Source organism: Haemaphysalis longicornis, unplaced genomic scaffold (genome assembly GCF_048455015.1).
Source record: "Haemaphysalis longicornis isolate Haplotype H1 unplaced genomic scaffold, Haemaphysalis longicornis Haplotype H1 scaffold_8, whole genome shotgun sequence".
NCBI classification, from domain to species: domain Eukaryota; kingdom Metazoa; phylum Arthropoda; class Arachnida; order Ixodida; family Ixodidae; genus Haemaphysalis; species Haemaphysalis longicornis.
The window spans coordinates 36,553,559-36,625,647 of NW_027526445.1; the positions used below are offsets into that span (position 1 = coordinate 36,553,559).

Genomic DNA, 72,089 nt, shown 5'->3' on the forward strand with positions numbered 1-72,089 from the left:
CGGCGTTACAAGGAACGGCGTTCCTGGAACTAGTTTCTTTTTGGAGGAACGGAGGAACGCCACCGTTCCATTAAGGGTCGGTGGAACTGTAACGGTAACTCGTTACGTTTCTGACGGAACGGCAGGAACAGCGTTCCTGCCGTTACATCGCTAGGATTTGGCTGTTTTTGATGTCAAGACTCGACTACAAAAATCCACAAAGCGCTACTGCGTTTCTCTTCCTATAAGATGGTCAGTTTGCCTGCCCTTCAGCCGTACGTGCTTCCTCGAAGGTCAAAGGCAGAAGAATAACCACGCAGGCCGCAGCTTGTGCTTGCTTTTATGCTGGTTGCTTACGCAGCGTTCGACGGGTGAATAGCGTATCCTCGAGAATGCTTTTCACCCTTCATCGTTTGTCTGGGGAGGCCATAATGCGCGTCTGGCCGATAGAATTGTTCCCTGGCGGGGAAAGAATAGACAGTTTTAGCAGTCCGTCCGTTCTGTCGTATGCGTCGTTACTGGGTTGAGCGGGATCCGGCTGGTCACTTGGGCATTCGTCGCGGTAGGGGAATTAGTTCCGTGGGCCTGTCCTCGCCATGTCCGTGCATCGGCACCCTTCCTACTCGCCCTTCCGCGCGCCCGGTCAACCCGGTAACAACTTAGCTAACGAAATGGACGGACTGCTAAACGGGATCCGGACATTTCGGTTTCGGACGTTTTGGTCCAGGACGTTTCGGTGTGGACATTTCTGTGCACGGACATTTTAGTGCATGACGTCTTGGTCCAGACATTTTGAGTGAGGGGATGTCCCAGGCATTCTTTGAACATTTTAGCTTTAATATTGTAATTTCGTGACTTGATACGATTGTACGTTCGAGACTTGTGCTTGCTCCACCGTTCGTGGAAAGGAATGCTAAACCCTGGCGGAGCATTGCCACGTGAAACTGAATTTCTGTAGTAGATGGTAAAAATTAACGTTGTTAATTTGGATCCGTTCAACCATTTTTTGTTATTTTAACATTCATGTGAACAACCCTAATACTTTAAGTGTTACCAAAGCGCTTTCCTTTCACTTCACCCAACGGTGCAAGACGCTGCTGCTTTCAGTCTATCCCTCATCAGCCCTCCACCCAGCAAAACTTCCGCAAAAAAACAACAGAAAAACGAGGCGGATTAGGCGCGTGTGCATTTTGTTTTAATTATTCTCTCAATCAATCTCGCCTTCGTTGCATTCGGTGTCAGTTCTACTTAAAACTAACAAACCAACGATCGACGGTGGCGTTACTTAGGGAGGGGAAAGCTGAGCCCCGCCGGCAATCATCCCCCTAAGTAGAGAGACAGGGGTGTCACTTGTGCTTCACCATTGCGTCTACTGGACTTTGAAAACTATAGGACGACTGTTGCCGCCCTCTTCACACTAGCCTATTCATTTTTTTTGCTCCTTATTATGGGAGGAAGCGATGTATACATGGGGTGTCCATGATATGCGCGACTTGATGAGTTAATTCCCAAGGGGGCGACTGAAGGCGCGGAAAGAGCGATTCCTGGAGTCGGGGCGCCGTCGATATGACCTCAAACGCGCGGAGGGGCGTAGCCAGCAAACGATAGTGGCCATTGTGTTCTCAGCGGCTTTTTGGGTGGCTTTTTGTGTCACATTATAGAGGTTTCGTGCGCCAATGGTGAATGTAAAGCTTTTTCTCTGTTTTAAACACGAAGTGTGCTATGTCACTGTTCTGAATGCATCACCCAATTCCTGCAAAAGCCTCCACTAAGAGGCTAGCAGTATTTTATAAAAAAAATAAAAAATCACTGCGGTGAGGCTTCGGATAAGGTGAACTCCACCACACCAGTAGGATTTGCAGGGGAAACCGAAAATATTATGGCTGAAAAAGAAATCTGGTCGAGATTCGAGCGTACAGGCGGGAGGTGGGGGGAGATGCTAGACCAAAGAATTAAAATGTGGTAAATGTAGGGTTGTAAACATTAAACGAACCCGCCGCGGTGGCTCAGTGGCTAAGGCGTTGCGCTGCTGAGCACGAGGTCGCGGGTTCGATTCCCGGCTGCGGCGGCCGCTTTGCTGATGGAGGCGAAAAGCAAAAACGCCTGTGTGTACGAGATTTCGGCGCACGATAAAGATCCCCAGGTGGTCAAAATTAATCCGGAGCCCTCCATTACGGCGCGCCTCATCGCCTGCGTTGCGTCGGCGCGTTAAACCCTACAATCTATCCATCCATCCATCCTAAACATTAAACGAAGGTTGGTTATCCCGAACACAATGGGTGGAAGTTGTATGCACAACCGGTACGCGCTTAATCAGCATTTAGGATATTAGAACCTGCGGCTGTTTTCCAAAAGGCCCGTTTTTCCTCCCCGACAATAAGCAAGACAGCCCAGCCTACGTAATACTCTTCATAAGGTTTTCTACATTCTGAGGGGCTAGTTAATTGTTACTTTTTGGATATTGAGAGTGTGCATGTAATTTATGTAATTTGAGGGTGTGTAATTAAAAAACAAATACAAAAGAGGTTGCAGACCATCGTAAACACTGGTAATTGTATTAGCTAAAAAGAGCGAATATAAATTACCAACCTGTCACAAATGAAAAAAGAAACGTGTGATAAAGAATTCAATCGGCTGCATAACAGGAGTCCCCAGGAAGAGGTATTAAACAAAAATATATAAATGTAGAATTTCTAAAAATACCTGGCAAAGATCGAACATGGCATCAATCAAAAAAATAAATTCACTGCTCCAGATTGTTGTTTATAACCCACGTTAAGCGGAAATAAAAATATAACGGCTGTCGCAAACAGGCAAGCACCGGATAATTTGGCCGCCCAAATGTCCGTACACCGAAATTTCCGCACCGAAATATCCTGCACCGAAATGTCCTCGAGCCGTCTGGAATTTGTCTGGTGCTCCCTGAAAAAATTCACCTAGGAGCATTTCTTTTGGTTATCTTTATCTCCAGATAATCTGCTGCCGGTGGTGTTAATATTCGTATAATATAGGTAGTTCGATGTGAGTTTTAAATGTATCACTTAATTTAGACCCGGGATTATTTGACACTGTATTTTAATTTAAAAACCTAATTGTAACGTTAATGTAACGACACGTTCCAATTTTCGAAGTGGAACTGGAACGCGTTCCTTTCGCAATGAAGGAACTTGTAACGGGAACTCGTTTCAAAATTGGCAAGGAACGAAGAACGAGCTTAAGTTCCTATTTTGGAGGAACGTGTACAACACTGCTCAAGACTAACGTCCTTCGAAGATATTTTGGTAGGGCAAGCAAATACTCGGCAATTTTTGGAGTTTACAAGCCTCCAAAGTAGTGGCCCTTCCCATTTATTTGAATACTTTGAGAACATGTTTTTTCCGTGTACAGCGATGGAACCCATTTAAATTGCCACAATAGGTATGGTTATAAGGGCCCAAGGAGGCCTTCTGCGCAGATTTATTACTGTATTGTTGTACAGGTGGGGCTTTGTCAGAATAAAATTCATTTAAACCAGTTGCTTGTGGGTAGTGCAAAGTGTTTGTGTTAGTTTCTGAAAGTAATCCGAGAAATTGAGGACACTGTGATATACCACGATGGCTAAGTGGCTGATGAGCTGTGCTGCGGAGCCCTAGGACGCGCGGTTGATACCGCCGGGGAGGGTACTCCAGGGATGTAGTCGAATGCGAAAATGGCTTTGTGTCTAAATAGGAGCGCAAGTCAAAGACGCCCTGGATCCATCCACTACGGATCACCTCATAGCCCAGGTGTAGCTTCGGTGCGGTGTCGTGTGGCTAAAAATGCTGACTCCGAATCTAGTGCGTCTCACTGTAGGCGTACAAGAGATAGGAGCTTAGCGTTGTGACTAGGAATACATGATGTGTGCAACGCCGTTGTCTTGCAGTCCACGCTACAGGCTTTGTTCCTGCTTGGTAGAAACCAAGACTCGCATATAAACAGCATGTATATTGTTGAGGAACTGTACCCAGGCCATGGCACGGCTAAAAACGCCTTTATTGCCACTTCGTCTCGTTTTATAGCTAATAAAAGTGATAGGGCTATGGGGTCGTGGTCCTCAACAAGTTTTATGGATGGCAGCGCAACAATTACAGCCGTGTTTAAAAGTTAGACATGTAGCAATTAAAGGTAATTTTGTTACGCAGGAGTTACTAGACTCCGTAGGTATGCAAGGGTGTTCAAGTAACACACAGACCCCAAAGCGAACAAAACCTTTACGCACAGCAGGATCACATAGTACATATGCGTTTTTGGCCCTCTAATGCATCTTCTCACTTTAGCACGTTCATCTGAGGACTGCCCAGCTTGCCCATGTACGGCATTGAACTTCGTTACGGAAGGACTTCAATCATTGTTTTGCAGGGTGGAATGACGTGTCTTGGAACAACAGGAAGATGGAAAGTCCGAATCTGGAGAAGTTGGCGAGAGAAGGTGTTGTCCTGGACCAGCACTACGTACTGCCCACGTGTACTCCGTGAGTGGGTGGTGATATCAATATATATCAAGTACCACCGCCGTAGTGTTTCAACCGTTTGTTTAGTTCAACTGATGCTACACACTCTTGATAGCGCGTGTAATGAAACTGCAGATAAATCCTCCACTGTTGTGGAATTCTTATGTCGGTTGAAATTGGTAACATTTATAGTATCATTACTAGTTTTAGTATCGGGCTAATCGAACAGATGGCATTTGCAAGAATTGCTTGTGCCGCATATGCACAAGTAAGGAGATATTGAGGGAGTAATAAAGGAATAGTAAAAGCCCCAACTTGTCGCTTGCGCCATTTACGCGATTTTGGAACCGCGATGACCGCTTTCACTATATTTCTTCTCCTTTCCAGCTGATAATAAAAAAGTACGCTCTCTAAAGTCCAGAACCCGCACTTGAAGGCGAGTGCCATTGCTTCATCGGCTCGAAACATACGGGTTGCTAATAGGACAGCAGTCTATAGTCCTTTTGAGACGTCTTTTTATTTAGAAAATATTTTTCCAAATCGTGGCCACAGCAAAATTTGTTTACTCACCGGGTCCCCACATGCGGTCCTTCATTTTCGAAGTGTCGTTGCAGTCAGCCAGGTCTTCCCTTTATGGCACAGCCATTAAAGAACAGGACCCAAACAAAGTGGAAGCGAAGATTAGAGCGTAGGGAAAACTATGAAAGAAGTATGAGAGGCCAAAACCTTCCATTTGGAGTTTTACTCCTCATTCGAGGAAAGAAAAAGGAGGTGTATTTACTGTAAATAGAAAATTAAGCAACATGTTAGAGAAGGCAGTACACAATACCCAATCTCGTGTGAACAGTGCGGCTTTAAAGCAGCTCTTTTTGCCGTGCATAGGGGTAAAAAACCGTAAGAGTATGTAGGGTGCAATGCGCGCGAAATTCTACCATTCACGCAGATACCGTAGAAACAAAATTTGGGTAGTTTGTTTTGAGGTGCAACACGTGCTCAAACTATAATTGAGAGGTCTGAAGACAGAGCGGTATATACGCTGGAAGTGTTGTACACCTGTTGCTATAAGTGTTGTATACCTGTCTGCCCTTGAGGCTTTGGCAAACCCGCATTTGTATTCTGTTTTTATGGAATCAATAAACCCTATTATTATTATTATTATTATTATTATTATTATTAAACAAAATCAGTGGTGTTGGAGCGTTTTGAAGGCGTATACGGCAACTCGTTGCACATATGCAATCATAGCTCTGTTGACACAAAATTGGGGTGTGCGCACGGGCTTATTTATACCAAGTCTGAATATTTTATGGCCTTCTAGGGTGCGGCCTATGATTTCATATGCCGGGATTTTATTTGAAGCCCTGTCAGGTCCTCTTACTCAAGCCACTCAAACATGAAGGTTTCACCTTGATATTCTGTGGAGCACGTGGAACTTTGGTGCTGCCAGACGAACATTCTTCCAACCAAACGACAGACACTGTATTGTCTACAAGGATGGTACGAGCGCAGTGCGACTTCCAACGGCTGTAAAAATACACCACTCGCGAACACTTTACGCCGCTGTAGCGACCAGTGCACCATTCCGCCGTGAGGAGTGGCTGGAAGCGATTCGAAGTATTGTCTGCTCCACTGAGTAAGAACTGCCACAGCATGCACAGCTTATTGGCTACACAAAACAGCATTGCACCATGTTCTCTGTGCTCCACGTGTGGTGTACCTGGCTACATTCAGCATTTTATCAAGTGTCACAAAACTACCGCGAGCGTGAAACTTTTTCGTGATCTCCACAAGCTAGCAGTGCCCCATGCTGCTTTGGAGGGCGAAATGTGTTCCAGGGAAACTGGATTGTGCAAAGAGAAGTGTCTCGCATACTGCTGGGATTCTTGCATTCTACAGCACTGAGTGATGAGTGGTAACTTTTCGTATCTCTTATGCAATAGTGGGGCTGATTAGGTGGATCAATTACCAGTAGTTTTAAGAAAGGTAAAATCCGCTTAATTAAACATATACATACATACCTACATACATACATACATGCATGCATACATACATACATACATACATACATACATACATACATACATACATACATACATACATACATACATACATACATACATACATACATACATACATACACGCATGAATGCATGCATACATACATATATACATGTATACACACATACATACCTACATACATACATACATACATACATACATACACGAATGCATGCATACACACATACATACATACATACATACATACATACATACATACATACATACATACATACATACATACATACATACATACATACATACATACATATACATACATACATACATACATGCATGTTTACGAGAGAAGCGGGCTGGTCAAACCGCCGTCGACGCAGGGAGAAACAGCTCACTATTGCACCATGTTACAAACCCACGCCCATTGTCTATCCCCAGATCCTCGGTTGTTAATTACCCCGGCACGGTCGGGGTACGCTTGTTCAGACGACCTGGTTGCTGGATTGCGGAATCAACAGCATCAACAACAATCGCACGATGGGAGGACACAATGACGGTTCCGCACTGCGTTAGCGCGACCACTTAAATGTTTCTCCTCGAGAAATGACCTGAACCCAACCATCCGCCGTTTCTTTTGGGACTGCAAGACAGTATACCGGCGTCGGGCAAAACGGCATTTCGAATGGGTACTCTACTAAGAAAATGGGATCATGGCACGCGGTCGCCATAAAGACACGTTGGCCGCCGTGTGGCACTTCGTGCGTGAGGCAGCCACGGCAGGTCATTATTAACTCAATCTTTTTAACCCTGTGGCCTCGAGATATCACTCCAATAAAATATCTTCGCTTTCTTTTCCAAAATGATCAAGTTATGGTGCATTACTAATTTTATAGATATATTACACCATGATTGACAGGGGTCATATTTTTGTTGCATAAGCAATACATTGCGCATGTGCCGACAGTAGCGCTCGCTATCTGCGTACACACAGTGAAAAAACCACACAGGCCAAAAAAAATTAGCAGTGGCGTAGTTCGACTATGCCAGGATATACGTAGCAAGAGCTAAGGTTCATATGGTTATTCTTATCTCTTCTGGTTGTCTAAGATTAGCTTGATTATCGTGCCTACTGCTGCTTCATGCGAGACATGTATATTTATCAAGCGGCTCCGCCGCAGCCTCACCAAGGGCCCCAGAACTAAGCTGGCTCCACAGGCGCACGCCGGTGTTGCTGCAACGCAGGAGCCATCGGTTGCACACCCAGCCACCCTTCGCATGCTCATCAAGTGGACCGGGCAGCCACGTGCGCAACGGAGGTCGGCGAAGACGCTGGGCGCGTGGGGTGTGTGAGAGACGCCGGGCAGCGAGTAACGTTCGGTGCTCCGTGTGATGTCACTGCTCCTCGCGCATGCGCAGCACAGCTCTCCAGGAGCCACGCGAAACTGCTCAACCTCGGCCAGTATAGCTCGCGCTAGAAAAAAATTGCCGCGGCTGGCACTAGTGGTGCAAGGCTTGAGAAACAGCAAATCTGTGGTCGACAAAGCTTCTCCCCACACTTAGAGTGGATCCCAGAAGTAAGGAAGCAACCGCAACCAACCAGTGCAAAGCCGATTTATACGGCAGTGTAAAGCAAGGACCATTGAGTATGTAGAGTGCTTTATTCCGTAGCAGCACGTCGTCATCTCTTCCATCATAGACTTCCAACGCTGAGCCGCATGGGGTTAATCCTCTTGTAGCGCATCATCACCCCGCTAGACCTGCACTTCTTCGTCAGCTGCTTCGTTGGGTATGTCTGCCCAAGGCATGGGTTAAGAGATTTGACCTTATCGGCTTCGACGCCGCATACCCCTGCCGCGACGGTCAATACACGATTACCACGAAGAAGGCGGCAACTACCATGTGGCGTAAGCGCCCGCGCATGGCAGGACGATGCAGGGCGGTTGACGCGATGCCCGTGCTCACGTTCTGTTGGTATTTCTTAGCCGCCGGGCGGCCACCGCGCGGCATGTGCTCACGTGCGCTCGGGGTTTACTGTCTCCACGAGATGTATTTGTGCCGCCCTTCCTTAAGAGCTGTGCTGTTTAAAGTTAGTGCGTAGATGATGTTGTCAACCGACCCGGTGGCGGCAGTGGCCGTGGTGGCGCAGCGTTCCGACCGTTGCAGTTGTCATTGGTAGAGGGATGGTCAGTCAAGAGGGGAGCGGACGCACCCGTAGCACTGCCTTTACAATCGCTGCACACTTCTTCAGCACTTTGTGAAATTGAGTCAGAAGGTAGTGGAGCACGCAAAGAGAAAAACGCAGAAACACGCTAATCGCGCTTTTTACGCGGTGCGTGCGACGGGCGAGAAGCGTGTTGTAGTGGCTTTTTAAATAAAGGGCGAAGCATTAGCAGAACCGCGAGCGTATAGGTCATAGGGGAGACAGACGAAATGGTTGCGTATTTATTATTATCCACCTTTGGTTCTTTCTTTCATTTTATTTTATTGTGTTGGGCGGATTATTTAGCCTTGTATTTTTAAATTTGACAGCTGGAATACCGTTCTATGCACGAGAACCTGTCCTGCGATTAAGTATTTTCTGTGTGGTCTGGCGTGAACGGTAATACCTGTGAAAAACTTTAAATTCTGTTCAATGTTTCTGATATATATTATTGTTGCACTATTATAACCAGTTAATGTATTGATTTTATCTATAACGCCTTTGTTAGAAAAACCAGGAATTACGCTTTTCGTGACACCGACATATTTTGAAGCGTGAGCTTAACTGGCCGAGGTTGAGGAGATTCGCATGGCTCATGGAGAGCCGTGCTACGGATGCGCGAAGACGTCACTCGGCGCACTGAACCTTGCTCACTGCCCGGCGTCTCTCACACACCACACGTGCCCAGCGTCTTCGCCGACCTCCGTTCCGCACATGGGGGCCTGGTCCACTTTGTGAGCATGGGAGGGGTGGCTGGGTGTGCAACCGATGGCTCGTGCGATGCAGCGACACCGGCGTGCGCCTGTGGAAGCAGCTTAGCTCTGGGGCGCTTGGTGACGCATCGCCGGAGCCGCTTGATAAATATACATGTGTCGCATAATGTGTACACTGTGTGTGTGTCGAAGCAGCAATAGGCATGATAAGCAGGCCAATCCTAGGCAACCAGGAAAGCTAAGAATAACTAGCTGAACGTTAGCTCACGCTACGTATATACTGGTATAGGTGAGCTAAGCCACTGCTAATGTTTTTTGTTATACTCCACCAGAACGTCTTCAGGAATGACTGTACCAACGAATAACGCAAGCTCATACGATATAAAGGGGAAGTTTGTTATGCACATACATGCGGGGAAAGGGACTCGCAAAAACAACATTTTTTTACTGTATGTGCTGTACTTGCAGCTTTCAAAATAAAATAGTGGGATCATGTAACATGTGTCCATATAGGGAATTGGGGCGAGGCATGTTACCATTCAGATACGTTGGTGACTGTCTTTCCCATTTCCGTGCTATTCCTTTGTGGAGATGAGCCGTATGCGTCATGTCTGTGTTGAAATAGATTTTGGGCAGCACCATGATGTCTGTCATAAATTTGTAATGGTATCTGCGGCGAAATATAAAAGCCAGAAAGAAATTTCCTTGCACCTTCAAGACTCTAAATTTTCCACAAAACGTAAACATAATGCGAGGACTTACATTTTGTGGGCGTAAGGAGTGGGAGCTCAGTAGTTACTTTGCGCCTCGGAAGTTGTCGTCTTTGCTTAAACAATTTAACAGGCACACTGGAAAAAACCATCGCAATTTTCAATGCCCGCTCGGCAGCCTACGTGGCATGATGCGGCGACGATTGCAGAATGCTTGAAATGCACTCATGGCGACATACACACGCCGAGAAGGTACCATCATAAACGCACCCCTTTTTAATGGTGCTAGCAAAAAATGGTGTGGCAGAAAAATCCTATGGTGGACTTACGGCAAAAGCTATTAAAATAAACAGGCATTTCAAAAGAATTGAGGTGCAAAGTTTAGAGCGGAACCTTTGTTGCTATAGGAACAAACCCCGAAAACGCCTCGTTCCTTCCCTCTTATGTTCGAGCTAAGCCAATGTGAAGGCAGCGCTGCACGCGCATGACGGGGGTGGAAGTGCCTGCTCGCTCGTTCGTACCAAGGAAGCTGGAGCAGGATAACGCGAAAGGGTATATGCACTGTGTGTGACCAGAAAATGTGGGTGCTTACTGTGCGCCTACAATGCGGAAACAGAGCTTTTGCTCTATAAAATTCGCTTTGAACCCGAACTTCCCTGGGACCATTGTAGATGCCGCAGTTTCTGCGACAAAAGCGGATGTGTGATAGTCTCTGCGGCACAACAGATATCTTGCTCTATAACCTTTCTTTAATCTCGTTTAACCACTGCAAACCTTTCGACAATGCATTGCTGTGTGAGTGCGGAAACTCAGTTTGCTTGGCTACCTGTCAAAGCAATTTAAAACCGAATTGTATAGTCCGCATTAGAATGCACGTGCTTACTGCGTGCACAAAAAAAGAAGATGCAATATTTTAGGTGAGTAGGCTGACTTTGCAACCTTGTATATGTTTTAGGTTATATGGGACGGAAGATAGTAAACTCATAACAAAAATCTGACGGGGATGTGGTGTGCCTGGGGCAACACGCTGTGCCGGGTGCTGAGCAATGGGATGCGCTGCAGCACGGCGACCACTGTGGAGACGAGATAAGGCTGATTGAGCGGGTACGCAACAGCAGAGGCCGTTGGAGCTCTGTAGCAAGGGTACAACGCTTACTCAGGCCCACCGGGAGTTGTAGCACACCACACGAGACTCCGGTGGAGGGACTCCCAAATACGCAAAAGAGACAAACGTTCTACGAGTCTCAGCCCGGTGTTGCGGGGGCACTAGGCATTCACCAGGAACCGCTGGGAATTGGTACAGCTGTTACGTAAGAAAGTTCGCTAATATTAATTAAAATCATTTATCGTGTATAGTAGAGTCCCCTGCCTGTAGAGTGTCGGCGGGTTCTGTAGAGAGCGTCTCAGGATGCTCGAGATGGGGCGTGGGTTGCCAAAAAGCACAGGCAACTGTATTTTCGGTGTGGGCACGCAACACCGGTTGATGATTTCTTAAAAGAAAAATTGCACATTCAATTTAAAGGCCACCGTAGGACTGCTAATAAAGCTATACGAATTCTCAGGCGGTCCGCAGTGGAAGAAAAATCAGTCCTGGTCCAGGCCAATTTTTCTCCAACTGCGAAATTTCTGAGACAACTGCATAGCTTTCCTTAGTAGCCCTGCGGCTAAAAAACAGCTGGATGTCAAATTTTCTGTTCCCGAAACGTCACTCCACCATGACGAAAACAGCGCTTAAACCAGGATTTAACGCGAGTGCTTCGTTCGTGCTAGTGTGCGTTCTTTGTCGTCCTTTAAAGGAGTACTGACACGAAAGTTTTTTGTTCCCCTTTCATTGCTTTTATCAACGCCTAATGGTCTCGCGAACCCGAAACAGCACTTTAAATACTTCAGCACGCATTAATTAATTACATTGACCGGCCTGAAAATAGCTTGTTTCACATTCCCGCGCTTTCATCCCGAAAGGCGCATATGACAGAATCCCGGCATGACCTCACCGCTTTGTGCGGACGTCAAAACACTGCAGAGGCTGGTGAGGACGTTGTTTCGACCGCACCGCCGCCGGGGCAGAACGTCTAAGCTGCCTCAAGGTTCTAGACCTACAATTGCGGGCGGAAATTCGATGACCGCTTTCAATAAAAGTCCTAATGGTGCTTTCTATTACGATGCCGGGCTATATTATCGCTTCCTTTCCCGAGTGTGCAACTTCATTTTTGCCAACAGTGCCTGTCTGGTCCGGCGTTATGACTGTAGCTCTGGCTACGTGCACCCGTTTGTGAAAGCGCCGGTCGCGTGGCCGCGCGAGTGAAGTGACGTCACGAGTTTTTGAACAGCGTAGTTCGCGTCACTTCTTTTGGCTACCACGGGATGAATGCACGCTGATGTCAATTCGCTGAGGGCCGATCCCCGTGCTGTTTCGTCGGCGTGATAAATGAGATCCAATTAAAGCATGTTCTTTGTGTCACTGGCCGCTTATATTTCAACCAGGGTATTCTGTCGAGCAAAGCAAGCGAACTGTGGAATAATAATAATAATACCGCAAAGTTGTTTCAGTACTCCTTTAAGCGCTGTTATTGGTCGTACTGTGCAGGCCCATCCTGACCAAGTACATCTTGGGAATTCCCGTAATCTGCTTCATTAGGACGCCGGTTTTCATGATCTACCTCAATTACTCCTAGGAAATGATGTAACATGACCGCTGAATGGCCCCCTGGCCTCACATCTGTCTGCTGCGAGGTTTTGCTTCAGGGCGTGGTCTTCAGGGAAACAAACCAGGAAGCATTGATTTTTTATGTGAAGCACTGCTAACATTTTTGTTGACCCGAAACAACACGACGGCATCATAAAACGTTTTTTGACCCACCTCTTATCTCTCTTCGTAAGGGAGTTTGTTATTAACCAAATTGCGGTGCTTTATTTAATATTTATTATATTTTCAATGTGCAGGCTGCATGCATGTTTGCCTTGATTACTCAGTTCGAATACAAGTATTAAATCACCGTGGCTAAAATGTTAGCGTACTTTCGCATCATGTGGCGAAGTGGGAGGAAGCGAAGCAAAAATTAACGCAGCTGTCTCTTTTCATGGCAATAACTGCGCTTGCGACGCAGTACATCGCGCGACACCGGTAAGGGCACGCTGCGAAGCGCTGCGGAGCGCTGCCACCCGCAGCCGTGTTCCCTGTGAAAGCGGCCGCACGAAATGCGTATCTATAAACGCAGGCCGAGCCTGTGCATTAGGACTGGAATACTTCTAGCCCTATCAACGGCAATTGGCAGTTATGCCGCTCACATGCAGCGCCCCTCGATAACAGGGATTATATTAAAGCGCTGAAGATCGAGAAATAAATCAGCTCGTTGTGGTCCCAAAGCTTGTACCATAGCCACTCTCCGGAATTCCGGCACTAAGTTCGTGATTTCGGTACTTGCAAAATGTTTTCTTGATAATTGGAAAGTGCAGGTGGAAGAAGAGTAATCCAGCAGTGTTGGGCCATTTATCTGAACTTGAAGAACGATATCTGAAAATAAAGATAGCTGATATATAAATCTGGAGGGCGACATAGTTCCTCCTCCTTCCACTGTAGAGAAACTTTATGATGGTCGCGAGGTTGATTGTGCAAAAATGCGTGTAAAGAAATGTGGAGATGCATATGCTTTCAAAAACACGAAATGGACTAGTACCTTAGGGCATTTTAACACGTGGCACTTGCCGCACATTAAGGATACCCGCGTCGTCAAAATTAATCCGGAGCCCTCCACCACAGCGAGTCTCATCGCCTGTGTACCGTCGGTGAGTTAAACCCTACAATCGATCAATCAGTCAACACGTGGCGAATAATGATACTGAAAATTGGCTAAGAATAAAAGCATCCGACAACGTGCTGGAAATTTCCGCTTCCTTGCTCGGTTGCTCGTGTGTTTGCATGATGGCTTGTTTACCGGGATGTTCGTTTCGCTTTAATGCAGGCGATGCGTAGGTACCCACCAAAATTCTTTGCGGTGTCGCAGGGCTGTGCGCCGGCCATTGAATAATGATGACAGCGTTCCCGGCTTGCACTGAAGGAATCTATGACATGTCTTAATACTTCTCCCCCAGCAATAAATTCGCGGCTTCCTTTCACTGATATAACCCTCTCGATTGAAAACAAATGGGTACGTACATTCTTACGGTAGCCTAAAAAAAATTACATCCTGCTTGTCATTATACCCATTCGAGAATCTGTGGGTTCTTGTTAGAAAGGCACTTCGTATGGTCAATTATAAAAATACATCTTGCTTGTCATCCTACTTATTCGAGGATCTGAGTGTTTGTAAGAGGCGCCCCAAAGATTTAGGCAATGCGTGATGAACCTGAGTTCTCAAAGGGCCATACGGAGTGGACGTGTTGTAAACGGAAAACTACTAAACTAAAGAAGGTTTGGGGACACCAGCTGAGCAGAATGTAGACGGCGTTCTCCTCATTTCAGGACGAGGGCGGCACTGATGACTGGCCTGTATCCATATAGGCTTGGCATGCAGGTATGCGTTTTCTGTCCTTATCATTTTTCTTCAAATATTCGCAGATTGTATTACGAAAAGAAACAAATATAGGGAGCAGAGTGAAAGTGATGTCGCGGGTGCGTGATGAACTTCTGCACCTACGCAAGGAAAAAGATTCGATGAAGCGGCACGTGTGAGTTTCTCTGCTGTGAACTCAATGTCCAATTGGTAAACAGGAAATAAATGATTAAAACCTCCAATTGTGAGGTAGTGATACGTGAGCATGTTTTCCGAGTTTCGACTGGATGTGCGAGGCCTTCATTTTGGGAAGGCAAGGCAGAGCTGTACGAGTGTTGTGGTGTTTACGGGAGAATGATACTTCGACGGGTGAAAGCATCGTTAACCTTTAGAGTATGCAAGTGAAGTTGCGTGTGATCAAGATCAATTACGGCTAATGTTTTTGTGGACGCAGGGACATGGTCTGAGACATCTTGAGCCGACAGGTCTGCCGCTGGGGGTGACTACCATAGCCGAAGAACTGAAACGTCTAAACTACAGCACCCATGCCTTTGGAAAGTAAGTGTCTGCCTTCTACCGCTGCCACGAGTATCACCGTGGCTGGTATATAAATAGGCTAAAGCGCTTTCCATAGCTTGAAGGCTTTCTGCTGCTGTCGTATGTTGCTCATATTTGTATGTCTCTCTACGACATGCTATGTTTCCCTTTCATAGCGTGAGATATAAAACAAACCTGCATGCGTTTATCACCTTTAGGCTTCTTAGCAAGGCCTCATTTTCGTGTGTTTGTTACAGCGTTGCTTTCATGCCATCCAGCAGTCTTTGTTGCATTTTTATATATAACACCACTTCCGTGCAGTGCAGGTAAGCCTGTATGTGCAATTGTATATAGAGAAACACAGAGTGCCGTATCATTTCTATTCTGCCTACCCACCGCCGTCCTGGCCAAAGGGGACGAGCTCTAGCTAGGATGAACGAAAAGGCAAGCTGCGGATATGGACATCTTGCGCACATAAAAAAAGAATGCCGGTCGTCGATACGGGGGCCTTCTTAACCTGTGATACTCTACTAATGTATGCAAGGCGATGGCGTCCAGCCATATGCAGCCAGTATTCCTAAATAGCTGGATTATCGAGGAGCACTAGCATCAGTTACAACACTCCTGCTTAGCTGCTAGATGTGATAATGCTCAAAGAAGGTCCATCCATACGTGTAGTGTAGATCTTGGTATATATGGGTCTTACTCGGTGCTCATTTTCCTTTTTCATTCTTCAGAGGCTTTCTCTCCTAGGTGTGACTTATTTGCCGTCACGAAACCAGTCCGCGCCTTGCTTGCGACTACTTATAAGGACTCTTTTGAGTGCCTCCGACACGCGTCTCCGTAGTACGTGGTGGAAAGCTGCTGCCGTAAACATTCATTGACGAGAAGAAGTCTGGGGGCTGGAGAAAAGACACTGCTGGTAGAAGCCAAGACCTAAGGTTCGCGAGGCGTGGTCTCCACTGCTCGCTTTTTCGACCAGCCTAGGGGAACCAGGCAGGGTGGAGCTAATGAGGGCCGTCTTGCGTGTCCCAGTAGTAATAGTAATAGAAATACTTCGACGGTGTTCTAGGGGGCTCCATATAACTGGACGGGCCTACGGAGAATAAAATAGTTTGCATGTTAGGTTACATTTGCTGCACTTACTATTGCATGCAGGCATGTACATGACGAGGGCCGTGCCTGACCTGGAGAGAAAGATATTTTAGGGGCGGAGCTCCTTAGGGCGTGGGTCTGTCCATCCTCGACGCATGTATGTAGCCACCTCTAGTTTAGTTCTTGGATTGTTTACTAGATGGCGGTACTTGTATATGATGAAAAGATGCGCTTGGATTGTTTACTAGATGGCGTGGCTACCTCTAGTTTAGTTCTTGGATTGTTTACTAGATGGCGGGGAGCATTGTAATAAAATCCGTTCGCTGTTGGCGCGCGCTCGGAGTCGCCCGATGGATAAGGCTGCAGATGTGCGAGCCCGCGAGGCAGAAGCGCTCCGTGAAGCTGCGCGACGCCGCCGCCAAGATTCTGCCGTACGAGAGCGGGAGGCCGAAGCGTGTCGTCTGGCTGCGCGACGCCGCCGCCAAGATCCCAGCGTTCGAGAACGAGAGGCCCAAGCGTCACGGCAAAGGCGCGAGGACCCTGCCGTACGCGAAGCGGCGAGAAAGCACGCCTATCGGCAGGCAGACCCCGATGCAGTGAGAGCTCGGGAGGCGTCTGCAAAACGCATCTGGCGAGCTCAGCCCCAAGGTGCCGACGCGCGGTTCAAGCGAGACTTTCTAGACGTTACGTTCAGACACAGATGTAGTGGGCGAACTTTCACTGAAGAGTCACGGTTTTACCGATGATTTCCCCTCAGGAGCTTCGCCCACTCATCATCATTCACCCCGTGGATATGCTGTGAATTTTTTTCGATCGTGCTAAACAAGACTCCCGGAATCGCCAGCTTCTCATGAGGTTTGGGAAATTTTAAATTTTGTGGCCGAATCTTCCAAAGTCGTTCGCAATTAAAGGTCTGCCAGGCCATGTGGTAGTTGCGTTCAGAAAAAAAGAGCGGAAAGTGAGCGCATGGGTATCTTATCAGACATTTCATGGCCGTCCTTCCCTTACGCTAACAGGTACCAGGTGATATGAATTTACTGCGAAATTAAAGGACGACTAAACGCAGCGCTTGGCTATTTCATGTGCTGCCAGTAAGCGTTGTATTATTTTTGAGCAGACGAGGCTGTTTCGTTCTCTTGAACGGTGTTCTCCATGGCGAATGGTTACAGTACATCGGCGCAGCCGGTTTTTATGCTGCTGTTATTATTCATACGGATTACATCACAACAGCTTTGACCAGATCACTGCGATCATAATGGTTAATTAGGGTCACTTGGCGTGTGCCTTCTCATTACCCTTCATTGTCGTACTGCCTGTCCCTTCAAGTTAAATTTGTGCTTAGAGACAGTATTGCAGCTACTGTTATATCGTCGGAATATTTCCAGTGGCTCTATTACGCCGAGTAAACTTTCGGAGTCCTTGGCTTGCGTGGCACACTCCATGAGAATCGTAATCCATGGTCACGAATGTATCCCTCCAGGTTTTGTCTGGTTGGAACTTCTGTACAAAGGGTCCTCATATATCTTTCAGCTATGTTGTCTTCATGGTATTGTGCGGCGCCCCGTCGCCTTCGCTCATATCAGACTATTGTTCTCATGAACTGACAGTCTCCGTTCATTCTGCGCTTGCATAGTCCTGTGATACCATACACTTCCAAGAAATCAAGGCTTTGTTAGTTGGTTGGTCGAGAAATGTTGCCACTGCTTCTTCGCGTTGCCTCCAGGACGCTGTTTTCTTTAGGAAGGTCTGTCTTCCAATCTTGTAACACTCTAGTCGCCATCCATAAATATTCAAGAAAGTTTGTAAACAAAAATATTTAGTATATCAAGTTCCACCTCCTTACACTGCATATTAAGAGACCCCAATGCTGCGTGATTGTTGAGGAACATCGCTATCTGTAATTGCTGACTACTACCGACCTTGTAGCCATACAAGAATTATTTGTGGGTTTCGTTTGTTCGAAATACGCGTAGCATTCCTACTCGTTGTGCCCAAGTAAGACCTAGAAAATACTTTTGAGGGTCCTAAGGTGTGCCCAATGGATTTCGAAATTATGTTGCGGGTGTAAACTTGTGGTAACAAGCCAAAGCTGATTTTTCTTTGGTGCGTAAGGAACACGATAGCGTTTTCAAACCTACTGAATGCCTTTTGATGATTTTGTAAGCCAGTGTATTTCTAAAACCCTTATTTTTAACTTTTTAGGTGGCATCTTGGCTACTGCGATTGGTCGCTAACCCCCACCCGTCGGGGTTTCGACGACTTTCGAGGATTTTATGCTGGTAGTCAGGACTACTTCGAGCACACGTCACCGGCAAGCAAGAAAACACAAGCACGCTGGTACGACTTCAGGAACGGCACCCGGGTTGACTACTCTGCAAGGAGTGTGTACTCCACGGTGAGTGCGAAGGTGTCATGAATATTGTTACGTTGCCAAAGACGACGCAGTTGTCTTCAAGGAAAACAAGTCTATTGCAGCGAACTTGTGCTCTTTTAACAACCCAAAGAATACAAGGGTGGCGATAGAGCAATCAACCAAATGACGTGCGTAAACTGTTGTCGGCGATTTGAATGCCATGGCGTCTGCTCTGCAGACTTTTATCTCTTGGCGCGAGTGTTTCTGGAACCGTCGATTTACATCCAGAACAATGTAGATCAAAGAAGATCATTCTGGGCTAGTGACGTTAGGGCAAGACAGTCTGCTTATCTGAATGTGATAGCCCGTGCGGCAAAAAACTAAAGAATAGAAGGCGCGCTTCGCTTGGGACGCAGATTACACAGCCGGGAATGGCCGGGCAGCAAAAACAAACAATAAACTTATACATGGTTTCCGGCATTACCCCCCCCCTCTAATAGTGTATCGACCCGATGCTAAAAGAAAAGACAGCCCAAACAACAACAAAAAAGGCAGTCATATAGTATAGTAAGGTTTCAAGCGAACCACGTGGACGACTTCTGGCCGCGTGCGGCGTCGTGATGTACCGGAATCACCATCGGGGATCACCTCGTAGGTAAGGTGGCCGACACGTCGTAGAATCTGGTAGGGTCCGAAATACCGCCACAGAGGCTTCTGATTTATTCCGAGTCGTCGGATGGGAGTTCAAACCCAAACACGATCCCCTGGGCGGTACTCGATGTCTCGGCGTCGTACTGTTGTAGCCCCCGGCATCCACGAGCTGCTGGTCCGTTGCACGACGTCGAGCGAGCTGCCGGGACCCTTCTGCACGCTGAAGGTATCCTTGGACGTCGGGGTTGAGGTCGTCGTCTTCTCACTGGCAGATTCTCTTATGTAGGGCACGCGTCGCGCCATGTGGCTGTCGTTATGTTCCAGAGTCTCGTCAGGTTACGTCGGGTGGTCGGTATTAGGGCATGTCGTGAATCACTGTCTTAAGCAGGTCGCTGCTTAGTTCCGCCATTGTGCAACTTGACCTCCCGAAGTTGCTGCATTTAGTTTCCCCTGCGTCGGCTGGGGGACCCTTCACGTAAGAAGTCAGTATTACTACGGCGGCGCGGCGATTAGTATGGGTAGGGCAATGGCGAACGGTTGAAACGGGCTGTGTCACGGCGGGTTTCAGAAAGGTAGTCGTCGATCTCACGTGGTCGTTGCCCCGGTAGATGGCGAGGTGCGTCGACGGAGGAACCAGGAAGTCCGAGTCTCTTGTATGGGTGACGACGATAGATGTGATCGGCCTCTCCGCACTGGTAGCACAACGGACGATTATCGGCGGTTCGCCAAACGTCGGTCTTTCTCGGCGTCTGGTTTTGGGCTGTGGACGGCGGTACAGTAGATGGCGGCGACAGTGGGGACGGCGGCACGGCGGAGCTTTTTTTAGACAGGCTGGAGCAGGGCGGGGTTGAACAGCCGTGGAGTAGGTCATCGCCCGTGGCTCGCGGGGTTCTCCGGATGGCATAGAAGTGCCCAAAACCTGCTGAACCTCTTCGCGGATGACGTCAGTCAGGGAAGCCACTTGAGGTTGCGGCGTCATCGGAAAAAGCTTCCGAAGCTCCTCCCTGACCACTGCTCGGATGGTCTCGCGCAGTGTGTCGGAGCTTGTAGCCCCGGCACCGATCGTCTCGGAAACCAGCGCGTTGACCGGGCAATCGTACTGCCTCATTCAAACTTCCAGCATCTTCTCCATCGCGGCCGCCTCAGTCGCTAATTCGGTCACCGTCTTAGGAGGATTGCGGATAAGGCAAGCAAAATGCTCCTGCTTTACCCTTCGCATATGAAACCTTAGTTTCTTTTCTTCTGTCATCTCCAGATCCGCACGTCGAAACAACCTCTTCATCTCCTCAACAAAGGTCGCACGCAACACCCCTTCATTGGGGTGTTGCGTGCGCGTTTCTAGCAAAAGTGCGGCTCATTCCTTTCGCACGACGGTGGCGGCCGTTTTAGAGACTCGCTCTTGAAGAGAGTCCAGTCAGTCAAACAGCTTTCATGGTTCTCGAAGCAAGTTCGAGCAGCATCCTCCAAATAGATGAAGACTTGCCGAAACGTTTTTTCGTCATCCCACCAGTTGAAGATCCGAACACACTCCACTTTCTCCAACCAGTCCTCAGGATCTTCCATGGGTGATTCATGAAATGATGGTGGTTGCTGGGGTTGCTGCAGAACTACAGGAAGGCTCGTGGTCATCGTGGATGCGTTTTTCATTGCAACGGCTGTGACGTTTTCCGCCTTCAATTGATCTGGCATTAGTCCAGTCTCCGGCTCTAGGCCTTGCTGTCAGCGGCAGGTATAAGTTTCGCTTGCTTGGCGACTTGAAGAGGGTTGAGGGTGCATGTACCCCGCACCTCTTCCAGATGTCCCGTTGCCAAAGATGATGCAGGTGTCTTTAAAGAAACTAATTTATTGGGGCGAAAGTGTGGTCCCCGAACAACTCAAAGAATACAAGGCGGCGATGCAGCAATCAACAAAGTTAGGTACGTAAACTGGTGTCGGCGAATCAAATGCCATGGCGTCGGCTCTGAAGGCTTTTATTTCTTGGTGCAAGTGTTTCTTGAACCGTCGATTTACATCCAGAACATTGTAGATCAAAGAAGATCATTCTGGGCTAGTTACGTTAGGGCGAGACAGTCTGCTTGCTTGAATGTGATAGCACGTTTAGCATAAAAATAAAGAATGAAAGATGCGCTTCGATTGGGACACAGATAACACAGCCGGGCATGGCCGGGAAGCAAAAACAAACAATAACCTTATACATCGTTCTCGGCAATATCGGCTGTAGGTTCCAGCACTACGAAATGCAGAATCCTTCTTAAAATACACTTTCTAGTTGCCCACGTGTGAGAGCAGCAATTGCTTTTGTTGGCCCTTTTCACTTCTTAAAATCTGCTCGACATTCTGGGAAACCCACTGCGTCAGCCATTGCGTTGACCCTTCGTCCACAGGGGTTAGGGACAAATTCGAAGTATTCATATTCATCTGTATTTTCCTGGAGCTGTAAGGGTGCCGGTTATTTGGTTGAGAAGAATGGTATGTTCCGGGTAATATTATTTTTGCAGCGAAGTTTTGTGTGGCTAGGTTCTGACCGAACCCGCATCTGTCGACACATTAACGTAGAATAAGTATTTTAGCCTCAAAAGCTAGTGCGAAAACGTACGTGGGTTCAATTCGGAAATTGATATTTTCGAGCAAATTATGCGTACATAGGACACTAATACGAATAAATCATAAGGGCGAGTTTGATATACTTTTCAAAGCTTTGTAGCACACGGTGCAGTTGTAAACATTATAGGAATTCACTTTTTCAGCCATCCACTTATGCAGCTGTGCTTTGCGTGTCTTCCGTCGGTTTAGAGACCAGGTTTTTTAGAAGCGAAACTATAACCAGTGCTAATACAGCAGCCATGTTCTCAATATCTTCTATCCAATGGTGTGACTGTGGGGAAGTAGGGGATCCGTATACGCGGCCACATCAGCCCGAGAAAAGCCTACACTAGTCCCGGCCTTGTCTTACAGGAGTAGGGAATCTGCACTTGACGGATTTTATAACTCGAAACGCTTTCACGAGAGGGTGAAGATAAATGCATGGTCGGAACATCATTCATTCATTCATTCATTCATTCATTCATTCATTCATTCATTCATTCATTCATGCGTTCTCTTTGCCTCCCTGTGTCTATTCCCGAAAGGTGTCAGCGCCAGGTCTTCAGCAAGTCACTGGTGAAAAAAGGGATCCAGTATACAGAAAAAGAACATCGGCCGGAACTTATCAACAACACAAATACTTGCCCGTTTCATGCGAGACCAAATGTCATAAGTAGATACTACTACCGCAGACGCAAATAAAGCACCAAAATTATATCCCACTTCTTCGAATGGACAAGATCCAACCAGTATTTCCATTACCCCCTATCGCTTAGGCCTTAAAAAAGAACACGTTTGGTGGTCTCAAGCCATGGGCCACTTCAGAAACACCGACAAAGGCTATGCATTATGATAGGCCATCGTACATGTAGTATTCAAAGCACTAAATCATAGTTTTCTTTTTTCAAACTTCGGCGGAGCATTGGCTGTTGCAGTGCTATCATTATTGATCTTTATGAAATGCGCGTCTTGCAGTAATCAGTAGATGGGCCACACGGCAACCCCTTACAGAATATGCTTTACCAACCCCTGAACGCACATTAAGCCTATTACACATCTTTCTCGTTGAAAGCGTGTAGCACATTAGGTCACCTTTCGGACAAACGTGGATCTACTGTGCTCAATCAGATTTCGCAACGCACTACGACCAGGAGTAATTCCAATCATCGCTTATTTATAAGTTCCGCGCAGCAATCCATAAACACGCGCGTAAGCTCTCGTGTGTTTCCCATTAGGACAATTTTTTCTAAACACAGAGAGCTTTTCAATATATGACCAACCTTTCTTTTATCCAGACCTCATTATTACCTCAAGACTGCTACTGCTGCAACTCTTGTACATAATGGGTCCCTTCGTCTTGCTTTTAATCAACTTTTAAGTGCTGTGACAATGTTTTTCGAATAATTTCTTAAGCACATTACAAGTGTTTTGAGGTATTTGTTCGTTCGATTCGAGGAAAAAGGTATTGATTAGTAGCATTTTAAGCAGAAAATTAAGGGCGCTCTGTTTTATTTTTATTTTTTCGCATGGTATTTCAAGCCAGTGTGCGTCCATGTCGATGTTATTGATGTTGCGATGACAAATGGAGCCAGAGAGTGCCGTCTTTATCTATTTCTTTACTTGTGTAACAAAGACTTTTACTGTGAACAGTGTATAGAATAGGACAATTTTTTCGTACCATGTGCCTGCCAATACTGCCATTCCGCCCATCTTCTGGGAGGTGTCACTGGTGCGGCTCCAATCCTCCTCGATATTCCTCCCCTATTTCTGCTCAAGCACTCCCAATACCTTTATAGTCTCGCGTATGCAGTGCCAAATTGTCAACCAATGGTTAACAAGCGATGGCCCACCGTGCTGATGTAGTGTAGATCTTACCGTGGCGAAACGTGCGCCGCACGTTTCTTGTCTTCTCAGGCTTACTAGAAATTATAAAGTTATATTAAATGTTGCTTCTCCTGAAGGCATCAAAATTGGCTTCAGCAATTAGGCCAACCATATAACAGTTTGTGTCTAAGTCAGAAGTTCATCTAAATATCTTTTCTCTTTTTTGTCGTCCCTCTGTTTTACGACGTGGGTAGCATGAGACGACAAACATCTCCTGTAGCGGCTGTCCTTCTTGCTGTCTTCGCGTCTACGGTAAAATATGCCCCAAATATTTTACTACATACAATATAAAAGTTCTTGCCTGGCGGGAACTCCGAAATATTTTTTTTGCGTTGCGAGTGATTTTGTCCTAATTTTTCTCCTCTTGCCAGAGACTTCATACTTTTTATTACACACACACACACACGCACACGCACACACGCACACGCACACGCACACACACACACACACACACAAACACACACACACACGCACGCACACGCACACGCACACGCACGCACACACACGCACGCACGCACGCACGCACGCACACACGCACACACGCATGAACGCACACGTGCATGAACTTACGTACGCACGGAGGCACACACACACACACACTCACACATGCACGCACGCGCGCACGCACAGACCTGTTAACAATCGCGCTGAGCTTACGTGGTGCTGATGTCGTTGCCCTCGTAAACTTCGCATCACCGGAGAATGTCGCCTGCGAAAAGGGATGTCGGAACAGGTGTCCTATAATGCGCGATTGAGTACAAAAACCAAATAACCCCTATGAATAAATTCTTCACGCTTACACCGACTTAGATGCGATGGCAGCGTAGCAGATAGAAAATGCATGACAATCTCCCGAGCGGTGACGTGGGAGCGGTCGGCACAAGCGCTAGCCATTGCAAGCGCCCTTCGAACAAATAACTTAAGTTTGGCTTGCGCACGGCAAAATTGTCACAACAATATTTCCGTTGTGGTCCTTGAACGCGCTGCACAACTTAAAGCAGCGATGTTCTTTCAGTAGCATACGCGCAACAGTCGGTCCATCACGACTCTGTCTCAAGACTCCGAAGTTTTTCCCACCCTAAAAAGTCATGCGATGATTTCAACCGTGTGCACCAATTGCCAGATGACAGGGTGCTTCACGGAACAGTATTTGGGGAGCAATATTCCTTTACTTTGGGTTGGGCCCATTTTCAAACATCAAATAGCTTTTGCTCTTGTAATGTGCTGTGCCGTACCGGGCGTGAGCACGGCCAAGCAAAGACACTTCGTGAAGACTGACGTAACCGATACGCTGCGGCACATACATAGCGGAAAACACTCACGCCTGGCGGCATGTGTGCCACGTCAGTGAATACAATGTACACACATATATGAACAGAAATGAGAAACACTACACCGAAGCTGATTGGCAAACAAGAGACACACACATAAAGAGCGTAGCAGCATCAGTCCGGTGGGGTGGCACCATTCCGACCAGACTAGCCTTCGTCAAGGCGAGTGTGGGCACTGTTCGCTTGCCTTTTGAAGCAAGGTCCCATCGAAAAGAAACCGAGTGAATGAGACAAGCAGAGGGCGAGAGCAGGACCGATTTCGGAGGAGTGACAGATAGAGACAAACAATAAAATGCCCATTAAAATCTGTTAACTGGCGAGTATGGAGCCAGTTTTGGACGACGGTTTGCAGCGAGGGATGGAGAGGGGGGCAGAAAGTGGTCGGCAGTAATGCCGCGTGGCCTCGAGCGAGCCTTTCGGGATCACCAGAAATATGGCATACGGTCCGGAGAGTGTACGGAGATATTTTCGTACGGTCTGCACATCATAATCATGATCCTGATAACGCCCACTGCAAGGCCAATTCCTGTCCCATGGGTCCCCAATTATTCCGGTCCTGTGCTACTGTACTAACAGCACCCTATTTATCCCCGCAAAATTGTTAATCTGATCTTCCCACCTAACTTTACACGCCTACTATGCTTGCTTTCTCTAGGGATCCACTCTGCTGCCCTTAAATATAAACAGTTATTTGGCCTTCGCTTTACATGCCCTACCCACGCCCATTACTTAGTTTCTACTAATATGTCCTTAACACGGGTTTGTCCCCTGACGAACTCCTCTGGGTACTTGTCCCATAACGTTACAACTACTACCTCTAACGAAGACGAGAGGACTTTGCTAAACAATGCCAGTGCCATGCGTCATCGCGGATCATCATCACCGCCCTGCTTTTGGCATCCCGTCATCTATCATCAACAGAAGGAGATTCCGAATACTAGCTTCGGATTGCTCGGCATCGCCCCTAACTGCTTCCTCGGTGTTTGAATTCTCCTAGCACCAATAAACCCCTGTACATATCTTAAGTTGCTTTGCTCGCTGAATAGTGATCAGCTTAGATTGAACCCGTTTAGTGAGCCTCCAAGTTTCTGCTCCGTAGATGAGTAGCGATAATGGGCAGCCGTTATACAGTTTCCTGTTCATGGACAATGGTAGGCCATCACTCATTATCTGAGAACGCCAGCCGAATGCCCTCCATTCTATTGTCATTCTTCTAATTATCTCTGCCTTATGGTGGGGATCCGGGGTCAACACTTGGTCTAAGTAGATATATTCGCTTACCGCTTCCCCTGCCTCGCCACATATCTTAAACGGCTGTACTCTGCCGCAATTATTAGGCATTACTCTAGTGTTCTGCACATTACTTTTCATGTCAACAATTCTATTCTGCTTGCCGAGTACGCTAATCATACGTTTCATTTCGTCGCCCAAGTTACTCAGCAAGACAACGTTATCAGCCCATCTTAGATTACTGAGGTATTCTCCATTAACCCTTAGGACCACCTGATCCCAATACAATGTTCTGAATACCTCTTGCAAACATGCTGTGAATAACATTCGAGAGATTGTTTCTCCTTGTCTGACGATTTTCGTCATACGTATTATAATGCTCACATAATGGAGGACGATGGTAACTGTTGACCCATTATAGATATCCTCTAGTATTCCTACATTATGCTCGTCTGCACCATGATTCCGCAATGCCTGAGTGAATGCTGAGGTGTCGACAGGGTGAAATGCTTTCTCATAATAAATGAAGGCTATATACACAAGCTGAGTACAGTCCGCGCATTTCTCTATAACGCATTATTGGTATGAATATGGTCTATTTTTAATAGCCTTAACAAAACCCTGCTTGTTTATTAGGTAAACTTAAATCTAAGGCGGGATAAATTCTGTTAGCAATTACCTTTGTAAGTACCTTGTAGACAAGTGTATGTAAGCTGATATTCCTGTAAATGTTCAAGTCTTTCATGTCATCTTTCTGATATATTTGGATGATGTTCGGGTTCTTCCAAGATTCCGGTACGCTCGCGGTCATTTGGAATTGCGGATACAGGTTTGCCAGTATTTATAGTACAATTTGACCTCCATCCTGCGAGAGCTTAGCTGTTATCTGCTCCTCCCCAGCTGCTTCACCCATTAGCAATTCTTCGCCGTTACTGGTCCCGTTTGCCGTTACTGATGCGATGGCTACTTTTGCTGTACTATACTTTAAGGATTTCCAGGGGTAATATCCAGGACGTCATGGCTACTGTACAGATACCTGTAGAACTCCTGGGCATTTATAACTATTTTATCCCTAGTTATGATTACGTTGCCTTGCTTGTATTTACATGCATACATGTAATTTTCCACCATGCCTAGACCCCTTTTAACTGCCTTCGGGCTGTCTTCATTCTTCACAGCATGCTCAATCATCTCCATATTATACTTGCGTATGTCGGCTGTGTTGCGCCTATTTATTAACTTCAAAAACTCTGCTAGTTCTCTGCTGTCAGCTGGAGTGTACATTGTAATGCTTTCCCGTTTCCTAAGAAATCTTCTTTCTCCTGGAAAATTTTTCCAGTATCCTATCTATCGATCTTACCTCCGACGTTTATTGCTTACTCCGTGATAATACGTGTAAGATTGTCGCTCGCTTCCTGTGACGTCAACTGTGATTTCTTGGTTATAGCTGAATATCGGTTCTGCAGCGCGATCCAGCATTCTTCAAAGTTACGTCTAAATTTAAGCTCATTCATTGGCTTCTTTCCTACTAGCTTTTTACGGTTGTTCCTCATATCTAACCTAATTGGGGACATGGCCTTCTTGGGGTCCCTACAGCTCACTCTTCCGAGAACTTCCACATCCCGCATCACTGGGCCATCGCATAACCCTTTACCCACAAAAACTCCATCCTACCAATCCCAATACTACGCTGGTTCAGCGACAGGCGTGGAGCGGACGATTGCGTTGACATGTGTGTGCCTAGTTTCACGTAGGCGTGGCGCCATCAGCGGTTCTTGTTGCGATTTACCAGGTGGTGGCCTGACATCAGCTGTTCTAATTTTGCAAAGATGTTTCTTGCTCTCTAAACCATTTTTTGTGCGCATGATGTTTTTTTTTCTCTCTCAATTAGCTTTTTCCAGTTAATTAAGGACACCGCTATACTCGGGGACAACTTAAGAAAGCACCTCATCGCCGAAAACGGCTGTTACTCTGCGAGGCGCAAAAAGTGCCTTCCTGTGAGTATTCCGAATGGTACAGGAGGCGTTTCCGTGATTTCTCGCACGTAATCTGCTCGTAAATCCCCGAAGAGGCTGCAAGAAGACTATTTGGGAGGAAGAAGATAATGTCTGGCATAAACGTTATCTTGTTTGAAAACGCGCGCGCGCGTTAACATCCGGGACCGCCGCTTCGGCGGTGTGATACGTCGCGCGAGCTATTGCCGTCCTAACTTGTTTCGTTTACTTTATTATTTTTTTTTGCCGTGTACTTTTTTCACGTTTTTGTGTCCTGAACAGTGCGGGCGGAGTGAGCTAACCTCTCGTTCTCTTCTTTGAAGGGAGGAACCGCTTGTGATAGGCTGAGAGTGCAGCGTGACCCGGCCGCCGGCTGAGAATGAGGGGGATGTTCTACATGAGGAATTCGAATGTTTGGCTCACAGCGCCAACAGCAACAGCTGCAGCGACTTCAGTCAGCCTATACAAACTTCCCTTGAAAAATATTAAAATCTGGAATCTCGCACCTAGGGGCTGTGCACTCTCGTGACGCTCCACGCGGCCTCTAACTTTGCCAACCGTTTGTGGAGTAATTTCGATAGTTATACCTGGGAAAATCATTTAAAGTCTGTTCAGAGATCTCCGGTACTACAGGGCACCCGAACATTGGACCACAGGCTTGGCAAAGTAGCCGAGTTTCTCAACCAAGGTCCGTCCTGCCTACTGGTTCTACTGCAACGTAACGAAGACGACAATGTAGACCCAGCGGCCCGCTCCTCCTCATTATCACCCATATACTAGCCGGTAGTTCCCCACGATGATCACATGATCACAGCCAAAAAATGTAGTAGAGTGGATGTCTGGGAAAGTTAGCTTATTATGTTCAGGAAAAATAAAACACTGAAAACACGCTACAAATCAGGAAAGGCCAGGTACGGCGGTCGTCACAGTCACTGAAGAAACGAGGACAGTCCACAAGGGCAGTCCAGGGATTCCTTGTACCTTGCCGTGATCGTGTGCAGGCTGTTTTCGCTGATCTTTCCCTAAACAAAATGAAGTGCTTGGAATTATGAGATGAGGCCATCTTGCCTGCGGAAATCACGGAGGAGACCGGGTGGCTCACGAGCCCGCGCTTACGTGGAGCACAATGTCTGGCAAAGCGGAGCATAAGCATGAATTTTCATCACAACCAACACCGGGCTGGAGTTATCGTGTTGGAGCAAGAATGCTCATCAGAAACTGCGCAAGAAAACTGCGTATGTGACTGCAGCCTCAACTGACGAATGAGGACATAAAAATGGTTTTATGAGTTCGAAGGGGATTATATGTTCCCACAAGACTATGCAAGAGCGGTTTTGCGACACAGCGCTCCTGGTGACTGGATTCAACCACGAGGATGAAGCAGCCGAGGATCGTCTCCCAAGTTAGTACTTCAAAATCATCATCTGTAGATAAGGTGAAACAACTAACAAATAAATACATTTCTGTTCGCACTATCACGTCCGGCCGCAATGCACCATGGTTCAACGTACAGATTAAGCGCCTCTTAAACAAGAAGCGTCGTATTTATAGGGCCGCGAAAAAATCCTCTAGCATCGCTCGATGGGACGACTACAATAAAGTGTCGCAAGAGTGCATCGCCGCCATAAAAAATGCGAAATATTGATATCTTAACACCACGCTACCGACAATGTTCTTAACTTATCCTAAGAAATTTTGGCGCATTATTAACCCCAAAGATAGCGCTATGATAACCTTGACTGACAGTACTGGAAACACCATTCCCCCTCATCGGTGTGCAGAAGCCCTAAATGATGCCTTTTCCAGGAATTTTTCTGTAACAACAGATGTTCCTGTTCCGACTGCCCCCCGTTCTAACTACCCTTCCATGCTTCCTATTACTATTGACTACGTTGGTGTAGAAAGTATAATCAAGTCTTTAAAGCCTTCCCTGTCTCCTAGGTGTGATACGATCAGTCCGAAATTTTGGAAAAACACAAGCTCTTATTGTTCAATCATACTAACAAAGATATTCGAACAATCGCTTCATGAAGGCTGTCTACCCATCGACTTTAAGATTGGAAAGATAACTGCACTAATTAAAACGGGTAACAAACATTGACCATCTAACTACCGGCCCATCTCGCTAACCAGCATACCCTGTAAAATATTAGAACACATTATATATTCCAACCTGGCAGGTTTTCTCGAATCTATCTCGTTTTTTTCTAAGTGCCAACACGGTTTTAGGAAAAATTATCCCTGTGAAACTCAGCTTGCATCTTTCACCCATGGACTACACACCATTCTTGATCGTTCATCTATCGCTGATTGCATTTTTTTAGACTTTTCGAAAGCGTTTGATAAAGTATGTCACAAGTTGTTGCTTCACAAACTACAAAATCTTAATCTTGATCCCAAACTTTTATTTTGGCTTGAATGTTTTCTTTGTAACCAGGCTCAGTTTGTTTTAGCTAATGATAACGTCTCACCCCGAACGAACGTCTTTTCTGGAGTCCCTCAAGGATCTGTCCTGGCTCCCCTGCTATTTCTTATTTACATTACCGACTTAGCTTTATCTGCTACATCTCACATTCACTTGTTTGCCGATGATTGCGTCCTCTTTCGTGAAATATCTAATGACAATGACCTATTAACCCTTCAATCCGATCCTAACGCTATTTCAGTGTGGTGCAAAACATGGGTAATGGAACTTAACACAAGCAAATGCAAGTTTCTTCGCGTATCTAGAACTAACCATTTATTGCCCACTTACTATCTGAACGATGCTCCTTTGGAATCTGTCAGCACTTACAAATATCTCGGAATACATATTACTAACGACCTCACTTGGTCCCTGCATACAGCGTACGTATTTAATAACGCGAATCGCATGCTCGGCTACGTACGTCAAAATTTCTCACAGGCTCCCTCAACACTAAAACTGACTCTTTACAAAACGCTTATACGTTCCAAACTGGAATATGCTGCATCAGTTTGGGACCCTAACCAAGAAAATCTAACACACTCACTTGAAATGGTCCAAAATAACTCTGTTCGTTTTATACTTCCTAACTACAACTGGACTGCTAGTATAAGCACTATGAAATCCAGCCTCGAATTGCCTTCTTTATCATCTCGTAGAAAAATCCTTCGCCTTAGTCATTTTCATAAGCTTTTTCATCACAGCCATCTACGCGACGAACTCATTCTGCCTCCTCGGTACATTTCAGCTCGCATTAATCATGTCCATAAAGTCGGCTTGCCGTCCTGCAGAACTAACTCCTTTTCCCAGTCATTCATACCGCGTACATCTCAAGAATGGAACCACCTACCCGCACTGACGGCAACAATTTCTGACCACCAACTTTTTAAAACTGCTTTAGCTAACATTGTATAATCGGAAGCATTGAAGTACATTGTATTTTCCTGGTTTTGTTCTGTTTGTTATTTTTTTCTTCTGCTCTGTTTTATAATATGTTTGTAAATATTGTAACCCACTCCCCTCTCTAATGCGTCTGGCCCTGAGGGTGCCTAAATAAATAAATAAATAAATAAATAAATAAATAAATAAATAAATCTGGGCCGGCACTACCAGTGCGCAGCGAACGGACAAATACAAAGCTCTCAGAGAAGATCCGCATGGAGAGAAGACCAGTGAAGTGGCGGCTTTTCGGCATGCCTTGAACACACCGTCGAGCGAATTGTTCATATTATCGTGGTATGTGGCAGTTCCGAAAATATACACAAGCCTCGCGCACAAGAAAAATCGAACGTCCATTTATGCAAGAAGTATGGGACCAACCAAAATACGTGTATATCACATTTGTACACGAAATTATATTAGGAATCGCATTGCGTGTAATTCAGGACGTGATGGCATTACAATTTTATTTAGAAAAGAGGAACAGCTAAATCGTTACTTCCTTTCTGTTTTGAAATCGCTATGAGTACGCAAAAACAACTGAAAAGGGCTAAGGAAGAGCTACTTCAACACAAAGAGCACCCAACGAGACAGAACCGCATTTCGATATGGTTCCGTGAACTACTCTACTGGTATTTGGTGAGTTTGGTATAGCGCATCGGGAAATTATTGGTGGAAATCAATCTTCGCCGGTCAGCCACATTTACAGCGCGGATTGCATTTAGAATATAGAAAGTCTTGCTGTATGGTTGCGCGAATATGAAAGTATTGCATCGTTGGTAATTGATATCATGGTTGTTATCGGCCTAGCCAGCACTAAAACGCAACTGAAAACCAGGGCAGGATTAAAAAACTACCCACACCTCCCCGAGGGGGATTGTGAGGATGCAGAGCATAACGGACTGACTGGCGCTGTTTGAAGGTGCACCAGACAGTTCGTTAGCAGATTCCTTGGCGTCCATTTTCAGAGCATCGAGACGGCGCTGCGCATATCAACAGAAAAAGCAACTGATCCAGCGGCGCACGCACGGGGTATATAAAGCAACTGCCGTGGAGAGGAGGATGAGAAAGAGCCGCCATGCGCGCTTATCACACAGCTTGCGGATGAGACACAGAGGGAAAGCGCGCCAGCGCACAGACGACGTGGAGAGGAAAGGGGAGAGGAGGGTACGAGCGCGCGGTAGCAGCTGACGGGGAGAGGAGGAGGAGAGACGCGCATGCGCTATCACACAGCTGGTGAGTGAAGACGCGAGAGGGAGAAGCGCGTCGGGCGCACAGACGGCGCGGGGAGAGGAGAAGGGGAGCGGAGGGGTACGAGCACGCGTTATCGCACAGCTGGCGTGAAGAGGAGCGGTGCGGACGGACGCACGTTCGACGCATGACAGGCCCCCGCTATAAGATGCTCTGCATCTAAAACTGACGGTAAAAAAACGCAAATAAACGCTTTATTTATTTTAGGGTTTAACTGGCGGACGCAACGCAGACGATGAGGCGTGTTGTAATGGGGGGCTCCGGAATAATTTTGACCACCTGGCAATTGATTGATTGATTCTAGGGTTTAACGCGCCGATGCAACGCAGGCGACGAGGCACGCCGAGTGGAGGGTTCCTGATTAGTTTCCACAACCTGGCGATCTTCAACCTGCGCCAAAATCTTATACACACGGGTGTTTTTCCTTTTCGCTTCATCAGAAAAGCGACCGACGCGGCCAGGAATCGAATCCGCTATCTCGTGCTCAGCAGCGCAGCACCTTAGTAACTGAGCCACCATGGCGGATGCAAATAAATGCTTACTTTCAACTGAATGATCAAGATAATCAGGCTGAATGGTTAGCCCGCCTATAAAACGAGCGCGAAACTAAATTCGTTAAAGGGACAGAGAAGTGAACATATGATACTTGTTATTTTGTTCGTATAGCATAGACTGACTCAAATAAACTTTTCATCTTTCACCGAGTCGGTAAAGCAAAATTTTTATATATATATATATATATATATATATATATATATATATATATATATATATATATATATATAGTTTTTTTGTAGTTTTTCCCTCCCGGAGACACCGGATGTTTTTGGGCCTTTCGCAACCCGTGAACTCGTCGCATTTTCTGTTATCCCCACAACCCGCGTTCATGCAGTGTGTTCCTCTTTGCCTCTTTCTTGCCTCCTCCTTGCCACCTTGTTCCTCCCTCTTCCTTTCGCCTTTTTTTTTTTGAAGGCTTTTTCTCGCCTGCCTTTGGCAGAATAAGCTCTGTATGTTGTGTGTGGTCGTTTGTGTGTTTGTTTCCCATGTGGCTTGTGTTTCGGGGCGCCGCCCCACTCTGAGTCCGTACGATTTTACCTAAAGCTTTCATTCCTGAGGAAGACCTGTCTCAGGTCGAAACGCTGGAAATAAAGTCTCCGAAGAGCGTACTTCTACTTTGTGTGTGTGTATATATATATATATATATATATATATATATATATATATGTGTGTGTGTGTGTGTGTGTGTGTGTGTGTGTGTGTGTGTGTGTGTGTGTGTGTGTGTGTGTGTAATTTGAAAGAAGAAAAAATACCACCCATATATGCTCCGGCCGGATCAAGAGCAGGAGGCGTATTCTTGTTGTGATGTGATTTAGCGATGTCCAAGATTAGAGTTCCAAGCAGTTTCGGTAGTGTTTCCGTGCAGCAACATGCGTGGCACCCCCCGACGTTATCTTTCGTTGGCCATTCTCCATATCTTAGTAATCGGCACCCCGCACTCCTAATAAGTTGTAGGCAATAAAATGGCTTAGATTAGCCTGCTAGCAGACTAATCTGAGGCTCTCAACGTTCAGTAGAGCACACAATGGGAGACGCTCAACCGTGAGGCAGCTTGCCCCTATTGTTAAAGCTTGCCTGACTCATTCCTGTGTCGTTAGATGCGTGTTTGCAGTAGGTCGACAGGCGGCTGATTATGCAATGTAGCCGCAAGAGCGCGTCAGTGCCAGTCTGTGCACAGTTTGCCAAATCGCTCGTGGAGCAAGGAAGGATGCAACGGAGAGTTGGAAATGCAGTATACAAATCATTACCTGAATAAAAGAAATCAACTCGCAGATTCAAAAGCACCTGTTCCAACGCTAATTAAGTGATTCACAACATTCGGACATGCCGCCCGGGAGGAATTTCGGATATTCCTACCCGGGAGGAATTATGGTGCGCATATCTTACAGGCTGTTTTTTTTATTTTTGGAATTCATTTCAGCTTAGATCAGTATTTCCTGAACAACACTGGTGCAGTCAGCATTTCTTCAATCGCAACGAATGTCTTTTACGTGCTAGGCGGCGTTCTTTAGGCAGGAAACGCGATCGCAAATCTCCGTGCTGCTACGCGCTGTGTTAGTTCATCCTGTAAAAAGTCTCCCTCCCGTACTTTCATTTTGTACTTAAAGATAGAATTTCTGAGTTTTTTTATTTCCCTATTACCTATATTCCCTTCGCCAACTGTTCCTGGCTAAAATTGGCTTTAGAGTTTTTTATTGGTTTACAAGTCACGTAGGCATGTGTAGCTTGCAGCTCGAGTGAAGCGAATTCGGCGAAGCGTAGCCTGTCCGCTTTCGTGGTGCTACTTTTATTTTAATGATTATAATACGCTCCGAAGATTCAACAAGGTAGCAAAGTAACGCCCCTTTCTTACTGGCCCAAATATTTCTGTGTCTTGGTTTCAACACAGCAAACGAATTGCGACGACACGGCGCCGCCGGCCCCGCCGGACTGACTCTGTCGGACGATCGGCGAACCACGCAGTAGGGGCAGTCAAGGAAGCCAACAGGAGTAGGCATCATGAGAAATGGCTTAGGTAATCGGCAAGGGTTAGGCGGACACAGGTACTGAACTTTCAAATGCGAATGCATTTCTTAATCGGGGGTTGGCGTGCGTTGGCCGGCGTGCGCCTAGAAACAGCTGTGGCGCGCCTAGCAGCCGGAGCCTGTGGTAGCTCCGGCGGGAGTAGCGGAGGGCAAGGGGAGAGGAGGAGCGTGCTCGGCGTGTGAGGGCACTCGCATCGCGGAGCTCGGGCGGAGTAGCGGAGAGTGAGCGGAGAGGAGGAGCGCGCTCGGGCGTGTGAGGGCGCTCGCATCGCGGAGCTCGGCGGAGAGAGCTCGCGCGCGGGGCGGGCGTGTTGCGCGGGTCTCTATCTCCTCTCCGCGAACCATCTCTCGGCTCGCTGCGCTCGGAAAAATATATATAAATGCAGTGGAGCGCGCGCCTCTCTCCGTGAGTGCTTGCCGCAGCGCACTCATCGGTGCACCCAATGCATTCGCATTTCCGCACGATCCCCTTCGGGAAGGTGGGGGGAGTTTTTTGTCCTGTTTAATTGTACATATCGATATTCAGGAGAGTGTTAAAGATTCCACTATGTCACAATTAATCCGGAGCGCTCCACAACAGCGCGCCCCATCGTCTGCGTTGCGTCAGCGCGTCAAATCAATCAATCAATCAATCAAACAATCAATCAATCAACCAATCAATCAATCAATCAATCAATCAATCGATCGATCAATCAATTAATCAATTATTCGATGAATCAATGAATCAATGAATCAATCCATCATTCTACCAATCAAAGAAATTCGTAATTGTGTTTGTACTAAATAGTGCCGCGAAAAGGGACTGGGAGTAGTCGAAACGACGTAGGGACTCTAGACTTCAATTTGGGCGAGTAATCTAACAATGTTTACAAATCAACTGAGTGTCCTTTTAGGCCGAACCGCGAACGCTTGTCTCGCGAGGTGCCGCAGTCGGACATTGTGCAGTCCCAGGAAGGTCCGCATCAGATGAGGCACATCCACGTACTGTATGACAGAGTCACCGATTGAACAAGTGGAGCCTTGCCGCCCGTGGAGCTTCAATGGCCAAGAAATTAATAGGTGTGGTCCTACTGCAACGTACTAAAAAAATTTGCTAAGGGGGATACCTGCGAAGGGGACAATTTTCTCAAGTACTTTCGTCCGTGTAGATCCGATTAATTGCGAGTCGCAGTTGGGGTGTTTTTCACTTAAGCGGAGGTAACGCCTGAGTTATTTTTGTTGTGTCTAGTTAATAGAATTTCCGAAATCGTAAAGCAACCTAAAGCGTGCGTAATATCAGCAGCGATAATCAGGAACTGTACATCGTTGCTTTCCTGGTTGTGAATAGCAATAATTAATCGACAGTGGATTTGATTCATTGTAGGGTTTAACGCGCCGACGCAATGCAGGCGATGAGGCACGCGTTAGTGGAGTGCTCCGGGTTGATTTTGACCACCTGGGAACCTTCAACATTCGCCGAAATCTCATAGACACGTGCGTTTTTGTTTTTCGCCTGCCTCAGAAAAGGGGCCACAGCGCCGGGGAACCAAACACGCGTCCGTGTGCTCAGCAGCACAACGCCTTAGCCACTCAGCAATTATTGACAGTGATCTTTGCTGGTCATTCAGCCGAATCGGTTTGCCGGCTGGTTGAATCAAGGAAAACTGGTTCCTTTCAGCTGCGCCACCACAAGGACGGACGTACTGCGTTTGGGCAACCTGTCTTGATTTGTATCCTTCATGCCAAACTGCTTAGGCGCACTGACTAGCCCGAGTCAGTGTTAATTCCTTGTACTGACTCCGCAAGTGAATTACCAGAAACTATTTACCGGGTAACAATCAATACAGACTGCACCCTGGGAGTCTGTTAAGCATTTTGTGTTGTTTAAGTTACTCTTTATAAAAAAATATTTTATCAAAGAAAAACAACACATGCCATAAATGTGTTTAAAGATTAGTGACCATATATTACACATATGAATGAGTGTCCACTTAGTAAGCGTTATTATATAAAATTGCATATATTTTTTTAATTCCTCTCTCAATTATTTCTATATTACTTCTTCACATATAGAATATATTTTGGCAGATCAAGATAACCGCATGCTATCCTGATGCGGAATTTACAATCTGTCTTTGTTGTGTTGTAAAGATAGTTTTCAGTACAAAGAGCGTTTGGATGCGTGTGCGCCCTCGGGTTCTATTTCCAGCTATCAGGAAAGGTGCGCTGACTGCCAAATCGTCTCATTATAGGGAGTATCCCGAGAACAGTGAATTCGAGATCACATTGTCATCTAAGGAAAAGAACGAAAGACGTATTTTCAACAGACAGGGGCTGCTTACCTGCTGCTCACGAGGCCGGTCGCAGCTACCCTCTGTATTCCGGCTGCGCATGCGTTACCAGGTGGTGTATTCGAGCCATAAAATATCCCGGGAAAGAAATCGTCTTTCGCAAAAGGGCACCGAGAATTTAATAGCGCGAGACGCTTTTTACCAACAGGCATTCCAGCGCGAGCCTAAACTCAGTAGCAGCGAGAGGAGGCCGTCCACGTCAGCACACCCCGGGTGAAGACAGGTGAACTCCACAGCGAAACTAGCGCCCAGACTAGGCGCGCTACGAGTATTCGACACCAATAATACTGCTGCAAAGGGCTGTGCTGCCTTTTAATGCCGTTCTTGATACAGACTTTCATGGAGCGCTGTGTAGTAACGTCGTCGCAGCGATCTGGAAAGAACACCGGCCAGTCAGTAGGAGAGCAAACGCCATGAAAGCATTCAGCGAGATCGTACGAGACGCTTATACAAGCACGGAAGCTGGGGACGCGCTCGAAAGCTTGTCGCCAATTCTATCAGAGTGGCCATAGATAGCCTTGGCCGTGTCCCACATCACCACCGCCAGGCCCGCGGAAGCTGACGACGACGATACCTGCACAATTAAAACAGACTCTCAAGTGGCCTGCCGCGCATATTCTTATAGACTCCTCTCAATCCAAACAAACAACAAACAACAAGGTACCCCTCATTCGTATCGTCTGGACACCTGGACGTGCCTGCCTTTCTGGAAAGTAGCACGTACACGCGCTCACTAGAGAAATTACCCACGGGAAGTCAGACGTGGACACACAGATCCAGGCTGACTCCCAGACATCAGCTTCCAGCCGCCCACCCCACGAACCTCTCAACTATACACTCACACTCGCCTTTTACCGCACATCCGAAAAACACTACCTTCAACCCTCCTTCCCTATCCCGCGCCGACGCCACGTCCCAGCAGCAGCTTCAGACACACACGTTCCAAAAGTACACCAGAAACAATTCTCCTTCCTCACCCAATACCCTAGCAAGTGCGAGGCTTGCAATATCTCCAATGCCACCCTCTACCAATCTGTATGCGAGTCCCCGCATCAACCAGACGGGCTCACATCTATACGAACCACCACCCTCTCCTCTTAAGAGGCTGCTCTGTCCAGCACTGCCCCGCAGGACAAGCAACGGCTGATTGAGCGAGCCCACCGAATACCGTCCATAATTCGGGTGCCGGACGGTGGACGCCACTCATCAAGGCTGTTCTTCGTGTATTAAATGCGTGCAATAACTGTTTTAACCACAGAATCAGCATTCGCTCGCCGCCTTTACGTCCTGTGAAAGGGGTGCGGTCGCCGCCTATCACTGCAACGATCTGGTGGCGCTACGAGCCAACACTCGCCGGTGGCTTCATCGGTCGCAGCGGTGTCTCGTACATGAAGCGAACGCTCCTTCGAGAATGTGCGGAACATTCGCAGCCTCGAACCGCGGTTACAGGATGGTACGAAAAACTGGTACTGCATTCCAGCACTTCCGCGAACCAATTGTTCTTGGGCTGTTGCCTTTCCAATCGTAAAAACGCATTCTATCGGATCGACTATGATGCTGGCAGTGCGGTTCGTGGCGGATGATTGCAATCCATCATCAGTAATCTTCACCCTTTACTTCCTCTTTTCTCTTTATCATCGACTGCTCATACCCGCTTTTTGGAAGGAGAGGAGCCAACGACTCTCCCACACGCTCAAGAGATTATTGAAGCGGTTGTTATGCAAGTGAACTGTGCCCGTTTTCCAGATGGGTATCCCGCAGATACGGTCGGAACTGAGCCTGGTACAAACTAATTATTTTGCTTCCGCTGACATGGTCACTCAAAGCAAAATGACGGGTGCAAATGACGGCGGATAAAAAGTTGTCAATAATTACAGGATTATCGCGGGAAATGCGTTTCTGCCACTTTGTGCATGGCTCTTCACCGGCAGCGAAATGGCGAAACTGCACGCCAGCAGTCCTTGATTTTGGAGTTTAACGCGCCGACGCAACGCAGGCGATGAGGCGCGCCGTAGTGGAGGGCTCCGGATTAATTTTGACCACCTGGGGATCTTTCGCCAGCAGTCCTTAAGCATGGCGATTAACAAAAGGCCCAGAACAGCACACCATGTGCGATCTGTGCGAACGCTGCACGAGTAGCACAAGGCACACACGCAGCCACTTCCAAAATTCCGATGGGCTTAGAAACAACAAATGCGTGCAGGACCTGAATACCACCGAAGCGCGCTGCGTCGGCAACAGGCTGGTTTTCGAGTTTTCTTTAAGACTTGTGCGAAGCGATGAAGTTACAACAGAACTCTGTACTGCCTTCACCGCTTCGTGCAATAGGAAGAAGCAAATAACAAGCGGAACTTACAACAAAACAATCAATCCGGGTAGGGCGTCAGGAGTGTAATGCGCTTTGAAGGGTTAGTACGCATCGAGGCGAGCGCACGTGCCTACAACAAAGAGTTGTATATCGACACCCGCACTGTATAGGAAAATCTCCGTTGTAAACGCGGCAGCTGCTAACGCCGTAATTGTGGCGACCGAACGCAGAGCTCGCGAGTTAGTCCACACCGGCGTCAGTGCAGCAAGCGGTTTTCTGAGCTACTAAATCAGATGGCAGTAACTAAACTTGTGGACATTCATGAGCAAAAACATAAAATTAGGCATAACTCAGGCAATGCATCAGAACATAGGCGATATTTTTACTTTTTTATTGGTTGCGTGGTTGCCATGGTTGGGTGGCTTTTGCAATAGCAAACAAGGAATACTCGAAGAAAAATAAAAAGCGCTCCGGTCGCCCCCTCGTGCAGTGCTCCAATTACAAAAGAAACAAAGGGTCCAGTAGATGGCTCGAGTACTGGAACGTTGCGAAAAGAAATTAGTGCCAACGGGAGTCGAGTGCGGGCTTTGAGAAGTTCAATGAAGCTTGGGCTACCAATTAAGGAAGGCGAGGCAGCTTCGTTAACATCAGCGATAGAAACGTGGTCAGTGAAGCTGGGATAACTTTCGGCCGCTGCAGAGATTCGGTCTTATAGAATACGGCAGTGTTTTGTGCGTTTCCTACGTTTTAAAGTATTCTGTAGAAAATGTAAAATGATAAAACCTACTGCAAAATCCCGGCGTTTTGGGTAGTGTTTTGAGGGCAGCCGTAGACTGGAAAATTGTGTTGGCACCTAAATCATAAAACGGTAACCGTGGAACCATGGATGACCATTTAAGGATAAGAGTTCCTGACAGCTCGGTGGACGAGAAAGTGCGGCGTATATACTGTGAGTAAAATATCAGGTGTACATAAGCGAAATTCCGATTTTGCTTACTGTGTGCCTGATACCTGCGTGGGTTTTAACGTTTGTACATTGAAGATAGAGATCAATTGCTTTTATAAGGTGACTTAGATGAGGTATGTCGGTTATTGAGTCTCCAAAAAAGCCGAGACGCTGTTCAGGTAAAATATTTGAAAGAATATTCGTGTACTTAAACGCACGGTTTTTGTTTCAGCCTCTTGGGCTCTACAAAACCCAACAATAGAAGTTCTGTCTAGAAAACAGTTTTTAAGCTTTCGGAGCTTTGTTTTGGCGAAATCTTGGTGATTTTACACGTCACGCGCCTTTTTAGCTGATATGTGTTTCTAACCAAAAACGTCGGTAATGATTCAGGCACGACAATGGGTAAATATAAAAAAACGAAGCCATCTTTCATGTTGAATATTCTTAAATGAAAATTTCAAATTTCACAATCACACAGGTTCGCAATCAAAGTACCTAAGAAAACGTACAGTTTATTCTGCCTCACCATGTGTTCACACCACTTAACCGTAGCAATGAGCCATTTAGGAGAATAAGTCGCTTCACAGTGGGTTACCGCATTCGATTTTGGCGAGACAAGACTGGTTATGACAGCTCCCACTCTCTCGTAGTTCCACAAGGCCCCAAACATTTGCGCATTTGGCTTGACCATATTAGGCCTTGCCGGCGCGTTCGTGAAAAAATTATTTTTACATTGCACCAGGGTATTTAGAAACAAGTGCGTGACTTTTCTGTTAAGTATAACTCGCGGCTGCCTGACCCATGCGGGGGTTGCGATTGCTTTCCCTTTTATTTCCACGGAACAAAGCGGTCGGCGACGCACTTAACGTTGGGAAGTAACAGAAATCTGAAGTATCAAACGAATTCGAAGTGTCATTCAGAATCCAGGGGAGCGCGAACAGTGCAGACGCATTTTACTAGAGTCGCTAACTTCTTGTTTGCTAGGTTCTAGCACAGCAGGTAAGTCGCCTTTTCTTTTGTGCAAGTAGCCGGTCAGATCTTATTCGTTAAGACAGCGGCCCAGCTGCTTTCAAATAGTGATTAAGCGTTTGGCGCGTTTGCGACATTTACAGCGACCACAATTTCCGATGGATGCGCCTATCAAGCAAATGCGAAGTGTCTTGTGAGTTAGGTAAACAGAACGCAACATACGTGGCGTTCGTGCCATCTGTGCACCTCGTCAATTCATTCGGCGTAGGGTGCCACAGAGGTGCTGCCGACTCCGCGATACCATGGCACAAAGGCCTGGTTATGGGCCCGCCGCGGAGACGCTGGCTAACTAAACCAAATGCCATGTTCCGTACGGAAGACTAGACCATATTTGCCAAACTCTTTTGATATCGATGATTTGTTTTGTAATTCCCATTGACAAGAGAGGCCATACATAGAACTGACGACGGGACACTTGTTTCCTGTGGAACACAGTAACCTTCTAATCCGCGTATGTTGCTTTTAATGGCGGCAAATCAGCGACTCCTGCGAACGACTACATGTTTGGTATGCATCTACAGTCCAACAGTGTCTTGCCGTTACAAATCTTACGGTTAAACCAATACGATAGGGTTTTTCCTAACGATTCTGATACTAGTTACACTATGAGCAATTTTGCTTAAGATAAAACCAATCCTTGAAATACGGAATTTTTTTCAGGAAATTGCCAAACGCGATTTAACGATTTGACAAGAAAAATTGAGCAATGTCGTTTCACAAACAGTTGTTCAAATGCACGTCTTTAGATGGATTCTGTAGTACATTATTAATTTCAAAAATATTTAAGCGAAAGATGCTGTTTTAGTTTCTATATAGGCTGCTCTTGGGGAAATGAAAGCTTGTATTGTACTTTAAGGGCAACGGACACTTTTCTGTATAGCTTGCTAGCGAAACGGCAGTGGTTATGGGAGCTTGAAGTGCACCCAACGACTTTAGTGCTACGCTGCCTATTTCAACACGTAAGTGTTCCCTCCGTAGAGTTCGGGTGAGTCGGGCGGTACCTGAACCAGGAAATAGCGGTAACAGCACGGGTCCGCGAGCAGAAAAAAGGGGACGATTAGGATACATCCTAATCCGGAATTCCTGTGCTGCGCGAACAGTAGTCTTTTCGGTCAAGGCGCTAGCTGCGTTTTAGGAAGTGATTGCTTCACTTACGAGCGCACGGCGCTACGCACTACTCTGCCGTTATCTTGCAGAACGCCGCAGCCTATCATGATGGAAATCATATTTGAACTTCCCACTGAAATGTCAGGTGGTTCGGCTGACCCACGAAATGGGGAGGACCCCCGCACGGGGCACTATGAGAAATCATTCTGATAGTGGTGGCGACACCGCGGACCCCGAGCCTCCAAAAGTAAGCTGCGACTTACTGTGTCGATGTGTTTTTAGGGAGAAGGTGAGAAACGACAAACCGTGGCCGTCGGATGTTTGGGCAAGCTCCGGTAGATGGCCTCTCTGTCTCTTTACCACGCAGGGACCTCCGGGACCACCCTCCGCATCGGGGTAAACGGAGCGAAGCAAGTACCTCCGTCCCCTTCTTCTTTCTTTTCTAAACCATATTGGGGAATCAGACCCCCCCCCCCCCCCCCCCCCCCGCTTGGAAGCATCATCAGACCCCGCAAAGGTCAGCGTTAAAGAACCATACCCGCCCCTACCAACACTTCTATTCCCAAATGAGACAACTACCCCGCTTCGTGATCATTGAATCTGTTGAAGAAGAAAAGCCTGCTGGGTCAGGGTCCGTATTGTTGATTACTAAGTTCAAAGAAGAAATGTTCCGAGGGTCCTACAAAGTAAAGAAACAGCAAACAGGAGATTGTTGGAGGTCGATACCCTGCAGCAGGAAACAAACCTCATGAGCAGGACACGCATCGCAGATCTTGATAGTATGGTCACGCTCCACTGAAGCTTAATAGGTCACAGAGAATGGTCACTGATCGCAATCTCATGAACAAAGCAGAAGCCACTTTGCTTGAGGGCCTGCGAAGTGGGGGCGTAACAGCAGCGGGTGCATACCCATATGCACAGAAGACAAAGAAATAACTACCGAACACCTGGTCTTAAGCTTTAACCGGTTAGCACTCCCCCAATTATTCAACGAATACTTCATTCAATGTTAAGTTTAGCCATACATCTCTATCGCGCGGCAACGTTTCTAATTACCAGAGGTTTGCCATGGTAATAACTCCTGCCGTGGCCGACTTACCGGTGCAAACTGTGACCAGTACGACCACCGATTGGGAAACCGTCCATTGCAAATCCTCACCTGCGCCAACTGCCAGGGGCGCCATGCGGAATGGTTTCGAACATGCGAGAAATTTACGCAGCAGAATCAGATTATCAATGTTAAGGTCACTGAGAACTTCACCTTTCTAAAGGGGCAAAAAAGGTTCGCCTCTTGCCTTCTGGGGAGGTACGTCGATGGAGCTCACCGGGAGGTGAAGTGGCATCTGGTTTCCAGGTGGAGCCAGTTCAGCGAGATTGACCCGGTCCGCTACCACCCCCTGCTGTATTGTGTCCGGCACCCCGATCCGACACCACACACTTGTTGAGTCGCCAGTTGTTATGGTGACAGTGGGATTCTTTAGCCACTGAGGAGAAGAGAGGCCTTCAGACAATGACAGTGGGATTCTTTAGCCACTGAGGAGAAGAGAGGCCTTCAGACAAGGGTGGGAGCGACCGAGTGGTCGGAAGGTTTAATGGCGACTTAAAAGAAGAAGTAACGCGAGCGCACGCCGATCGTGCAATGACGACAGGCTTCGATGATGGTGATGTCTTCGGTGCAAAGCTGACGATGATACATTCTACAGTGACAATTGTGTTGGTCGGTAGTGTCGCTACCTAGATCATTCTCTCTCTGCGGGTCGCGGGTCGCTGCACGGAGGACGCTGTAGCCGTTGCCATCGCTGCTGGTCCGCCTGTTCCGGCCGTGGCACCTGGACACCCGTATCAGTGGCGGCTGAAGCGAAGAGCACTCAAAGACTGCGCGATCCACGGAGCCCGATACGTCGTCGGGTACTTTGTGGACGACAAACGACGAAGTGGATGTCGGACCGTTCTTGCCAGCAGCGCAGCGCAAAGAACGTGTCCTGACCCCGAAGCTCACAGAAAATCCCCAAAAGCCTACACTGTACAGGCGTTATAAACCTTTTTTATGATGTGTACAAGATACTGCACTACAATGGGAAGAGAAAACATAATTCAGTGGAGCTGTGGCGGCGTTATAAAAAAATTTGTGTTGTGTACAATACACTGAACTCCAATATGCCAAGTGTCATATGTCTACAACAAACACATTTCAATTCCAAAGCTGCAAATTTATAGAATAGTTACATGGTATTTTAGGAAAGACAGGGATCTTGGTAATACATCATCCTACGGTGTGGCCATCATCGCCCAAAAGTCCTTGGTCTATCACACTATCCCATTATGTACCGTGCTTGAGGCTTTTGCCATTCGTATCATAATTTCAATAGGGTAATAACACTATGCTCCGTTTACATTCCTCCTGATTTCAAGATCTCGAGCGCGGAGTTTTTGAAGTTCTGATGGATAGGCTGCCCGAACCTCTCATTATTTTACGGAACCTCAACGCACATAACTCTGGGACTCTTCCCGCACAGTTGCCCGAGGTCGCCTACGACAGCATGCCTATTTACCCAAAACAATTCCACATACCATTTTCTGGGACACAACACAGATCCCCACCTCGAGTTGGCTATTGGATCTGCAGCACCCTTCTACCTGTTGAGGGGGATGTTGGCCCTAACCCACATGGTCGTGACCACTTCACGAACACGTACATATACATGCAAAAGCCAGCTCACCTTCCCATTAAAGGTTCAATGATGCTTGATCGAACAGGAGTATGTTTACAGATACATGCAAACTGTACCAAACGTCGATAACACACATAAACGTGGAAGAAGCCGCCCAACACCTCACGGACACACCCTGGGTGCCGCCAAAAGGTTAATTCCCCAGGTATCAGATGCCCCTTGCAACTGAAGGACGCCGTGGTGGAATAAGGGCTGTAGGCGGACACGAGCGGACCAAAAAAACATGCGGTATCCTTCTTCGTTTTTAGGCTTCCTATAACATTGCATCGGTTGAAACGGTGGAGGCACTTGTTAAGCGTCGCGCCGTGAGGTGAAACAAAGGATTTGGCGCACGTTCATATAATTTAATAAATCATAGGCGGACATAGGCACAGTTTAGACATGTGCTCGTAAGCTCAAAGGACAACAAAAATGCAGCCTGACCATGAATAGTGCAATAGGCGGAACACTTGAAGACCGTGATAATGCACACGCACACCAGTTCTAACACTGCCAACTTCTGGAGAACCGGAACATATTTTCATGAAACACAATACGGCCAATGAAAAGAAGTGCTTGCGCGATAATAATAAGTTGAAGAGCTCGTATATCTCCCCCTTTTAATTTATTAGCTCATGATAGCTCTCAGCACTTGTAAGACTACAGCTCCAAGTGAAGAAAACATCAAATACACAATATCACACCCCTTTCACGCCGACAGACTTGAGACATTACCCCTCCACAAAAAATATGCGTTCCGGGGCACATTAAAAAAGTATTAGAGAGCTCGTAGCAGTCCCTTTCCTAACGGAAGGAAAGGACCCATCTGCTCCCGCCAAATATCGACCCATCGCGCCCAGAACCTGCCTGTGCAAGCTGCTCGAGAAGAATATAAACAGGAAACAGAAGCCTTCTGGGCAGGGCGATCTGCCAAGGATGAACGCGCTGCAATAAAGACATATAAACGATGCTCTCCACTATAAGCGGCACTGTATGACGGTACTTTTTGATCTTGAAGAAGCGTAGGATACAACTTGGCGGTGTGGCATGCTGAGGGACCTGAAGTACTTTGGCATGTTCGGTAACATGATAAACACGCTTTCCAGCTACATGTCTAAAAAAACCTTTCCCCTAAGAGATGAAACTGCACTCTTTAGGGTTTATGTGCACGAACGTGGTGTGCCACAAGGTGGTGTTTGAGCTGCATCCCACTTACTGCGAATGTGAATTCATTTGGAAGGCAATGAAACTGTGGCGGCGCCCCAGCAGCTTGCGTCGTCTGCTGCCGCAAACGGGCACGCTCCAGGAACGATGACGCTGGGGCTGAGCCACGAGTGGCGAGTGCTGACCACGCGCTTGCGGTGCGCGCTGGGCACGAGCGTTGAATAAAGCGGGGACCCCAGTTTGGGTCCACGGCGCTGTAGCGTGCAGACGTGTGTCTTCGCATCTCTCTGTCGCCGTCGCGACATTGGTGACCCGGACGTTGCAGCGGAGCCACGTACTCAGAATGGACCCTCCCCGCGACGCCAGCGGTCGTTCTGTGTCCTCCGCTGCCTCTTCACCTGGCATCTCCGCCGTCGCTTGCCGTTTGCCGCCCTTCAGCGCTAAGCACCCCGACGTGTGGTTCCTTCAAGCCGAGGCAAGCTTCCGAGTGAGTCACATCACGTCGCAAGAGACCCGCTTCAACCATCTACAACAGTCACTGCCTATTGAGATCGCGGTTGAGGTTCGTGACATCCTTGCCAACCCGCCTACCACGAACCCTTACGACACATTGAAGGCTGCCATCTTGAGCCGCACGAGCCCTTCGGAACGGCAGCGTTTCCAAGGGCTGCTTTCTGCAGAGGAGTTGGGTGACCGTCGACCTTCGCAGCTCCTTCACGAACTGCAAACCCTGCTCGGCGACGCACCTTCTGCCACGGACTCCCGTTTGTTGAAGGAACTTTTCCTGCGACGGCTCCCTTCTTCTGTGCAGATGATCCTCGCGACTGCTTCTGACCTTCCCTTATCCGCGTTGGCCGAGCATGCTGACAAGATAATGGAAGTCGCCACGTTGCATCCGCCTTTGTCCACGGTGGCATCCGCTCAATCTTCCGACCATACCACCGTGGCGGCGCCTGCTACTCCTTTGCCCTCACCGCTATCCGACGACCTCGCCGCTCTCCGAGAGCGCATGCAAAATTTGGAGGAGCTTGTCGCCTCGGCTGGTTACAGCTCGCCGCCGCCTCGCAACCCTCGAGCTCGCCGGTTTGGCCCTTCTCGCCGTACCCAGTCTTCGCAAGTATTTCGCCGGGAAGACACTACGCGCCAGCCACCTCAACACCCTGATTCATGTTGCTGGTACCATCGCCGCTTCGGTGCAGCGGCGCAACGTTGCACCCGTTCTTGCGGCTGGCCGGGAAACGGGACGAGGGATCGTTCGCGGCGGCGACCGATTCCAAAGCCAGCGACAGTCGCCTCTTGTACATCACAGATGCAACCAGTGGTCAACGTTTCCTAGTTGACACTGGTGCTGAAGTGAGTGTGCTCCCCGCTAATTCCTGTGACCACACTCAAGCACCACTGTGCCATCTCCAAGCTATTAACAAGTCCAGCATTCCCGTGTACCGAAAAAAATCCCTGATGGTCAACATCGGCCTACGCCGTGCGTTCCGCTGGATTTTCCTCGTGGCCAACGTGAGTCACGCCATTGTAGGAGCCGATTTTCTTTCGCACTTCGGCCTCCTGGTTGACATGGCCCTAAAAAGAATCCTGGACGCTAAAACCGGCCTTTCTGTCATCGGCAAATCGTCTCCAGTCCACCCGTTCGCATTTACGCTTCTTTGGGACCTACCTTCTCCATACCGGGAATTGCTGAACGAGTTTCCTTCCCTGACTGCCCCTCCAGACTGGACAAAGCCAGTCAAGCATGACGTCGTTCATCAGATCATCACCACCGGTCCACCTACGCACGCCGTGGCGCGTCGACTGGCTCCAGAGAAACAAAGTCGCGGAACAGGAATTTCACCACATGGTTGAAATCGGCATTGCTCACCCGTCATCGAGCAACTGTTCCTCGTCGTTTCACATGGTCCCGAAGAAATCAGGAGACTGGCGACCCTGTGGTGATTACCGCTCCTTGAACGTGGCGACGGTACCCGACAGGTACCCCCTACCTAATATCCAGGACTTCACCAATAACCTCAGTGGATGTACCATACTTTCAAAGCTTGACCTCCAAAAAGCCTACCACCAAATCCCCGTAGCCCCGGATGACGTCAAGAAAACTGCCATCATTACACCGTTTGGCCTCTTCGAATTCACTCGGATGCCTTTCGGGTTACGCAACGCAGCTCAGACTTTTCAGCGCTTCATAGACGTCGTCCTCCGTGGTCTACCTTTTGTTTTCGACTACATAGATGACGTTCTTGTCGCCAGTTCATCGCTATCTGAGCACCTGCACCATCTGCGGATAGTTTTCGAACGCCTAGCAGAGCATGGCCTCATCCTTAATAGCGAAAAGTGTGCGTTTGGGTTGCCGTCGTTGGAGTTTCTCGGTCATTTCGTTGACTGCAATAGAATTCGCCCTCTGCCAGACAAAGTGAAGGCCATAATCGACTTTCCCCGACCTGAGTCCTTGCGCCAACGGCGCCGTTTCCTAGGGCTGGTGAATTATTGCCGACGGTTCATCCCGGAATGGGCGGCCATTGTTCAACCTCTCGAAACTTTCCTTCAAACGTCCAAGTCTCCCGAGTGCAGTCTTGAATGGTCTGAAGCTGCTGATCGCGCATTCACTACCATCAAGGAGCGCCTGGCCTCTTCTACCCTCCTCGTGCACCCGCGCCACAACGCTCCCACAAGCCTGATGGTAGATGCTTCCCACTGTGCGATTGGAGGTGTACTTCAGCAGCACATCCGCGGCAGCTGGCACCCGCTCGGTTTCTTTTCGAAGAAGCTTTCTCCCACTGAGCAATGGTACAGCACTTTCCGACGGGAACTCCTAGCGGCATACCTCGCTGTGAAGCATTTCCGCTTTTTCCTCGAAGGCCGCAGCTTCGTGATCTTCACCGATCACAAGCCTCTTACGAACGCCTTCAAGTCATCGAAGACTACATATTCTCCCCGAGAGACGCGACATTTGGCTTATCTTGCAGAGTTTACGACAGACATTCGGCATGTCAAGGGAGTTAACAACATTCCAGCCGACGCCCTTAGCCGTATTTCCGCCATACAGCGCTGCGGTTTCAGTTCTCAGGAGTTGGCCCAAGCCAAAACCGATGACGAGGAGCTCCGAACTCTACGTTCTTCAAACAGCTCCTCTCTGCAACTCGAGGACATTCTATGCCCTGATTCGGGAATCAGCATCCTTTGCGACATTGACCCGGTCTCAGGCCGCAGATCGCCGTACCTTCCTGCGTCTCTCAGGAGCATTGCCTTCAACTCTATTCACCGTCTCTCTCATCCTGGAGTTCGTGCCTCACGGCGTTTGATTGCCGAGAGATACGTCTGGCCGGGCATGAATACTGACGTACGCGCTTGGGCCCGTTCCTGCCTCGCCTGCCAACAATGCAAGGTCTCTCGGCATACCACATCGCCTCTGCCTACTTTCCCACTACCGGACTCAAGGTTCTCCACAATTCACGTGGACCTTGTTGGCACATTAGCACCATCTAAGGCCTGCCGCTACATCTTGACAGTGATAGACCGTTTTACCCGCTGGCCGGAGGCTTTTCCAATCGACGATATTACGGCTGAGACTGTTGCTTCCACGCTTATGTCAACGTGGATCGCCCGTTTTGGCGTGCCGTCGGAGATTATCACAGACCGTGGCCGCCAATTTGAGTCCACACTCTTTCGCCGCTTGACATGCCTACTCGGTGTTACTCACCTAAAAAAATTCCCTCGCACTTCCCCGAGGGGGAGAGTGTGCAAGTGCGAATGCACGGTTGTTGATTGCGCGATTACGGTGGATATCGTGATCTTAATGAGTAGTCGACAGAATACACACACGCACACAACTGTAATGTTCGCGAAGAGAGATCACACACACACACAACTACAAAGAAAGAAAGATGCATTTATTCACAGGCACCTATTTGTGTTGTCGTTGTACTTGATTGCTAGAGCGGATCTCAGCTTTGAAATTTCGTGTCAGTACTCTTTTAAGCGGGTGCATTAGCCCTTCTCACGCCCGATTCCTGGCCAATCCCCCACGTGGGTATGTGCCATGCACAGACACCTATTTGTGTTGTCGTTGTACTTGATTGCTAGAGCGGATCTCAGCTTTGAAATTTTGTGTCAGTACTCCTTTGGCCAATCCTCCACGTGGGTATGTGCCATGTCAGCGGCCTGGAAGCGCGCGCCCATCTCCCCCCGTTGCCAAGGACGACGAGGAGCCCGCGCACCCGCAGCTGTTGCTATGTGGACGGCGGCGGAATGCGGACGGCGGCGGACGCTTCAGGCTCGCTTAAGAAGTGCATTCGCACTTAAAACAACGGCCTATCATCCTCAAGCCAACGGCATGGTCGAGAGGTTTCATCGTCAGCTCAAGGCCTCGCTGATGGCTCACGAATCACCTGAGCAGTGGGCAGTTCACCTTCCTCTTGTGCTGCTAGGATTACGCACCGTCATCAAAGATGATCTTGGTTGTGCCGCATCCCAAATGGTCTACGGCACGTCTTTGCGATTACCGGCAGACTTCCTGGTCCCTCCACAGCCTCAAGATAACCCTTCCTCTCCTGGCCCATCCTACGCAAAGGATTTAACCCGGTTTTTCAGCTATATCCGTCCCCAACCGCCACGGCCGTGTTCCACAAAACCCACTTTTATTCACCCAAGTCTTTCTGTCAGCCAATACGTTTTCATCCGTGTCGACAGTGCCCGCCGGCCACTTCAACCGCCCTACACCGGCCCTCATCTCGTCATTTCACGCGGCGAAAAGACGTTTACAGTTCGCGTTAACGGCCGCGACACTGTCGTTTCCATTGATCGCCTCAAGCCCGCTTTCACCGAGGCCGAACCACCTGCCTTCGACACCACCATCCACCACTCCACCCTGAACACCACTACTCTCCCCTCCGTTCGCAGCCCCACCCGTGAACATCCCAGCGCAAAGACTGTCCGTTTTGCCGCCACTCCGTCTGAAGAGGGGGGGCTATGTGGCGGCGCCCGAGCAGCTTGCGTCGTCTGCTGCCGCAAACGGGCACGCTCCAGGAACGATGACGCTGGGGCTGAGCCACGAGTGGCGAGTGCTGACCACGCGATTGCGATGCGCGCTGGGCACGAGCGTGGAATAAAGCGGGGACCCCAGTTTGGGTCCACGGCGCTGTAGCGTGCAGACGTCTGTTTTCGCATCTCTATGTCGCCGTCGCGACAAAACCATCAATTTGCTGTTCAATCTATGTAGACGGTGAACAACTATTATTCAAATTTTGTAACCATTCTTAAAGCGAGCACCAAATCCAGCTTTGTGTTAACAAGCTAGTTGGCTGTAAAGATAACTACGGTTTTATTTGTAATCCAGGAAAGTGTACTTGTGTCTTCTTTTCCAAGAGGCGGGATATTCGGCCGAATTCAGAAATAAAGCTGTATGGTGTCTCTATTCTAGTACGAAAAGAACACAAGTTTATAGGTGTAGTCCTTGACGAAAAGCTAAATTCATCCCACATACCAAACAACTTGAACAAATGCTTAAAGGCGATGACAATACTCGAGGTTCTGTCACACACTTCTTATTGAGCTGACAAACAACGTTTACCTGTTTTTCCTACCTTAATAGGTTCAAGATTGGACTATCGCAGTGTTGTCTCTGGGTCAGCAAGTCAAACATAGCTCAAAATGATGGACCCAGTGCTTCAGCTGGGGCTCCGCCTCACATCTGGTGCCTTCCGCACTAGCCCAGTCGCAAGCCTTTATGTGGCGTGCAAGAAATGATACCTATAATGTCAGCGAGTATACCGAGTGCAGGTTTATGGTTTCAAAAACTGAGCAATGTCTCCCCGTTCCTCTAAGTGAGATTTTTACGATACAACGATATTCAACCTCTTGCTCAATCGTCCACCCGTTTCTTCTCCCTTCTTTTATAGACTTAGAGATGAAGTTTCGGAGCTTCGCGCTTCCTTTTTAGACACCATCAAGCTTCTCTAACAGATTTTTAGCAGCATAAAATCTGTGTCCTGTATCATGTGACGTATCGTTCACACATATACACGAAAACCGAGTAACGAGAACTGCAACCCTGTAGCACTTTTGTCTTTGCAACAGAAACACCAGTGTGCAGAATTTTTTGTTGACGTCTCAGAAACTGCAGCCTCTGTGTCATGTGCTTCGCAGGGTCACAGTTTTAATGTGAGTGAAAGAATGACCGGTAATACCAGCATCTTTTATGGCAGAAGCTTACGATAGACTCCTTGTTGCAAATCATACCCTTCAAAGTCGCATCCCAGAATCGATTATCCATACCGATTCCCTCAGTGTTGTTTGGACGTTGTGTCACACATCCTGCAAACTAGATGTAGTCAGTATTTTTTGAAAACCATTACATCTGTAGATGCTTTACAACTTGAACTGACCATAATCTGGGTCTCCGGCCACTTTGTGATCGCTAGTAATGAGGCGGCAGATCAAACGGCCACAATCACTGCACTTAACAATACACTGGACAGAACAATAGAGCATTACACAGACATAAAACCCCATATGAAACAACATCGTCGCAAAACATTGATTGATTGATTGATTGATTGATTGATTGATTGATTGATTGATTGATTGATTGATTGATTGATTGATTGATTGATTGATTGTACGGTTTAAAGCGCTTGTGCAACGCCGACGATGAGGCGTGCCGTAGTGGAGCGTTCCGGATTAAGTTTGACCACCTGGGGACCTTTACTGTGCGCCGAAATCTCGTACACACCGGCGTTTTTGTTTTTTCCTCCATCAGAAAATCGGCCACCGCGGCTGAAAATCGAACCCGAGTCCTCGTGCTCAGCAGCGTAACGCATTAGCCACGGAGCCACCGCACCGCCAGCAATAAAAAACATGGCATGCACAATGAAGTGAACAGACATACAGCAAACTACACGTTATAAAACGACACTTGGGACCACACACCAGGGACACGCAAGAGACACACGGAAGTAGCCTTGATCAGGTTAGGGATAGGCCAAACGCATGCGACACCCTCACACCTGCTCACTGGGTCTCCAAGATCCCTGTGTAGGGGGTGTGGAGAGGGCCTGTTAAACTTTGTATGCTTTTTAACCATATTTGTTTGCAGTCCCGTCTAAAAGGGCTCCGCCAATCTGTGTCCAGCTGCTCGGGTACCATCTCTTAATATTCTCTGCCAATGAAGGGAAAAGCTAAGTCGACCCCAGCTCTGCTGTTTCTGAAGCCTTGCACAACTAGTGCAGGCTGCGCCAGTATTTATGGGCGACGCAAATGACAGGTTTGGGCTGTCTGCGTCTCCTTTCGAATTCTCATGTAGTCACTGTAAATCGACTCGTCGAACGAATGTCAAAAAACACGTGTATAATGAATAAAACCGGTTGAACAAAAACTAACATGACGTACACTAATATAAAATACACGAATAACCAGGATGCATTGCACCAATGACCAAAATTTGTTTAATTCCATTTCGAAACTGGTTTCAAAGACCAGGTTTTCATCTTTAAAGCATACTTCTTAGCATGCTGCGGCGTGTGACACGAAGACAACTTACGGCCAGCCTGTCTTTATTTCATTGCTTACATCCACCTCAACACAATACCCGGCCCCACCGGCTCAGCAAGCTAGCGATTGTCCCTCCCAACGGCGCTTCTCCGGCGCCCCATCAGCGCGCACCGGTGGGGAGAGAGAACTTTACAAGCATTGAATACACCTACATGCTGCATTCTTCGCCCCTTACCAGGTTTCGTGTTAGTGGAGATGGCCAGGGACTTGTTTTTCGGTCTGTTTTCGCTCGGTAACAATATCCATGCCGCCGTCAAAGTACTGTAACGGGAAGGAATGTGCTGCGCGCTGAAAGAGCGATGAGCTCAGCCATTGGAGGGATAGAGAGAGCGGGGCGTGAGCGCTCGGCGCCGTGTATGTGTCAATGTTGATTGACCTGTTTAAATGACTTCTCATTATTTCATAGGAGTCCTAAACTGGTAGGGCATTGTTAACGTAATCGCAAAAAACGTAGACCTGCTCAGTACCTACTCTTGGCTGGGCGAAAAATTAAGTAAGACTGACCAACAACAGCTGGGAAACGGAGGAGGTGCGCGGGCCGCACCAGGGGCACTCGCTGAAGCTTGCGGTGTCGAGTGCGACAGAGCTCGCTCCCCTCCCGTCACGTGATGGCGCCGGCCCAATAGACGCAGCAGTTTTGATCACTCATTTGCACTGCGTATGGGTGAATGGTGTTCTTCCTGTAAATCGGTGAGAGAAATCAAAACCAAAAGAGCTTTGTGAGTTTCTGTTCAGCCACTAACATTTTCAGTCAACAGATTATCCTCTACAACGAAACTGCTTTTTGTGCACTCTTTCAAGAGGGAAAATGTACTAACGCCGCTTCAGCATTGTGAAGAGAACATAGCACAGAGAGGAGGAAAGCAAGCGCCAAGCAAATATGTAGCGACTTAAAGAATGCTTGCAGGAGATGCATATTTTCTAAAATGCAGGAGATACATTTTCTAAAATGGAGGAGATATTTATACTTGTGAACATTGTGGAGCAGGAAAACCCGTTAAGCCTATTTGAGGCTAGAATGAATACATTAGGGACGGTTGCATGTTTCTATAATAAAAAGCATGCTGCTTTATTTCAGCTAGAGCCATTAAAAACACAGTGAAAAACAAAAAAGCGCTCGAGGCGACCTCATATGCCAGTGATTGATGTTCAAAAGTGAAAAATTCCAGTAGATGGAGTGACTAGTGAAACACGGCCACAATGAGTTCGCGCGAAACGGAATCCACCTCCTGGAACTAAGAAGTTTTATAAAGGTTAGCCTTGCGATTCGGCGAAGTCAGGGAGCTTCGCTGTTAAAGGGGTCTGAAATACCTTCCGCCGATGCATGGATGTACATCTACCAAAATAAAGCAATGTATTTGCAATCTCCTCCCGCCAAAATTTTGTTAAAGCGATGAGTATTAGCTGAGAAATCGTAAATCAAAAACCGCGCATTATCGTCGCTTCGCGTTTCCTCCTACTTTCGACTTACTCTCCGCTGTTGACGGCGCGCGAGCCTTGCCTCCCATGATGTGGCTCTCCGCAGCGGTGACGTACTTCCGCTATTGCGGTGATCAGACTGTCGTCTGCTACGGGCAAGCTTTGTTGACACCATGAATCCCACACTCCGCCGCTCAAGGCTGGAAAAGCGAACGAAAAATCTGGCCGCATGTATGCGGCGGCCTGGCCTTGCCCTTTCGCGGTGTACGTTGCTGGCGGCACATGACTTTTTATCGGCGGCGAACTCGCAGCCGCACGGGGAGGGTCGTGCGCCCTAAAGTCCCTCGATCGGCGTTTATCGAGGGACTTTAGTGCGCTCGTTCCCTTGATGCACCGCACACTGTTTATCCAAAAAGCGCCGTATCAGATGTGGCCCCGCTGGTGCCGGGTCTTCTTTTGCGGCGGTGGTAATTCCTGCCGGCGGCATGTGAAAAAGTCGTATTAAACTGATACAGAACCCGTGCACAAAACGCTTCAATCATGTGACCAGTTCAGCTTGGGGCGACGCGTGGTGGAGAGCGGCAACGTTGGCAAAACATTCTCCGTCGCGGCTCTGAGCTTTCTAGCGCTGGAGCGAGCGCCATTTCTTTGACAATCTCAAACATCGGTTGCCTTGGCAACAAGGCACAAACCGCTTAGAAGTCAGTTACGGTTCTGTGATCCCGGTTCAGCTCGGGGCCCCACTTCGCGACATGTGGGCACTGCAGGCGTATCATTCATTCCCATTGGGAAGTGCGAGATGCGTTTGGCATTACAGGAGGCGATGGTGTGTGTGTTGTGGACGCCTTTGTTTCGCGATGAAATGCGCCGCTGTGCTTCTGCGGGTGGATAGTGCTTTCCATGGTCTGGATTATCTTTCTCGAGCGGCGTACGACTCAACCTCGCATGGGGTATGTGCAGTGTGCGGGGCTAAAAGCCATCGGCTTGTGCGCCAGAGTTAAGTGACTTGCTGTTCGTCCCCGCAAAGCGCGCGCGAGGTGAGTACCGAATTTACGACGGGCAGGAGGCAACCCATCATCTGTCAATCGTGGTTCAGACTTTCAACGCATGTTGTGACGTTGTATTCGTTAGAAACGCATCTCTGGATTGTTTTGAAGTTGAATAAAATGTATCCGTCAAACCCGGGCATTCGGGTCAGGGCGTTCTCTGCGATTGCACGAAAGAAATGCCACGGGACTTCAACGCTTTCTTTATGGAACGTACTCAGGTAACAGAATATCAATGTCGTGTTATGGCAGTGTTGCATTCAATACGAGCAGTTAAGCGTTTGTTTTACACTTGTTTCGTTTGTCGTAAAATGCCCAAGTACTCCGACACTCCCCTGGCAGATCAGCCGGCGAGTCGACGCTGAGCAGACGACGCATCTCTTTGCCGGAAGTGCGTGAAAAAGCCGCCCAATAACAGGATGTCTAGCTCATGACGAACATCTGGGAATCGATGATGTAGACATGTGAAGATGGTGGCGTCCAAAAACACGAATAAAATGGTGAGAAAAAAACGACAAACTGTGCAACAAAAGTGTGAGCTTTCCGCTGCGCGTAAAAGCGTAATACTTGGCACAGAGGACGTTGAGGACCCAATTTAACGGTTGCGCTAGTTCGTTTAGTGTGCTCAAAATGCCTTTCAGGGCCCCTTTAAGAACGGCACTTGGACAGCCAGTCAGTCACGCTGGGCTAAGGTATGCGCTACGGTACCTCGGCAAGCGTTATTTTCTTTTTCTGGTTGAGCTTGTCGGTCAGCCCGCGGCATACTTTCGTACTGCTGCTTAAGAGACATTTGCAGGAACTAACAACAGCGTTCAAACTTGGTGCAACATTTCATTTGCCTTCACCTTAAACACCCGGTTGTCCGCATTCGTGGTGCCAGGTCCCCGCGAAAACAGTATTCTCCATTTATATTCACGTACGGACTACGGGTGTTTTGACAAATATTGGCAAGGTTTCGACTCATTTTTAGACACTATTGGCCCGCGTAAAGAAGTACAGCCAAAAAGCCAGACCGGCATATACACAAGGATGTTGCCGTCTTTCTTCCAGACCCTTATAGCAAACGAGGCGCTGCGGGCGATCGAGAAGAACTCGAGGCGAAACCAGCCCATGTTCCTCTACGTTGCGTTCCAGGCCATCCATGCTCCCCTGCAAGCGCCGAAGGTGAATGCTGGGAAGTGCAGCGGTCATACAAACGAACTTCGCAAAAGAATATGTTGTACGTAACGCTATTTTCTTTTTGACGAAATTTAACGAGAACCAAAAGCTTTTTCACATCATATTATCTTCTAATTGCTGCCGACCAATAAAATACAAAGAGTGGTAACGCATCAACAGAAACTATATTTATTAACTGCAAAATATTTATGTCTGAAGTAAACACAAGAGAAAGTACAATGAAACTGCTCCACTGAAACCAATGCAACCAATGAAACCAATTTGCCTTGTGGGGATCAATTGGTGTGCCAGCCGTAAAAAAACGTTCCGTTCATGAAGAGATGTTTTTTACAGGCAAATATTTCTTTAATAAATTCGACTCAAATATTTGAAAATAATTTTACCCCTAAAAGTTTCTTTCAGGCAAATTATAGGTATATATTTTACCCGGTAGCACACGCAAATTTAATGCCCCAGAACTGTTCGATAAGCCCTTTTCATTGAGAAACGTGCTCTGTTAGAAACAAGGGGGGGGGGGATTCTTTTGTATGAATATATTAAACTACAAGAAGTCGCGGGGATGTTTTACCACGGTTCAAGAAAAATATTTTCGCTCAGCCATCGCTGTTCTTTAAAGAAGCAACAAGATCTACCGCTTAGGAAACTCAAAGCCAGCAACAATTTTTAAGTGCCTCAAATATCATTTGGCATCAAAATATTTGAAGTATTTTATGACGCGAGAATGGCTTGAGCATTGCTTATATCATTTGGCAACATCCAGGAAACCGAAACATGGAGCGGGTAACCCGACGGAGAAAATCACATTTGCTGCACACGTGGGTTAGTGGGGCCTTAGGACCCTACATTCGCCGCAGGCGTCAATTGCCTGCGACGGTAGGGTCGTGTTTGCGAACGCCGACATGAGGTGTATATAACTCCTGATGGCGACCAAAGGTCTAGCAGACGGAGGGAGGCTGACGTGGAATTATGTGCCGGCCTGTTTTCACTAGATTCTATGCGTCATACATCTGATGAGAATAGACCGATGACAAAAGGGTTGAGAAAAAATGGCTGCAACATCCGCTGGGAAGTTCATTGGACTGCGAAGGTGTAAACGAGACTCACAGCGATTACCCATGCGGCGTCACTTGAATTTACACACGTGGCCTCACAACGAGTGCAACCAGAGACACTGCCAGCCATTACGTGGGATTCGTGGGACCGGCGTTCCGACGCAGCAGCGTCAGCACAAACTAAACAGATATCAGCATCTTTCGAAGAGTGGGACGAAGTAGGCGCATGCGACTAGGGCGTCATCCCTCTCACTGCCTTCCTCTCACTCATGTTTCATGTATCGCATCGGAAAAGCGCCCTCCCACTCCCTAGAGGCTGAATCCAAACCGCCGTCCGTCTTCCCGTTTCCCCCACGTAGGGCCTAGCTTTCTGGGTCAGACGGCGGGCGCTCACTCCCTTCATCCAACGAGATGGACGGGCCCAGGTTCTATCTCTGGCAGTGCCAGAAGTTTGGCTGTGTACGCTGCGTAGTAGCCTCGGATGTTTGTTCCGGTCGCCAGTAGTGACCTGGGAGTTTTCTCATGATGTGGACACGAAAATGCCCTTGGGTGGTCAGACGTACAGTCCCTCGCAGTAAAATACGTAGCCGCAACGTTGGTGGAGCAAAGATAGTGTGGATTGCGCGTCATTTGCGGTGTTATGATTTTGCTGTAACATCATGCTTTGAGATCCCAGATAGTAAACCGGTATCCGCAGCTACACGAACAATGAATTCGAGAAAGGTATGTTTCCGTAAAAGCTAGTAACGTTTTATCTGTAAATGAACGTTACAAAAGATATTAGAAATGCTCGCAGTTGTAGTAACGAATAGAGGACCAGCAACGTGCAAAAGAAAGAAGTCAAAGATGACGAGAAACAGATCGGTCAACTCGGCGGCGCAACACAGCAAATATTAGCATCACCCATTCTGGCAAAATGACAGAAAGCTGAGATGCACTAGGTTTTCTCTTGCACGTGCAGACTTTTAATGTTGCCCTTTTTACACGCATGAGTAACGTTGCCCTTTTTACACGCATGAGTAAATGTATTGTTATGGCTCGCAGTGTTCTGATGAGAGATATTCTCCTCAGCTTTTACATAAAGTAGTTGTGAAGCACATTGCAATTCGCAATTTCGTGTTTTGCTATATGCTTGCAACTGAATGAAAAGTTAGGCTGGTTGATAATATTTATCCGGATATTAAACGCGCTCAAAATGTTGTTGGCCATTACAACACCATTAGGAAGTCTTACTACAGCTGTAGCGATGTTATGTTTTTAATTTCGCTGAAGTTTTGTCTTCTAACAATTTAAAATTGCTCTTTTGCTGTAATTTCATCGGTGGGGGCACACCGCACTAGTTGCAGAGATGATACCTGTGATTCCCTGGTTATTTCCGGTTTATTATGTCTGGCCTGAAGCTTATGCAACACTACATTACAGCTCCAAGTTTGTTTGGCCGAAAGTTTGACAAGTGTATATTGCTGACAGGTTTTTACGGACCGATACTACATGGTTGTCCATCTCCGTACGTCAAATATCACGCGCGCACGCACACACACACACACACACACACACACACACACAAACACACACACACGCACGCACGACGCGCACACGCACGCACACACACGCACACACACGCCCGCACGTGCACGCGCACATACGTACACGTGCATGAGCACACACGTGCACACGCACACACACACACACACGCACACACGCATGCACGCACACGCGCACGCACACCAGGTGTTTTGTGTTTCGGAATGCGCCAGATCTGCTTGTTTCACGACCCAAAATGAGCAAAATTCCTTATGCCCAATGTGATTTGGTTTTAGCTTGACTGTTCAGTCAGTTTCGTGGGTGCTTCCTGAAGCTTTCTTTTGCGTTTTGGAGGTGGCTCATTATGATTTCAGACGGCAATTAGGAGATCGGCCAAAGATCTGTCCCGGATGTCAACGATGTAGTGAATGGAATAAGAAGTGGTGGAAATAAAATGCCGAGATATAAAACAATAATTTCCTTTAGTCTCACCCGTCCTTACAAACCTAAAAAATTAACTCTGGTTGTATTGATTTTTTACTTCCTAGCTTACTATTCTAGTACTTAGCTAAATAGCCGTCGCTTGAAAGCCGTGGCAATACCCCTCCCCCCATGTGCGAGTACGAACCCCTTCATTCCGGTAAAGAAGATATGAACAGCTTTCTTGTGAAGCGGTTTGGAAATTGACAGTGAAGCAATGAAGAGCTTGCTTACTTCATGAGTGCCTTTAGGCGTGCGCAGAAAAATTACCCTTGGAGAAATTTGAAAAGAGCTTCTAATGGTACCAAGAGGACTGACCTGCTCTCCATGCGTAGTTCTACTTTTACTAAAGCCCTGTTACATTTAAAAGCCTTTTTCAGGAAAAGCCAATCGCACAATGCGTTGTCAAATTGAAGAAGCCATGAAGACAAAATAAAAGTTTGTTATATTCGAAACATTTCGTGTTTTATAATGCCCCCACCGCGTGTCCGGTTACAAACGATGCTATATTATCTGAAATATCAATCAATGTAAGTTAAATTTTGATTTTCCCGCTAAATCGTGTGTTTTATAGGTCTGCAATTACATCACAGGAACCGACCACCCTGCAGCCTAGGGTTCCTTGATTCACGCGTCCGCCGATCAGGGTGGAGACACGTATACGCTGGCGCCGCGAGTTTAGGCAACTCGCTCGCCGCCGAAGCAAGTTATCCTATCAAAACCGGGCTACATTTATCGCCGCAATCCGGTTTACTGGCGAAGTTTGAATCGTCTTATCTCCTTCGCTTTCCTGGGTCCATTTGGAAACACAAAGAATAACGCGTTGAGCTCGTTGTCCCAATTGCGGCGGCACGGGACCGTTGAAAGGGTGTATCCACTCTGTACGGCGGCGATGGCATCGAAGCACCGCGCGGTTGCGTTCGCGCGTTTGTTTTACGTAATTGAACCTTGATGGCGCCACCATAGCAAGGCAAGCGGTATTGTGCCTTTAGTTTCTTTTTTCAGTGTATTTAAACATAGCTGGCTTTTGCTCGCTCGAAAAATATTCTCACGCAAGACACCATTTCTTGATTCAATCGGCCAGTGTCTTCTAAGAGAACCCCAAAGCCCCTCAGTGCTGTTGAGCTAAACCAAGCATAGTGCGCGCAGTACCAACAGCAGTGCGGATCAGTACTTCTATGTTTGCATCTGCTTTGGTAACTTCCACTTTGTGTAGCACTATTCTTATTGCTTTAAAAAGAATGTGCACTACATTTAAGCACAAATAACTCGTTCTGCAAGCTTATAAGCTCAGCCTAATTTGCGTTTGCTTTTGCCGGTTTCCGCCAATAGAAGAGCACGCTGGTATAACATCATAGGTTCTTTTGCGGAAAATGTGCGTGGGGTTCGCATGGCCTTTCCCTTTTTACCTAATTATACAGCTTATTTGAGCTAAGTTTACATTAAAACTGGTGTCAGCATGATTCTAACGAGGCCGTCTTTTGAATAAACCAACCTGTGTTTTGTCTTCATGGGTCCTTTAAATAAATTTTTCATAAGGATGTCACACAGTAATGAGTGGTTCAATCCAATACGAGCCAAATCCATACTTACCACCCCAATATAGCTCAAATTCTCGCCATAATTTTTAATTACTTTTAGCCATAAACTTCCTAGCTGACATGTAAAATATATCACATGTAAGCTTTGGCAGTGTTGATTCACGGCAGAATTTTTCTTTTCTTGTAGACGTAAAGCTCCTTTGGCTGGCATGTAACATATATCATAGAATAGCTCTGACAGCGTTGCATTAGGTCTGGTAACAAAGTTGCACCCGTTTCTGAAATTCGCTTCGGGGGGATCTGACTCCTTTGGAAAAAAAACGCCTCCTACAGATATATATATATATATATATATATATATATATATATATATATATATATATATATATATATATATATATATATATATATATATATATATATATATATATATATATATATATATATATATATATATATATATATTTATATATGTATATATATATATATATATATATCTATTTATATATATATATATACTTTGCTGAAACATAGGCCACAATCGTGCTTTCACCTTGTTCGAAGTTTTTCTTCTCTTATATATATATATATATATATATTGTAACGAAGAAGAAAGCTCCGGGTCAAGGGATTAAAGCTCAGGCCGAAATTCAAGCTGAAGCAGGGCAATCCCCACGGACAATCCCCACGCATCAAGTGCGCAGCATACGCAGCGTGATCGAGTTCAGTTCTGGCTGCCTCTGCTTCGTCGGCTCCTCGAGTTCCTTCGGTCTCCGTCGCTTGAGCCCCTCGGTTCCTCGGCTGGCTAAATAAACCCCACTACATTTTGGTGGAGTGTGCGGGTTCGAGCTCGGCTCCCATCACCCTGGAACTTCGAAATCGGCGGCTTCCAACCCCAACCATGCCCGGTAACGACAACACCACTCAACCGCAGCCGACGCCCTCGCCTGTGATCTGCTCTGGCGCGCTCCGGGAACGGGATCCTGCCAAGTTCACCGGCACTGGCGACTATGACGCTGACGATTGGCTTTCGTCATACGAGCGCGTCACCAACTACAACAGATGGGACGACCCGATGAAACTCAACAAAGTGAGTTTTTCCCTCGAGAAGGTCGCAGAGCTGTGGTACAACAACAACAAGACCGACATTCATACCTGGACGGACTTCAAAACGCGCTTTTTAGAAGCGTTTGATCGCCCTGCCATGCGTAAAATTCTCGCCGAACAGCGCCTTCGTGGACGAGCCCAGCAGCTGGGAGAAAATTTCACCAGCTACATCGAAGACGTTGTGGACTTGTGTAGGCGGGTCGACCCCGCAATGACTGACGCCGAGACGATCCGGCACATCTTGAAAGGCATCGACGACGGTGCTTTTAAGATGCTCATTGCGAAAGATCCGACCACGGGGACTCAAGTTATAAGTCTATGCCAGAGCTATGACGAGCTACGCAGGCGCCGGGTCGTGGCCCGTCAATCTTTGGGACCAGTGAATACCATGTCGGGCCTCGCTCTCCCTTCATAAAGCCCGCCCCTTTGGGCAAAAATACAAGCTTTTGTGCGAGAAGAGGTGGCGCGCCAGATATCTTGCGTGCCCCACGTTCAGGAGACGTCATCATCTCTAGCTCCTGCTCTTCAAACTGCTATTAAGGAGCAAATCGCCGAAGCGCTTCCGTCGCCTGAACTTTCTGCTGAAGACGCCGCACCGCTCACTTACGCTGAATTAGCGGCCCGAGCTCCACGCCAGTTCCCCGCAATTCGTCGTCTGGGGCAAACGTTTTCTCCGCCCCCTTCTCAGATGACGCCTACAGTCACCACTCCTTGGCGAACACCTGACAACCGGCCTATCTGCTTCGCCTGCCGCATACCGGGCCATGTTGCACGTTATTGCCGCCGTATGCCACTATCTCGTCCCGACGCACTTCGTGCACCTGCCTACTCACCCCATTCCATGTCGATGTATGAGCCGCCGCCGCTTCGTCGTGGCGCACATCCTGGTCCCACTCCTGATCAGTTTCCGCCCAATCGTGCCGTTGACGCCAGCCGCCGTTCACAGTCACCACGCCGCCGCTCACTGTCGCCCATGCGTCGCCGCCCCGAAGATGTCCAAGAGGGAAACTAACGTGCGCAGTTCACGAGGCACGAACTGCGCACCCATCGAAATGCACAAGACCTCGATCGCCCCCAAGAAATGTCATCGACGTAACAATTGACGGTATACACACAGTCGCCCTCGTAGATACAGGAGCCGCTATTTCAGTCATAAGTGAAAAACTTTGTCGCTTATTGAAAAAAGTTACCACACCCCTCACAGGCCTTTCGCTTCGTACCGCAAGCGCTGAACAAATCGAACCTTATGCGACGTGTACAGCGCGTGTAATTATTCAGGACGCCATTTACCCCATTGAGCTCGTCGTCCTGGCCTCGTGTTCCCACGACATTATCCTGGGCTGGGATTTCCTGTCTCTCCATCACGCGATCGTCGATTGTGCCCGTGCCGAGGTCGAGTTGTCTGCTCAATATGATGAAACTTTGTGCGATGTTTCCGGTTCGTCCTCTTCCAGCGACAAAATCATCATCTCCGAAGACGCTCATATTCCGCCGTACAGCTCTATTCTTGTACCTCTGTCTTGCTACTCTATCTCCGATGACACGGTTCTGTTTACTCCTTCCGAAGTATTCCTCCGCCGGAAAAACCTACCCCTTCCTTTCGCCGTTTTGGAGCTCCAGTCTGGCGGCACGTCAATGTGGATTACGAATCCGACCCCCGGCCCTTTGAGTTTGCTGTGCGGCGAATCCCTCGGCAATATTGAACCCGTAGCCTCCATTTTCTACTTCGACGATGCCGAATTCAGTACATCTGCTCTGGACATCAACGCTTTCACCACTCCGTCCTGCCATGTCCATCCGCTACCGGCCGACGATTTCGCCTCTTCATTAGACAGCAGCTTGACCTCAACGCAGCGCACACAATTGCTCGCACTGCTAAGCGCCTTCCATTCGTCCTTTGACTCGAACCAAACTGCCTTGAGCCGTACGTCAACTGTCGCCCATCACATCGACACTGGCGCACAGCCACCTTTGCGCCAGCGTCCGTATCGCGTATCACCGTCTGAACGCCGCGTCATTGGTGAGCAAGTGGAAGACATGCTTCGGCGAGGTGTCATCCGACCGTCGCAAAGCCCGTGGTCATCGCCGGTAGTGCTCGTCACTAAAAAAGACGGCTCCATACGTTTTTGCGTTGACTATCGGAGGCTTAACAAGGTGACCCGCAAGGATGTCTACCCTTTGCCCCGAATTGACGATGCCCTTGACTGCTTGCACGGTGCGGAATTTTTCTCTTCATTAGATTTGCGATCCGGCTATTGGCAGGTTCCGATGGCCGAATCTGACCGACCGAAAACAGCCTTTGTTACTCCCGATGGCTTATATGAGTTTAATGTAATGCCATTTGGCCTTTGCAACGCGCCCGCAACGTTTGAACGGATGATGGACAACATCTTAAGAGGTATCAAGTGGAACACGTGTCTCTGTTATTTAGACGATGTTGTCGTGTTTTCTCCAGATTTCGAGACACACCTCATCCGGCTCAAACAAATTCTGACCTGCCTGACGGCCGCTGGACTGCAGCTAAACTTGAAAAAGTGTCGTTTCGGGGAGCGAAAATTGACAATCTTAGGCCATGTGGTGTCCAAGGAGGGTGTTCTACCTGACCCGAACAAGCTGCAGGCAGTCGCGGAGTTTCCCAAGCCGACGTCACTCAAGTCCCTCCGCAGCTTCATTGGCCTCTGCTCCTATTTCCGCCGGTTTGTCCGAAATTTCGCTTCCATCATAGCGCCCCTAACAAGACTACTCGGCAGCGACAATGGAATAACTTCGTGGTCGCCAGACTGTGACGAGGCTTTTTCTACTTTACGGCGCTTGCTGACATCACCACCCATTTTGCGCCACTACGACCCCAGCGCCCCAACCGAAGTGCACACTGACGCCAGTGGTGTCGGCCTCGGTGCTGTTCTCGCACAGCGGAAGTCTGGCTACCCGGAATACGTCGTTGCATATGCCAGCCGGACCCTCACGAAAGCGGAGTCCAATTATTCCGTAACGGAAAAAGAGTGCTTGGCCATTGTTTGGGCCTTGGGAAAATTCCGGCCTTACTTATACGGCCGCACATTCGACGTTGTTACCGACCACCACGCCCTATGTTGGTTGTCGTCTCTCAAAGACCCCACGGGACGGCTTGCACGTTGGGCCCTACGTATTCAAGAATACGACATTCGCGTCGTTTACAGATCAGGGCGCAAACACTCTGACGCCGATGCCCTATCTCGCTCGCCTCTGCCAGATTCGACGACGTGCCCCGATTCACCGGAGTCCATCGTCTCTGCGCTCACGCTTACTGACCTGACCCTTCACCAGCAACAAGACCCTTGGATCTCTTCTATTATAAAGTACCTTACCGCCCCGACGGCCACCTCCCAACCTCGAGCACTACGACGGCAAGCAGCTCATTTCGCTGTGCGGGAGGGTCTTCTATACCGTCGCAACTATATGACCGACGGAAGGAAATGGCTGCTCGTAATACCACGCCATCTACGAGCCGAAATATGTGCAGCTTTCCACGCTGACCCCCAATCCGCCCACGCTGGCGTCTTGAAAACTTACGCTAGGCTTCGTCAGCGGTATTACTGGAAGGGAATGTATAGTTTTGTGCGCAAGTACATCCGTGGCTGTGAGGCCTGCCAACGACGCAAGCAACCCCATCCAAAGCCTGAAGCAGACTTGCAACCTCTACCGTGCCCTTCACGCCCCTTTGACCGGGTTGGAATTGACCTTTACGGACCTTTACCATTCACGCCTTCTGGGAACAGGTGGATTATCGTCGCCGTAGACCATCTCACGCGCTACGCGGAAACGTCCGCGCTTCCCAGCGCTACGGCACGCGACGTCGCCCTGTTCCTTCTTCATCACTTCATCCTACGTCATGGTTCCCCCAAGGAGCTTCTGAGCGACAGAGGACGAGTTTTTCTATCCGAAGTCCTGGAAGCTCTCCTCAGTGAATGCCAGATCGTTCACCGGACGTGTACTGCCTACCACCCGCAGACAAATGGTTTGACGGAACGATTCACTCGCACGCTTGGTGACATGCTTGCCATGTACATAGCTTCCGACCACTCTAACTGGGACGTGGTTCTTCCATTCGTGACTTTCGCGTATAATACCGCAACGCAAACCCCCACCGGGTTTTCTCCCTTTTTCCTTCTTTACGGACGCGAGCCCTCGTGCACCATGGACGCCATCCTCCCATACAGCCCCGATGCCTCGGAAGGCAAGCCCGTCTCCGAGATAGCGCGACACGCTGAAGAATATCGCCAGTTAGCTCGTGCCTTCACGTCCAGTGAACAAAGTCGCCAAAAGTACCAACATGACCTTGGTGGGTCATCTCCGCCCTCTTTCCCCCCTGGATCCCTTGTTTGGCTATGGATACCGCTCCAAACGCCTGGCCTGTCTTCGAAGTTCCTCGCCAAATATCATGGCCCATATCGCATCATAGAGCGCGCATCACCGGTAAACTACGTCGTCGAGCCGCTCACACCATCTGACGACCTTCGTCGCCGTGGCCGCGAGACTGTCCACGCCAACCTTTTGAAGCCCTACAACGAGCCCATCGTCTCGCCCTCGCCATGAAGTCGCCAGGATGGCTCCTTTTCACCCGGGGGCGATTGTAACGAAGAAGAAAGGTCCGGGTCAAGGGATTAAAGCTCAGGCCGAAATTCAAGCTGAAGCAGGGCAATCCCCACGGACAATCCCCACGCATCAAGTGCGCAGCATACGCAGCGTGATCGAGTTCAGTTCTGGCTGCCTCTGCTTCTTCGGCTCCTCGAGTTCCTTCGGTCTCCGTCGCTTGAGCCCCTCGGTTCCTCGGCTGGCTAAATAAACCCCACTACAATATATATATATATATATATATATATATATATATATATATATAAACTGTCACGTACCCACAAGCATCTGAATGAACTTTTAATTTGTGACATCCCAGCCGAGGCGACGACGACGACGAACGAGCGCTACCGGGAACGCATCATCATCAGTGTTTTGCTCTGGCAGCTCGAGTGCCTCGCGGTCAAGAGCGTTCTTCTCCGCTGCTTCTTCTATTAGCGTTTTAGTAAAGCTCACCAACACCCCCAACGCGTATTTGCTGTACGCGACACTGGTGGAGGTTGCGGGGTACGACTACCCCATGCAGAGGACCCCTTCGGCCAGCCCGGAACGGCCTCACCCTGTCCACACACCTGTCCATCGGGCTAGTCGTCGCCAACGCGGACTGTCTCCAGAGTGCGGTTACCTTGACTTCACTGCACCTAGACGTCAAGCGCCAGCACCCCAAGTAATGACGCAACCACTTCCCTGCCAGGTAACTCTCCAACAGCCACGTACGCCGGCCATTTTTCACGGTGAGGCGTTTGAGGACGTCGAGGATTGGCTGGAGCAGTTTGAGCGGGTCGCATCGTTCAACCAGTGGGACGCTCGTCAAAAGCTGCGTGAGGTGTATTACTCGCTAGAACATGGTGCAAGGACGTGGTTCGAGAACCGCGAAGCGAGGTTATCTACTTGGGAGGAATTTCGCCAGGAGCTGCTGGAGTCATTCGCCAGCAGCGACCGCCGTGACCACGCTCAGCGCCTTTTGGAGTCTCGCATCCAAAAACCGAACGAGACGGTGGCGATGTTTGCAGAGGACATGGCACGCCTCTTCCGTAGAGCCGACCCTGAAATGTCAGAGCCGAAGAAACTACGGCATCTAATGCATGGCGTGAAGGAACAACTGTTCGCCGGCCTCGTACGAAATCCACCCCGCACAGTGAAGGATTTCATTAAGGAGGCCACAGCCATCGAGCATGCCCTGCGGGACAGATGCCGGCAATATGACCGGGTTACCGGCGGTTCTCCAAGCGCTACTGCTGCAGCGACGGCATCCAGTGACAGGTCCCTGCGTGAGCTCGTGCGATCGATAGTGAGAGAGGAACTACAGCTGCACGGGATAGGCTCTTCACAGCCTTCGCATGCTTCTGTCGCCGACATCGTGCGTCAGGAGATCCGGGAAGCCTTGGCCATTCCGGAGAGCCAGCCGCAGCAGCTCCAACCAAGCTATGTGTCGGTTGTCCGTCGTCACCCACCTGTACCGCCTATTCCAGCACCTCAACGGGCTCCCCAGACCGATTCCTGGCATCAGGGAGTGCACACCAACCCGCATCCCAGGCCTCGAATGGAAACTTCAGCTGGACGACAGGTACGGAAGTCCGACGTCTGGCGCACAAATGACAACCGGCCGCTGTGTTTTCACTGTGGCGAAGCAGGCCATATCTACCGCCGCTGTCCGTACCGCGAAATTGGGCTTTCCGGATTCGCTCCCACGGCTCCACGCCCTTGCTTTGGACAAAGACCCCCTGCTATCGAGGAATACCTTGCTGCGAGACGAGACCTTTCGCCGAACCGTCGACCACGTTCACCGTCCCCAGCGAACGACGTCTCCCCTAACCGTCGGAACTTCGGCGGGATACTGCGAGGCAGATCCCCAAGCCCTAGGCGGGGAAACTAAAAGCAGCAACCTCTGGAGGCAGGGTTGCTCGTAGCCTAACTACGCAAGACCTTCAAAACCCCTCGACGTCTCCGACGGAAAAGGATACCACAAGAATGTCTTTCGCCGAAGCTGGAAGCGCCGACCTCGTAATTTGTATAGATGGACATGAAGTGGTTGCTCTTATTGACACCGGTGCAGACTACTCTATAATTAGTCAGACCCTCGCCGATCGGTTAAAAAAAGTGAAGATGCCGTGGTGTGGACTTCAGATTCGATCTGCTGGAGGCCATTTAATGACTCCAATAGGGAAGTGCACCGCCAGAATCGCCATTGGTAACGCTGATTTTGTCGGCAGTTTCGTGGTCCTCGCGGAGTGCTGCAAGGACCTTATTTTGGGGATGGACTTTTTAAGAGAATACAACGCTGTGATCGACGTTGGTGAACGCCTAATTACATTCTCGTCGAGCCACCGCCCACCAGAACTCGCAGCATGCCGAGCGCCGTTGCGGGTTATCGACGAGGACGTGAACATACCACCGCGGTCATGCATGCTAGTTTCAGTTCACTGCGACATGTTTAGCAATGTTGACGGCATAGCAGAGCGAATCGATGAACTTTTGTTCCGTCATGGCATCGCAGTTGCTCGAGGCGTGTTGCATGTAACCGATGGCCGTGCCGCATTACTGCTTACTAACTTCAGCAATGAACGCCAACATGTCGCCAAAGGCACGACAGTTGCCTATTTCGAAGACATAGCTGATGGCGAAGACTGCTTTGCGTTACAAGGCGCCGCACCTGGTGAAACCAGCTCCGATGCCATCATCGATGTCAACTCCGGCTTGCCTCTCAGTGAACAACAAACCCTCCTCGCGCTGCTGACGACCTTCAAGGACTGTTTCTCTTCGACATCTGGCGTGCGTCAAACTCCGCTTACAAAACATCGCATCATTGTTGATGATAATGTGAGGCCGCTTCGTCAAAACCCCTATCGTGTCTCTGCGAAGGAACGGGACGCAATTCGCAGCCAAGTGGAGCAGATGTTGCGCGACGATGTCATCCAGCCTTCTCGAAGTCCGTGGGCATCACCCGTCGTTCTGGTCAAAAAGAAGGACGGCACATTGCGATTTTGCGTTGATTACAGAAAGCTCAATCAAGTGACAAAGAAGGACGTGTACCCATTGCCCCGGATAGATGACTCCCTCGACAGGCTTCGTCATGCCCGTTACTTTTCGTCGATGGATCTAAAGAGCGGGTACTGGCAGATCGAGGTGGATGAGCGCGACCGCGAGAAAACAGCCTTTATAACGCCGGACGGACTTTATGAATTTAAAGTGCTCCCTTTCGGCTTGTGTTCGGCACCAGCAACATTCCAACGAATGATGGACACTGTTCTTTCCGGTCTCAAGTGGCAGACGTGTCTAGTATACCTTGACGACGTTATCGTCTTCTCGTCAACCTTTGCAGAGCACTTGAAAAGACTATCCTGTGTACTTCGCGCCGTGAGAGCAGCTGGTCTCACACTTAAAGCGGAAAAGTGTCATTTCGGGTACCAAGAACTACGCTTCTTGGGCCACGTTGTCAGCCACGCCGGCATCAAGCCCGATCCTGACAAAGTATCCGCTGTGTCCAACTTTCCGACGCCTGCCGACA

The 72,089-nt window shown here is 48.2% G+C and overlaps 2 protein-coding genes across 2 annotated transcripts; both read left to right on the forward strand.

Annotated features, from left to right (window-relative positions):
- Nucleotides 1-14,564: 14,564 nt before the first annotated feature.
- LOC144148245 (arylsulfatase I-like) lies at nt 14,565-58,311 on the forward strand. The gene is made up of 4 exons (XM_077679814.1): nt 14,565-14,600; nt 15,034-15,137; nt 18,414-18,606; nt 58,135-58,311. Exons 1-4 carry the CDS (start codon nt 14,565-14,567, stop codon nt 58,309-58,311), a joined length of 510 nt encoding a protein of 169 aa, XP_077535940.1.
- A 10,578-nt stretch (nt 58,312-68,889) lies between these two features.
- Nucleotides 68,890-71,099, forward strand: LOC144148990 (uncharacterized). Its single transcript, XM_077680514.1, has one exon. It carries the CDS (start codon nt 69,102-69,104, stop codon nt 70,455-70,457), a length of 1,356 nt encoding a protein of 451 aa, XP_077536640.1. The 5' UTR covers nt 68,890-69,101; the 3' UTR covers nt 70,458-71,099.
- The last annotated feature ends 990 nt before the right edge of the window (nt 71,100-72,089 follow it).

Bases quoted from the DNA above. Each gene is read 5' to 3' on its own strand.
- LOC144148990 (XM_077680514.1), top strand. From the start codon at position 69,102: ATGCAGAGGACCCCTTCGGCCAGCCCGGAACGGCCTCACCCTGTCCAC.
- LOC144148245 (XM_077679814.1), top strand. From the start codon at position 14,565: ATGACTGGCCTGTATCCATATAGGCTTGGCATGCAG. The intron at 14,601-15,033 runs GTATGCGTTTTC...TTGTGGACGCAG, and splicing joins CATATAGGCTTGGCATGCAG to GGACATGGTCTGAGACATCT. The intron at 15,138-18,413 runs GTAAGTGTCTGC...TTAACTTTTTAG, and splicing joins AGCACCCATGCCTTTGGAAA to GTGGCATCTTGGCTACTGCG.